Source organism: Malaya genurostris, chromosome 1 (assembly GCF_030247185.1).
Source record: "Malaya genurostris strain Urasoe2022 chromosome 1, Malgen_1.1, whole genome shotgun sequence".
Classification (NCBI taxonomy): Eukaryota; Metazoa; Arthropoda; class Insecta; order Diptera; family Culicidae; genus Malaya; species Malaya genurostris.
The window spans coordinates 131131371-131203459 of record NC_080570.1 but is presented as its reverse complement, the minus strand read 5'-3'; positions in this window follow the sequence as shown (position 1 = coordinate 131203459).

Genomic DNA, 72089 nt, shown 5'->3' with positions numbered 1-72089 from the left:
TTTGGCCCCCAGTGACTTTTTCCTGTTCTCAGACCACAAGAGAATGCTCGCTGGTAAAAAATTTAGAAGCAATGAAGAGGTTTTCGCTGAAACTGAGGCCTATTTTGAGGCAAAGGACAAATCGTACTACAAAAATGGTATCGAAAAGTTGGAAGATCGCTATAATCGCTGTATCGCCTCTGATGGCAATTATGTTGAATAATAAAAACGAATGTGTGTTTCTATTAAACGATACGAACTTTTCAGCCGAACTGTTAAATTTCGGTTTGATGGTCTCTAAGAAAATTGGAACTGGAACCGGAAGACGAGTCTGGATAACTGTCAATAGCAGACTATGGAACTACAAAACCTTACATTTGAATCTAACACCAAAATCGGTCGAGCCATCTCCAAGTGAATCGAATGCACATTTCCGTTACATACATACATATATACATACAGACATGCAGAGACAATTGACGATCTCGCCGAAATGACTCGAATGGTTCTGGTGCCATGTCAATTTCCTAGCCTTGGTATTACATTCCTGTAGCGGAATTTGACCTTCTGTTTCAACAGACTTCGCAGCCGATTCAGAGTGTACAGAACCATTGCATGGCTGGTGCTACGATTCTACTGAAACTACGAATCCTTCCAGGTCGGGGCTTGAACATACGACAACTGGTTTGTAAGACCAGCACCCTATGCATTGAACCGCCAACCCGGGCCACATGTTAATTTCCACAGTTCTAAATAAAATGCCTAAATTTGCTTTGTGATACCAAGCCCCTTTATTTGAATCTAAGTTCCTAAAAATCGGACCTGCCATATTTGAGAGAACTCATTTATGTTTTTTTTTGTACTTATCACTCTGTATTTGGATAAAATAATGAATTTTGTATAGATTCATGAGACTTTTCATTTGAATCTGTTTGTTCGCATAATCGGCCCAGCCATTATCGAGAAAAGAGTATTTTAATGAGCGACCTCATCCTCGAAATTGATTAGTAAAATCTTCTAGTTTGCATGTTAATTGAAAATCAAGCGAACTGATGATACACAAAACGTAAAAACTATATATATTTTCCTAGTATGTATGTCCAAACGATACGGTTTTGGTTGGTCAAAAACTACAAATAGAAATTCTAGACCGATCAAACTTCTGATTTCGGAAACATAGGATGAAAGCTCTGAAAACGTCATGCCTTCATTTGAACTAATGAGGTAAAATAGTGTACGCTGTTGATAATATACTACTCCATAAGTAAATGATTTTTATCGAACAAAGTGCCATCTGCATATCATTGTCGGCGTTCTCTAATTCAAGCATTATGGAGATCATTGTGCTAAGACAGTCAAACTCGTAGACGATGACAGCGAATGTTTGAGTTTTTGCAACCATGTAGTAGGTAAAGACTGTCGCAGAAAGTATGGACGCTGTAAATAATGCACAAGTGTTAGATATTCAAATTTTATTCGATATACTAATAATATTAGACTACAACAAGAGAATATTATTCTCAACATTTGCTACTTAACCATTGTAGACTAGCTGGCGCACCTTCTTGCGAACGTTCCTCATTAAATTCCGTACAGACTTCTTGGCGACAAGTTTTGACACTTTTTTCCAATATTTTTCGAACTGTTGAATGGTTTCGTCTGCCGAGACATGTTTCCTCAATTGGTCGAAGTTGTGGGCAACTTGGTGGATTCATGTCTTTTGGGACGAAAGTGACATTTTTGGTAGTATACCGTTGATTTCGAGTAGTGGCAAGAAGCAAGATCTGGCCAGAACACAACAGGATCCTTGTGGCTTCGAATCATGGGTAGAAATCGTTTTTGTAAACATTCCTTGATGTAAATTTCGCTGTTCATTGAAGCAGTGGTGATGAAGGGTTTCGAAATCTTACCGCAGCTACAAACTGCTTTCCAGACCATAGCTCTCTTACTAAATTTTCGACCTAAATCGATGCCTCGGACTGGTTTAACACTTGCCCTTCTCGCACCGTATAATATTGTGGTCCCGGCAAGGATTTGTAATCGAGTTCCACGTAGGTTTCGTTGTGCATGATTATGCAGTTCAAATTTCCAGCAAGAATCGTATTGTACAGCTTTCGAACTCTCGGCCTGATCGATGCTTCTTGTTTCGGACTACGTTTTGGTTGTTTTTGCTTCTTATAGGTTCGAAGATTCAAACGTTTTTTAGCACGAAGAACATTTGACTTCGAAGTGCCCACTTTTTTGGCCACATCCCGAACTGAAACCTCCTTATTTTGCTCGAACGCCTTCAGTATACGTTTATCGAACTGAGGGTTAGCAGGACCTTTTTTTCGACCCGTTTTCGGTTTAACCTCAAAGGTCCCATTTTTGCTATCTTTCTCAGTGACAGTCCTCGTTCTGTGCACCATTTGTACACAATACTTTCGACGTTGTTCTGCTGAAAGTCCACGCATTTCGAAGAAAAAAACTAATTAAAACTAATAAACAACTGCACAAGTGGTTAGAGAAGAGTATAAACAACAGGACGCAACCATAAAAATTGACAGATTCTGAACCATAGGCTACCTGCGCAGCTCCGGAAGCGCCACCAAGTGGCGCATAGCGTCTGAGTTTTCACAATATTTTTGTAAATATAAAAAATTAAGAATAGGATTTGCTCGAATTTTGGGAAAATTGCCCAATGCCCGGAGGGCCAACCGGCTCAGCTTGACGAACTGAGCACATGATCGTGTGTGTGTGGTTAGTTATGTGTTGTTCACAAAGAGGTCAAGATCTCAGAGATGGCGTGACTAGTCGCAAATGAGAGGTCTTCTTGTCAGCCAATACGCAACTGATTCGTTTTGCGATTTGATGTTTATTTTTTAAGTTATACATAGTTAGATGTCAAAATTTTCAGTTTTTTTGTAATTGCAATAATTGGATTGCATAGTTTCAAAACCAAAAATCCATTCACTTTTAACAGAGTGCTCAGTGGTCCCAACCACATCAAAATACGTTTTCTGTTTGAGTTTCAGAGGTTGATTTTAGGACTTCATTGCATTCAGAAAAACTTTTGTTTGGAACTGTCTTCTTCTTTGAATATAATCAAAGATGTCATTAATTCACTTAGAAGTGAGTTATAAGTTTTAATTTGCATACATTGGTAGTGAATTCAAGCCTTTTGAAGAATTATAGAACATGTTACTACAAAAAAATATGTCGAACACATGGGCCCTTTAAAATGCATCGGTGTCGATATAAGGAGCATAATTGATATGAGGCTCCCAAAATGTAGTTTTTCCATCATAACTTTCTTAAACACACAGACGAAAAAGGGAATTGAGGGAATCACGTTGTCGATTCACAATTTATGCGCGACCCACTGTGCTCAGGACTTAAATAAATATGAAAATACACTTTCAGAAATGAGTTTCTTAAGATTCGTTACTAAACGTAGCACTCTAATAAGCGTTAGTTGTTCCTTAGTTGTTCCCAAAACCTGTTGGGAGGTGTAAAAATGTTCCTTCATAATTTCTATCTGAAACAAATGATAACGAACGAGTCTAAAATAAAACAATCACTGGTAGATAAAAACTGACTCATCGTTTACGTCACTTATATCATCATATCTCTGGAACTGGTAAGGATAGCCACCTGATCTTCAAACTTCACCAATAACTCAATAGTAGCTTTCAAACGCATCTAATACACATACACACACAGAGAAACATCTTCCGATCTCGTCGAGCTGGTCGTATGATCGAGCTCGATCAAAAGTCGTTTTTTTCAGCAATTCTATTACCCTTCATAGAAGAAGGCAGAAACATTGATACAAGAAAATTCAAATGTATGAAGTGAGATTAAATGTGATTAATCGTTTTTGTACGCGAGTTTTCTTAATCGACAAGAAGTAAAAATACCTAAAAAACGGGATGATACAAATTTTCGCGTTTTAGCGAGCTATTGGTGCGCAAAACAGTTCCCTGGAGAAACCTTTTGTCATTTCGCTCTTCCTTAGTTTATTCCCTTCTTCAACGATTTATGACGAAAACTAGAAAATTTTACGGTTTGAAAGAGATTTTCAATAGCCGTGCTCATACTTCATCTGATTATGCAAATAATATTATATTGTAAAACCATGGCTAAGGATATTAAAGAGGATATTAGCGCTGACGACGCCAGCCCTCACAAGGTGTCGCTTTAATCGCTATTTCGAGATATGCAGTTAGCCTATTGCGAAATGACAGCGGTTTTTGGTTGCGTCCATACTTTCTGGGACAGTCTTTATGCCGATGATTGAACATGAACAGTTCTTCTCATTAAGTTTTGGTTGAAAATTCAAATCTGTTTTGGATGCTTGAAGAATACTGCAAATCCAATTGCGAGTGTTTAAACTTTTTTAGTAGCAGTGCGTCATCACACGGCAAATAGCGAAAGTTTTGTCTAACACATGGATCAATAAGTCCCGAGACTAACAATGGAAACAACATTTTTTTTGCAAAATTTTTTTTTATTCATCAACATAATCACCTTTTAGGGTGATACAATGGTTCCAACGTTTTTCCAATTTTTCAATACCATGTTTATAAAAAAATTTATCTTTCGCTTCAAAATAAGCTTCAGTTTCAGCGATGACCTCCTCATTTGAGCCAAATCTTTTTCGCTGGAGCATTTTTTTAAGATCAGCAAAGAGCCAGTAGTCACTGGGGGCTAAATCTGGCGAGGATGGGGGGTGGGGAAGCAGATCAAAGCCCAATTCGTTCAATTTCGCCATCATCGACTCATTGCTGTTTTTGTTCCATCGAAAGCAATCGCGGCACCCACTTGGAAACAACCTTTTTCATGCTCAATTTTTCATGAAGGATAATAAATACACTTCCATATGATATCTGTGTCATTTCAGCAATCTCACGGAGCTTCACTTTACGATCTTTCATTATAATTTTTGTCACTTCACTCACATTTTCCGGTGTAACGGCTTCCACAGGTCTACTCGAGCGTTCCGCGTCATTTGTGTCGGTACGACCACGTTCAAACTCGGCGAACCACCGACAAATCGTTGCTTTTGATGGACAAGAGTCCGGATAACATTTTTCAAGCCATTGTTTCGCTTGCACGGTGTTTTGTCGTGAATACGACTTACTTTACTACGGGGTGCCTTTTCAAAATTTACCCTCTGAGAGAGTGATAAGTTTATGATCGTGAATATCTCTTGTTGTATCCAACGAATCAACATAATTTTTGCTACATGCCATCGGAAATATGATCACAATTTTATGATAAAATATTCAGTTGTGTGACATAATCTCAAATAATTCAAAATTAAACTTTTCTGAAATGTTTGGTATAAACAAGTACACTATTGAAAAACCTGTGTCATTTGACCCATGTGAACACCAGCCAATCGGAAATCGTTCTGAGGAAGAGAACAAAATATCTGTTGCTGTACAACGAATCGTTCGAGAAAATGTTCCGAACAGTGTTTAATATCGTAGTGAGTTCCACAATTTGGTCCTTCTGAAAGGCAGGAATGAATCCCGTACAGCATCCGGATAGTTTCTTTCAACGAAATGCAAATCCGAAATGAAATAATCGAAATTAAAATTCTATATGCTGCTTTTTTTATAACCGTTAGGACCGCCCATTAGTGAAAAAGCTACAAACGAAATCAGGTAAAAACAAACCTCTCAGCAAAAATTGGATAAGTTTGGATTCTATCGCCACTGCGAGTAGATGTATTTTGTGTCGCTTGCAAAACTAGCTTCGCTTCCGACAAGAGCGATTACATCACAGTTGCCAGTCATTTGCATTGGTGAAAAAGCAACGGTGGAGAGCATTACACAAAATCAGCCGTTCTAATGGCTCTGAAAATTTGCTGAAGAACTATTAGGATTTGTTGTTCGCAAATCGAAGAAAAATATCCTCAGTTTAGTGCAAATCTGGAACAGTTTAGTTAGATTTGTGCACTTTTCGCTGTGTGAAATTCACAGTAATCTAGATCAGGTGACGCCTTCTTTGTTTTTGCGAAAAATGTGGAAAGGGGAGTGCTTGCATAATTCATACAATTGATCAACTAATTGATATTCGGAAGTGTTAAGGAACATGTCAGTTGGTTTCGTATTCACGACATCCAGTTATGTCTCTGACATTACCCACCCGCCTTTTTACCCATTAAAAAACTATGTTTTATCAAAACACGAAACTCGGTTTTTTCCATTTTTTAAACAAACTACAAAACGACTTTACTCCAACCTCGATAACTCAGCTGTTTCTGGTCGGATCGACTTAAAATTTTGACCCAGGTTAGTCAAGCAAAGGTTAGTACTCTAGAAAGACGTGATTACTGGTTTAATACGAGCACCATCTCTGCTTTAGTCTCGGGACTTATTGATCCATGTGCTACAATAAATGGCTGACTCTAGGTTCGTTCACCTTTTTATTCTCGTTGTTAGACGAACAAAAGCAAAGTCTTGAGGTGTTACATTCCTTATGTGGAATTTGACCTTCGGTTTCAACAGACTTTGCAGTCGATCCTTACCCGGGTAGAAGTGATTTGCAAACCAATAAGAAATTCTGTTATTAAAACCAAACATCTCAATGGTAGAAATCAACATTATTTAGTTTGAAATAAGAGTTAAAATATCAAAAATCATAACAAAACTTGCATGAGAAAATAGCTACAAAATATTAAATTCTGTCATTGTAATATGAAACCAAGAACAAAATAATTATAGAAGACGAATATCTCATTTATTTTATATTCTAGCATTCAGAATAGAGTAATATCATAAGTATTTCTCTTATCTGATTCTGATGCAGTTTATTCAATAGTATTTTATTTGAAGATAGAACTACTGGATCAATTTACTTAATGAAATTGGAATAGCTCATCAATAACGAAATAAGATATTATAACTAATTTTGATGTTAAACAGATATTGTATAATTTCTTGATTCCTTGGATGCAATGTCATGAAAATATCAAGTATCGCTGTGATAACACAGAAATCAAGCCAAGATATGATGGTAAAAGTTGTTATTATTTTGATCTTTGTTTGCTATTTACACCTACCCGGGTAGCGTACCGAATCACTGCATGGCTGGTACTACGACCCTACTGACATCAAGAATCCTTTCAGGGCGGGTCTCGTACTTGCGACAATTGGCTTGTAAGACCAGCGCCCTTTTGCGACTCGGGACGATGAACAGCGAGTGTCAAATTGTTTATTTATTGTATCCTATTCATCAAAGCAATATTTTTTTCAATTAAACGTAGAATTGAAGACGCGCGTAAAGTCTAAGTCTATAGAGCATAGCAAGTAATGTTTGTCGGATTCGTTTCGGGTTAGGGGGTTATTTTTTCATTTTCAACGGGTACGGTTCGGGTTCGGGTTCGGGTCGGATACGGGTAAAAATTCGATCGGGTATGCTTATCCGACCATCTCTAATCCCGATATTCATTCAACCATCAACTAATGTGAACCACAAATTGAAACAGTTTTGAGCATGATTTCTGAATTTCCTACTTTTTTGATTTAAATGACGGCTCTAAATGAATAACGATTCCAGTATAACCAAAAACAGTTTGCATGCCCCAAAACTCACATGACCTACAAATTGGAGCAACAAATTTTTGTACGTTTTTATAATTCTAGAAACGGAGGTCGGACTTGGATATAATTCAACAATTTTTGGGGTTCTTTTATTTGAATTTGATTTTATGAAAATCTGATGATGATATTTAAATATGATTTAATGAAAGAAAATAAATGTACCAGGCAATTTCAAATTCACTACTCATCACATGGACACATGATAAAATCATCATCACTCTTCAGGCGCGTAGCCAGAGAAAATTTTCGGGGGGGGTTTTAGAACATGGTGATAAATCAACACATGTACAATTTATATCACAATGTTTCCCATGGGTTATAATTTTTTGTTTCGGGGGGGGGGGGGGGTTTGAACCCCTAAACCCCCCCCCCCCTGTGTACGCGCCTGTCACTCTTGAATTTGGCATTCTACATTAAGTATCCTGAATTTTCTTAACCGAAATATTCTTAAGACCTTCCAGTTCCTCGGGAAAAGTTCTAGTGCGATCGGAATGCGGATTTAAATGAACTTCAGGAACTTTGTATGGGACCGTAAAATCTTTCATTTGAATCTAAATTGGAGAAATATTAAAACCCAAATCACTTTTCATCCGTCAAACTTTGGAATGGACCGCGGTTTTAGTTAAGTTTAACTACTTGATAAAAAAAATTACTGCTTGACTGTCATATTTTTCAGAACAGTCACTCTATGGACACAACTTCCCATTCTTGAGTCAGCAGTATGCTTCGATTTGAAATATTAGGGTTACGTACACGGAACGACCGAAATTAGCTCTGCGCCTAATTCGTATTACTGTTTTTGAATTAGTTGATTCTAACAACAAAATTTCCAAAATAACTATAAAATTAGTTAAAATTGAGAATTTACTTTGCTGAAAAAACTCTTATTTTTAGAGAATGTGTTTAGTTGGCGAATATTCGGGAGACAAACCAGCAATATTTCAATCCAGTACGAAATTCTCATTGACAACAAATTTTGTTATTAAAATCAGAAAATTTGTTTCTATTTATCTATCGTGACTGAAATTTTTTTCGGTAGTCGTGTGCCATCTAGTGGCTAGTAGTCATTACGGTGTTAACGTTTTTTCGGTGACAGAGCGCCATATAGCTGCAAATGGCAGAAACCAATTCAACCATTTATGTTGGTTGAAAACAACGTTTCATTTCTCTAATTCAACTAAAAAAAAATTAGGATATGAAGCGTGCCTTAGCTAAGCACGTTTAATTGGTGAATTCAACTAAAAAAAATAGCCATTTCAACAAATATTTTATTACTATTATTAAGGGAATTAGAATTAAAAAATCTAAATTAGCAAAAGTAAGATTTTTTTAGTTGTCTCAAAAAATAACTAACTAAAATCAGAAAATCAACTAATTTTTTCGCCAAAATGCTGATTTTATTTTTAGGTATTTTAGCCCGGAGTACCTATTTCTAGATGTAATCAAAATGAAGTACATAGTGTCTCAGAATTTGGCTGATTATTCCATTATTTTCCATATTAGGTATGAATATGCCTAACCTCAGGCATAGGCTTGAACTTACGACAAACGTAAATTTCATCTTTTCTAAGAGTGTACAATGGATAATTGTTGAGGAACATAATGTCTTTTTGTTGTAGGGGAAAGTCTTATAAAGCGCCCCTGCTAGCCAAAATGCCCCCTTTCCTTTCTTAAGCGTTGAAGACTTTTCTGAACCAAAGTTTTATCACTAACACTATCTTTTCGTAGGATCTTTCTGCTATGCAAAATTGGTGGTTGTCGTTTGCAGGACAGTATGAAAAAACTAAAAATTTCATTTGGCAGCTTTTCGATGTAAGGTTTTGCTTCGACTAAATAGATGTTTTATCCGTCATTTCTTTGACATACTGATTATCTCAAAACAGTAACTTTATGGACATTTCAAGAAGCATAATGCATCATTGTTGTGGGATAAAATGTCTTTTGTTGTGTGTCATACCACTGATTTGTTGTGAGACATATTTTACGGCTGCTGGGGCATTATGTCTGATGCGAGCGAAAAAAACTAAGAATGTGGCCGTTTTGAAAAATGTGTTTGTATCAATCAGTTATCATCTTTTCTATTGGAGTCATTGAAAATTATGTTCCTCATCCGTATTCCAATGAAATACTTACATTTTTGAGGAAAATATATCAATACACTTGGAAATATCTCAATGTTTTCTTAAGGGGGGCATATTATAACACTTTACCCTAATAGAAAATATATTAATACAATAATCAATAATCAGTAATACACACTTCGAAAAAAAACTGTGATTTTACATCTCATTATATGCACATAAATGGAGCGTCGCAGTTTACACAAATTTACGTGGAAGAATATTCATTAGTGGATGGCGTGAATAAAAATAAAACTGACATGCTTTTTCCAGACATCCGGATATCGATAATCGCACGTACTAGTGTAATACTTTACTTGAATAAATTTAACGATACAGTAAGGTGGAACGCATGAGAGCAAAAAATTACGGGGCTGTGTATGGGAAAAGACCGATTGAATAAAAAATGCAATGTAAAAATTAATTCATGAATTGAAAATTCCATAACAAATCGATTTCAGCCAGGCATCAGGAATCAGAACAAATTTGCTCAAATGGCACGTTCCCCTTGATATTTGGAGATTTGTGCCTTATTTGTCAGGAACTGATATGACATTAATTTCAATAAATTGCTTGTCAAACCCGTCTCGAAGAAACAAATTGTATAGCAATCCACAAATATCACAAATATCCACAAACGGACAGCCGTCGTCATCGATTTTACGAATTCTAAAACTATAAATGGTTGACAATGGGTAATCGCCGCCAACGAGTATTTATTGTAGGTAATCGACGTTTTTCGGCGAAGAACGTCAACGAACTACAATAAAAAAACTGTAAATTATTGATCAAGCTTGAATGAAATTTATTTATGATTCCTTCCGAAATTCATGAGAAATAATAACATATTATTCATTTGTATACTGTTATGATATACACTTCACAATTAGTGAATATCTTACATCCCAGTTGTATGTCCATATATTCTGATATTCTTGCTCGAATGTTATTCAGTTCCTTCATAAATCCTTGTATACTTGGAATCAGTTAGGTGAAGAGTTGTCAAGATTTTGGTCTGCGAGAGTATCAATCCTTAGTTTGGTTAAAAATTGTCTGACTAAATTGGCCGTTTTAAACCACTTGCATAAATGTCAATTACGTATACTCATCAGTTCACTTTCTCATCTTATCCAAGTCAGTCGATAAAACAAGACCGCTTACGTTCGGGGCGGAAGAAACCAAGTACAGTATTGTGTAGTGAACAATAGAACGACCTCGAAATGAGTGAACCAAACGAACAAAAGCTACCGCCGACACGAACGAATACTATTGTTGTTGACCTCAGGCAGTGCAAAATTCGACCTTCGATACGAGAACTTGAAGGTTTGCTTAAGGAGCAAATGCATCTTGACATTAAACGTGTGCAATAAGACAAATAATGTTGTTTACATCCATTTTTATAAAGAGTTGGATGCAATTCAATTCGCAAAAGACAATAACATATTCCTTATCATTTAGGGGTTAGCCAAATTTTGTGCTAGGGCACATAACCGTTTTCATTATTTTTACGTTTCGTCTTTGACTCATCAGTGCAGAGCAGTTCAAATTGAACTGCTTAGTGCTAAACTCGGCAGTTCAATTTGAAATTTCTGCTACTTACAGAACACTTTTTGTTTTGCAACGAAGTGCAATGTCTTTTCTGACATGCCGAACGAAAACGTGTTTTCGACTATTTCTGGCCGATGCAGGTATGGTCATTTAGGGGTTAGGCAAACGGTTATGTGTCCTAGCACAAAATTTGGCTAACCCCTAAATGACCATACCTGCATCGGCCAGAAATAGTCGAAAACACGTTTTCGTTCGGCATGTCAGAAAAGACATTGCACTTCGTTGCAAAACAAAAAGTGTTCTGTAAGTAGCAGAAACTTTACGTCTGCTTAGCGGTTCAAATTGAACTGCCGAGTTTAGCACTAAGCAGTTCAATTTGAACTGCTCTGCACTGATGAGTCAAAGACGAAACGTAAAAATAATGATATTCCTTATATTCGCAAAACTATGTCCCAATACGAAGAGATTCTCTCTATCGAAAAAGAACTTTTTCCCCGGTATTCTAAATGGCGTACATTTGTTACGCATGCGCTTGAAGAGGGCTATGACCTTCTTATGTAACTTTCGGTCAGGATACAAGAATCCCGTGCAAATCACTTGTTACCTATGAGCAATTCCAGAAATGCTTAGCAGATCATCAGACTCGACCTTCTCCGATTTGGATGAAACTTCAGAATGGCAAACCATAAGTTTTGAACCGATGGATAGGTCAATCCGACTCACGACTGATTTTTAAAAAGGGTGTATGTATTTTTGCATTTCACAAAAATTACAATGAACCAAAAAAATTGAATTAAAAATATAGGGTATTTATTTTTTTTAATTATTTTATTTTAAAGCTCTCATTAAAACCTATAGATTGATGGCTATCCCATCCTTCCCTTTTGAAAAATGAAGAAGTTACAGCTAAAACAATTTACAGATATATTCGAAATTTCAAGTTCTCGTTGAAAGGTAATCATTTAAACAGTAGAATATTATTCTACAGCTTAAAGACAATAAATTTGTTCATGATATCCGTTCTTCTAAAAGTAGCTGTTCTTGAGATACTTGGATATTGATTTATAACACCATTTTTTTTTATTTCCATGAATTGTTTATTTGCTTGCTATATCTACAATTATTACATGTACATGAATAATTCTTAATTATATTTAAGGTTTTAAGTTTTTGAAAATTGTATGAGTACTACGTGCATCGCCATTCGAATACAGTCTTGTGGTTTCTGAAATCGGAACGAAATAATGGTATTTCTGTGTGCCTGGAATCATTTTGGTATCCTTATATAAACTTACAAACTTGTTCAAACTCAGTTTTTATTTTTTTTATTTCGTCAAGCAAATGTAGACTACATATAAATGGTTTACAATGTTTACTTAGATACTACGCATTATTTCTACGACTAAGCTGGAATTTCATTTCATTTTTGGACATACAAAGGTCAAGATGTTCGCAGTATTGATTGTAATGGCGCATTATTCGATTGACTGGACTGTATTTTGCATAATTTGTTCTAGCTTGTTTTTCTAAAAATAATTTCCTGGAACGTAGTTGACGGCTAGGTATACAAAAGTTTAATTGCGATAATAATGGAGCTGATTGAATGCGTTGAGAAATAATGTCGCTGATAAAATAAAGCATTGCAAAGTCGCGGCGTTCTTTTTGTGTTTTTGTATATTGATAAGCATGCAGCGTGCTTCATATGATGGTAGAGGAAATGCTGTCCAGTTTAATTTACGAAGTGCATATAAAAGAAATTGTTTTTGAATAGATTCGATGCGTTCTTCGTGAATAATGTTACATGGATTCCATACTAGGCTGCAATATTCCAAAATGGGTCTGACATATGTACTATATAGCAATTTTATAGTATATGGGTCTTGGAAATTATGACTGAAGCGTTTGATAAAGCCCAGCATACTATTTGTTTCATTGATAATTGTGTTGTAATGTTCCACAAATATTAGTTTGGAGTCTAAGATTACGCCTGAATCTCTTACAATTTTACATTTTTCTACAAGTTGATTTCCTAGATGTATGTTTGTGGGTATAGTTTCATTTTTCCTACTGAAAGTTATTGAGTTACATTTTTTTACATTGAGTTGGAGTAGACTTTTGCAGCACCAAATGTGGAATAGATTGATTTCGTTCTGGAATATTACAGCGTCGTTGATATTTTTAATTTCCATGAAGAGTTTCATGTCGTCTGCATATATAAGCACTTTCAGATTTTTGAGTATGAAGGAAATGTCGTTTATATGTAAAATGAAAAGGAGAGGCCCTAAGTGAGAACCCTGAGGTACGCCAGAAGTTACATTAATTGGTTCAGACAGAATGTTTTGGAAGCGGACTACCTGTACACGATTCGTTAAGTATGATTTGAGCCATTCCAGAAGAGTATGTTTTATGCCATATTTTTGTAGTTGGTATGTCAATACGGTCGAAGGCTTTGCTAAAGTCAGTGTAAAGAGTTTCTACGTAGTTGCCGGCGTCCATTGCATTCAGTGTGAATGCCATAAATTCTAAGAGATTTGTTGTAGTTGAGCGGCCTTTAAAAAAGCCATGTTGTTTGTTTGTTATTACATTTTTAAGTTGATGAAAAAGTTTTTCGTTTACAATTTTTTCAAATAATTTTGGAATGTATGAGATAAATGTTCTATCCAGTATCTTTTAATTAAAAACTAAACAAAACTGGAAGTAATAATCATGCAAGATTCCAATGAATCTTAATTTGTGAGAGTATTTCAACGAATACCCTGTTGCTAGCGGCTCGATATTTGCAGAAAGTATCAGTGCTGGATAAGAAAACAGTTTTTGTTAGAAAAAAATTGTTTCCTTCCAAAGAGCCAATCTTACAATATATAGAAGGGTAAAATCCACCAGGTTACACCAGATCTCGACATTTCCTGCAATTCTTGAATAAATTCTACGATCCCGGGTTCAAACGCCATTCACACGAATAGCAGACAAAATCAATTTCAACTCTGCCCTCCAAAATGATTCCGAGCTATGCCCTCTTTCGAGTATTGAATCCGTTCGATACATTAAATTCAACGACTTGCTATTGATCAATAATTCGTCGCACGACGTCACAATATTGAAACAAGACAGTTTCCACGGAACTGCAACGGTGTTTTATGACATGAAATACACCTCCACTATGTACTATGCACAGTAGAGAAGGCCATCCACCCTCCCCATCCGCCCTCTCGATTTCGACCACTTGAACGTTGCTCCAGATACATGCAACCGTTGTATGCAATTGTTTTCAAATAAATATTTAACCCGTTCTGCATCCCACGAACGCCCTGAATGCTGATGAAATGCGATTTTGCATTTGTTTTCCATTTGATTTTCTCAAGTCATCTCAGTTCTATTCTTTTTTTAGGATCGTCATTAGTGGAACGTTGGGAATCAGGAAAAGTATATTTCAAACAAACTTCTACCTCGCCTCTATAGCCTGATAGCAGTTATTATTATTTTGTTATTAGTTTGCAAAACAACAACAACAACAATAGCAGGCCCGTGCGCAGGGGGGGGTTTTGGGGGTTTTAACCCCCCCCATGAAGAATTTTTTTAAAAAAAAGTTTCATGAACAATGGAGTACTTATTATATTAAAGTGCAAATAACTTGACAATTGATATTTTTTTATCAATTTATAAACTGAAATAATTCGAACACTCCCTCAACCCTCCCCCCCCCCCCCCCCCCCTCTTTAATGATTTCTGTCATGCTTTCATTGTCAATATAGTTGGACACCCCCCTCTCCCCATAAACCCCCCCCCATGAATGATTCCTGCGCACGGGCCTGAACAACAGTATAAATATTTCGGTTGTTCTAACTAGAAGGTCATCATTTACGTTGAAGGATGGTGACAGCGTTGCACAAGGGAGTAGGGGGTAAAGCAGAATTTTCAGTGCACGGTGTCCTTTTGAAACATAGCGTGGTCCCGTCATTCGATGCCAAAATGAATTAAGAATCGAATTATTTGCAGTAGGTGAGCTGTGAATGGAATTCCCCAGTGTTTTGTTTTAGGTGCTATTTAAAATATCAAAATGTTTTTGATTACCAATTTCTTTCTGTCACATTGCATTACCTGCTAACGATACCAAACATTAACCTTAATTAAACTCAAAAGTTCAAATCTAGGTTGTTTTGTCCAAGTCATCAAGACATGGTGGCTCTAGCAGTTCAACATAAACTGCTAACGCATTGATGAGTCGACGATGAAGCTAAAAACAAGTTCAAATTTAAGGTTGAAGACATAAATTCGTTTCCATAAATCAGTTTTCATCTACAATTAATAAAAACCATACACCGAGTTGTAGTCGAAAGGTTCGCCACAGCCAAAGAGTTCGATTCCATCCATAGGCTGCATAGGCACAGGGGAGATTTCAACGCGCACCAGAAACCAATTCATCATCATTATCGCGCAAATGATCGTGATTACACGCTAAGATCCTTCAGCAGCTTTCATCAACTGGGTAGGAAATTAGTAGGTAGGTACCAGATATCACCGCGACCACCTTCCGCGGGTCCGAAGGCTGCTCTTATCAGGGTGCTTTTTATCAAGATCGATGCTGTAACATGCTATCATGCTTCATGTCGCGCCGGTAGCCGCCGCCGCCGCCGCCGTACAGTTCTCGGCGAACTCGCCGCACGATCCGTGGAGATTCCTGGCGGCAGATAGTGACGAAATGAATTTATAAGCTCCCGACGTCGCTGACAGCGGAAGACGTCGGAGCGGAGACGAAGGTGTGTGTGTGTGTTTTTTTTTCAACAGTAGCACCAGCAAACAGTAGCGGTTATTGCTTTCTTAATACGAAAAATAATTCGCATGCAAAAACCAAGTCATGAAATTGAAATTGTAGAAATGAGTTGGGTTTCAAATGTACCGGCGAAGGGAGAGGAGGGAGAGTATGCAAAAAATTCCAGCGAGCTAAACTTGGGGGAAAAAAATGCTGGCGCTTTTATGGAGATTAATGAGAGCAATAATTACAAGGCGGCGATCCTTCAAAGGGATCTCAGTTTGAATCGCGTTCCGTGACGTGGCGATAGCCCAAGAAAAATAAGTTGAATGCCTTTTCCAGGCTTGAAAAAGTGTAAACTACTTTTCGGGAAAGTTGTATTCATTTCCATCTGAGAGAAAGAAAACAATATTAAGAAATCAATAATTAACGATACGCTTACAACTGTCACGATATTATTTCAACAAAGCCGCATTTGTTGATTAAAGGAAAACTTAAATCGATTTCAGCTTCGCTGTGGACGTTGGATTCTTTGTTCGCAGTGTCACGAATCCGGCGAGACACGTTTTGAGACCTGAGCCCGGACGTTTCGGTTTCCGTAGTGAACGAGACACAGTGCAGAATTATCGATCTTCTAGCTTCCCCCTTCCCTTCCACTAGGATGAAGCTGTGGGTTCTGCGAGCAAAGTACGAGACTTACGAGACATCCCTCGTGGCGGCAAACCACAGACACGACTATTCTGCGTGAGCCGCCATGATCTTCAGTTCCAATTTATGGGAAATCAACCGCCCGGTGTCACAAGCAGAGTTCATCGTTTGTCATAACTGCGAAGGTTAGAGGTTCTGATACGTGCAGAAGGACGCTACGGAATTATGATTCACCAACGATAGTGTTGAGGAGATTTTTGAAGCAAAGTTTGATTCAATCAGAAATTTTGCACTTCATGCGTGAGTAAAGTAACTAAAGTGAGTAAATACTGCAACAACCAGCTCATATGTAATATAACGTCTTCATATTTTTTTAACGTGTTTCATTTTAAATTAATTCATTTAGGAACAAAAAAACTCATTGAAGCTGATATCTCCCAATCTGTAAGGAGTGTATCGAAAATAAGCTATCCACAAATTTTTCTTTCAAATTATGATAAAAATCGATATTTTATTCAAACTAAAAATTAATCCTTTATAGTACGAGGTTGAACTTGAGCATAATGAAAACCGGATGAAATTTATGTTATTCCTTCACGAATTTCCGAACTTTTGATCCCACTTTGCCATGTGTCCAGAACCTTAATTTTCACTGTCTTCTCAATATGCGACATTTTGAAAACGCAGAATTTCAACCGCACAAACAATTAAACAAACGAAAGCTGACAGCCATAATATTGCATATTTTTTCATACATTTTCACATATTTCCTTGTAATTCCGGAACCGGAAGTGTGATCCAAATAAAACTCAGAAAAATTGCATAAGGCTATAAGACCTTTCATTTAAATCTAAGTTTGTGAAAATCGATTCAGCCATCTCTGAGAAAATTGAGTGACATTATTTGTCACACACACACACACACACAGACATTTTGTGATCTCGACGAACTGAGTCGAATGGTATATGACACTCGGCCCTCCGGGCCTCGATTTAAAAGTCGGTTTTCACAGTGATTGCATAACCTTTTTATATAAGAAAGGCAAAAAGTGAATAACTTTTTCTGGCATTAAAAATGCCTTACTCTTCACTATACGGGGCCGGGTGTCAATGAAAAGTTTCAAAAATAGCCGCGTAACCTTTTTGCGTCATAATTTTAAACGTTAATAACTCAGTCATTTGTTGATGGATTGAAATAATTTAACAACCAATAGATTCGGAAACTTTTAACTTAAATATGTATGACAACGTCGTTTCAGTATTTCAATAGCATACTATTGAAAAAATGGTTAGAATTGACCTATGTTTGCATCCACCAATCACAGCTGACCAAATTGATGTCATTTTCTTGTTCGGCATAGGAGGCTTTGCGTCATTCATAAAAATCATTCTGCGTAGTTCAAAGAGGAATCTATAAATATATGCTGCAAATCATTTCTTGATTTCAGTTGATGTTTGACTGCGAATGAAACCAGTAGCTTATCCAGTAAGGTGATGACTAGATTTTATATACGTTGGCTCGTTGGATTGTCGCATTTGCTAACTCTTCACTGTACGAGGCTGGGTGTCAATTTAAAAAAATGCAAAAATAACCGCGTAACCTTTTTTCTGTCATAATTTTGAACGCTTATAACTCAGTCATTTGTTGATGATTTTATATAATTTAACTACCAATCGATTCGAGAACATTTAACTTAAACTTATGCGGTAACGCCATTTAAGTATTTCAATTGCATACCATTGAAAAATTGGATTGAGTTGACTTATGTGTTCACGAGCCAATGACAGTCGCAGTGAATGATGTCAAACTCTCGTCCGATTTGCGCAGTATGAACTATAAGCACAAAAGGGAATCTATAAACATATGCCCGAATACATTTCTGCTTTAGTTTACCCATGACTTATATTGATTCTCCGGTAACTAGCAGGCCAACTTAGAATTATCGGCGATAGATTTTTCGAACCTAATTTGAAGCGCTTGTATCTTGGTGATTTGTTGATGGATTTTTCTTATTTAACTTGATTTGAAAAAGTTTAAAAATGTTTCAATTTGTCTACGGGTAGTGTGCATAAAGAAATCTCCATTTACATACGAACAACGCGGTAGCGCGCAAATAGATTCAGTATGAGGCTGTGTTATGATGATAATCATAGGTACTTGTTTTTCAATAAATGTTTCTGAACATAACGAACTATCTCTAAGCATAATTATTTTAGCCCTATTAACACTCCTAATACCAAGCCTCAAAAAGTTACGCGAAGCACCAAGCCTCAAAAAAAGTTGGAACGATAACTTTGAGCTGTCATAGCTCAGCTGTTTTTCAACTTATCTCAACAAATTTTACATCCTCGAATTTTGTACAGTTCGCAGATTATTTTAAGTATGTCATTATTGACAATCGGTTAGGAAAAATCAATGAAAATGTGATTTTTCTCGTTCCAAGTTTTTTTTCGCGCACAAAATATGCCCTATCTGCACTTATGCGGCACCAGCATTGTGAATAGAATTTTGAGAACTTCAACTTTCTCGCGTCATAACTTTGTTGTCAGTCAACCAATCTTCGAAATTTGTTCACCATTGAAATGGTAATAGTTTTAGAAATAAAATGCACTAAAACATACGTAAAATAGAGTTGTCTACCTAAAGTTACAGAGAAAACTGTAAATAGAAGATCACAAAAAAGATGGGATTTTTTACAATGGTCGTAAATATCTCTGAATTCAAAACGATGACCTATATGTTTTTATACATTATTCGATTGCTAGTCAACCCAGCTACAATTTATGCTAAGCTTACGTTTTTGCACCATCAAAAACAATCTGAAAATATACAGTGTAAATGTAAATATTGTAAAGATTGTTTTGATGAATAGAATTATATATTCTCTCAAAATAACTAAAAAAAATTGGTAGAAATACATTCAATTTCTATCAGCGGAAATATATTGCCTAAAAATTTTAAGCCAGAGCAGTTATATTTTTTTATATTTTGAAATCAATTTATTTACAATTTACTCAAAAATGGTGGCTTCGATTTTTTTTCGATTTTTGTGCTGTACTAAAAAATGAACACGTAGATCCAAATAATGTTTATGTACATATAGAACAAACTCAATTGATATCTACTACAATTTTGAATTTGTCCAACATTTCCGTAGAATCTAAAAAATCGATGCAGGATCGAAAATTTTAAAATTTCTGTTATGCCTTCAACGTTTCAGAATACACTCTAACCTCAATTTACGCGCAAAGTCGTGGGTGTGTAAGGGTGTTTTTTTCGCCTCGAACAGTCATCGGGCGCGGTTCGCTTTTTCGAGCGCTCCGCAAGTAATTTATATTTATTTATTCTTTGACGCGTAGTCTACGTCGCGCGCGGGCTTTTTTCATAGCCTTTCGGACAAATTTTATCTAGAATAATGAAGTGCGGTGTAAAATCGTGTGTTAATATTGACGATCGCTTCCTTTGGAAATGCGAATTCTGTGAAAAATCGTACCATTCAGCCTGCATCGGCGTGCAGCGGCATCAAGAAAATTTTATTCTGGCATTTATGGTACCAGTGTGTGCCGACTGTCAACATTTAATAAGGACAGGAGCTGAAACTCTAAAACTACTTCATCTACAGGAGCAACTTCTAAAGCACACAAAAAATCAAACGGAAACGTATCACCGGACCACTGCAGACATGAAAACCCATTACCTGGAAATATTCGACAGTGTCGAGCGCTTGCTCATCGACGTGAAGCAGTCATTGTCCAGTATCAGCAGAAACGACCACAACATTTGCGGTAAAGTAGGTCAGCGCATGCAGTCATTCGAGGCCTCGTTACACAGTGCCATAAAAAACGTTAGCGATTTTAGTAAAGTCAATGACCAGCACATCAAGGAAATGAGCAAACGGCTTCTTCGCCTCGAAGAAAAATTCTTACTACCTACGAAATCTGAAGTCCCTGCAATAATACCTAACACTATTCTGGAAGAATTGAGAGATGAAGTCAAAGCAATATCGACTTCAATCTCCAGTATCGGAACCAAAGACCAAAATACCAAACCTAAGTCTCTAGCTGAAGAACTCAAAGAGAAGGAAATTCAAACATGCGACAGTGGCTGGCGCTTAATTGGAAGTAAAAAAATCTGGAAACGAGACTGGAGTGAGTATGACAAGAAACAGCGCACTCGACGGCTGCAAGAAAAACAAGCTGAAAAAGCAAACCTCAGACGAAAACATCGGAAGCGGAAACAACAAAAGAATACAAATTACAGTATACGCAGTAAAAACAACAACTACACCAACAACAGCAAACACGACAACAACAACAACAACAACAACAGCAACAACAACAGCAGCAGCAACAACAACAACAACGACTATAATGTGCACTACAACAGCAACTTGAACACTAATAGTAACAATACCTGCCACAACAATAACAATAATATGTCATTACAATATACCTTACCCTTGGACAAAGACCTACTAGCAGCAGCACGGGTTCAATTCTCCGGGAATCCAGGTGCAGATATTGCCTCAAAATTCATAAATTTTCAAAAAGGTGAAACCATCAACCCTTACAAAGGAACAAGAAGTATTCAAAACAACACTACTTCGGTCTTAGGAAGTAATGACACCGAAGCTACACAATCCACTAACAATGTGAACACATCTTCAATACCACAGAACGTAAATACATCTAAATGCGTCCTCCAATTGTACGTCTTACTTCACAATCTGCAAATGGCGACGAACGCTTCTTGAAAGCAAGACTTCGTGACCCGAAAATAATGCACGTCGTCCGTCTGTATTTGTCATACATGAAAAATCAACAACCTACAGTATGCATCGAGGGTATGACACCAACTAGTATAAAAATGCTATTAGCATCAGAAGGCCTTCCAACAACACCTGACCACCTCCTACGAATCTTCATCGAAGTGCATCAGGAATATGGAATGAAACCTAAGGAAGCGCTGGCCGACCTGGACTCTTATGGGAAATTTTTGACAAGTGAACACATCCGCCGACTCCAACTAATCCGGGAAGCCGAACACAATTTTACAAGGCCGAATTTTCGGAAATAACGACGCCCTTTGACGAAGGAATAGAAACAAGAATTAGTAATGTAAGTATTCCAGAATTCTCAAAAACTTCTTCGCTTCACAAACAAAATGTGACTGAAATTTTGGTCTATTGCCAAAATTTCAACCGCATGAAAAGCCCGGCCAAAATGAAAGAAATTCACCAAAATTTAATAACCTCCTCTTTCGACGTAATCCTTGGAACTGAAAGCAGCTGGGATGAAAGTGTAAGAAGCGAAGAAGTATTTGGAAATAATTTTAACGTATTCCGGCACGACCGAAATTTATCTCTCTGTCAGAAAAAATCTGGAGGTGGAGTCCTCATAGCCATAAACTCTTGCTTTACTTCTGAAGAAATTATTACTCCTAAATATAAAGAATTTGAGCATGTATGGGCCAAAGTCTCAATATTGGGAGAAGAACATATTTACTGCTCTGTCTACTTCCCACCCGAAAATGCGAACAAATTCTCTTTTGAATTATTCTTTCAATCTTTAGACACAATTATTTCGAATATGGAACCCGAAGTAAAGCTACATATTTTTGGCGACTTCAATCAACGTAATGCGGACTTCATTTCTGACATTGAAAATGAATCAATCTTACTCCCAGTCGTTGGAGAAAACGAAACATTGCACTACTTTTTCGACAAAATTTCTAATTTTGGCCTACATCAAGTAAACTCCGTAAAAAATCAACAAAATGCATATTTAGACCTTCTTTTCACAAATTGCACAGAAGACTTTTGTGTGAACGCATCAAACCTGCCATTATGGAAAAATGAAGCATTTCACACCGCAATTGAATATTCATTATTTACACACAATGCATCCCTTCCCTACGACTTGGAATATGAGGAAGTGCCGGAATACAATAAAATTGACTTTGAAGAAGTCAAGTGTAGACTAAGTATAATAAATTGGCGGAACATACTGAGTACAGAAGGAAATGTCGACGTCGAAGTAAACAAATTCTATCACATTATAAACAAAATATTATCCGAAACTTTGCCCATGAAAAGAAGAAGAAAAAATCATAACAGCAAGTTACCTGTATGGTTCAATTCACAACTAAAACATTTGAAAAATAGGAAACAAAAAGCACACAAAACTTACAAACAAGAAAAAAGTGACGCTCATCTTCAAAATTACTTAAATCTATGCAATCAACTCAAAATAGCCATTAACACAGCACACGAAGAATACAACCACAAAATTGAAAACGAAATAAAGACTTGCCCTAAGAACTTTTTTAACTACACAAAAACTAAACTAAAAAGCAACAATTTTCCATCTCAAATGCACCTCGACGAACATGTAGGGAAAAATAGTACAGAAATCTGCAATCAATTTGCAAATTTTTTCCAAGAAGTATATACATCTTATTCAGAAACTGACCGTGACCGTGAATACTTCTCTTTCATACCTGCATTTTCTAGCTCCATCTCTGTAAACTATCTATCAGAACATGACATTTCGACAGCACTGAAAAACTTAGACGCCTCAAAAGGGCCTGGACCTGACAGTATACCACCAATATTTTTAAAAAATCTTGCTGAAGAACTTACACTACCACTACAACTACTTTTTAACTTATCGCTTAATAAATGTACTTTTCCCAAAGCATGGAAATCTTCCTTTCTTGTACCAATATTTAAATCTGGTGCAAAATCTAACATTCGGAACTACCGTGGAATAGCCATTATCTCATGCATTCCAAAATTATTTGAAAAAATTGTAAACGAAAAACTTTTTCATCAACTTAAAAATGTAATAACAAACAAACAACATGGCTTTTTTAAAGGCCGCTCAACTACAACAAATCTCTTAGAATTTATGACATTCACACTGAATGCAATGGACGCCGGCAACTACGTAGAAACTCTTTACACTGACTTTAGCAAAGCCTTCGACCGTATTGACATACCTTTACTTCTACACAAACTACAAAAATATGGCATAAAACATACTCTTCTTGAATGGCTCAAATCATACTTAACGAATCGTGTACAGGTAGTCCGCTTCCAAAACATTCTGTCTGAACCAATTAATGTAACATCTGGCGTACCTCAGGGTTCTCACTTAGGGCCTCTCCTTTTCATTTTACATATAAACGACATTTCCTTCATACTCAAAAATTTGAAAGTGCTTATATATGCAGACGACATGAAACTCTTCATGGAAATAAAAAATATCAACGACGCTGTAATATTCAAGAACGAAATCAATCTATTCTACATTTGGTGCTGCAAAAGTCTACTCCAACTTAATGTAAAAAAATGTAACTCAATAACTTTCAGTAGGAAAAATGAAACTATACCCACAAACATACATCTAGGAAATCAACTTGTAGAAAAATGTAAAATTGTAAGAGATTTAGGCGTAATCTTAGACTCCAAGCTCACTTTTGTGGAACACTACAATACCATAATCAATAAAGCAAATAGCATGCTGGGCTTTATTAAACGCTTCAGTCATAACTTTCAGGACCCATACACAATAAAATTATTATACACTACATATGTCAGACCTATTTTGGAATATTGCAGCCTAGTATGGAATCCATATAATATTATTCACGAAGAACGCATCGAATCTATTCAAAAACAATTTCTTTTATATGCACTTCGTAAATTAAACTGGACAGCATTTCCTCTACCATCATATGAAGCACGCTGCATGCTCATCAATATACAAACACTTAAAGAACGCCGCGACCTTGCAATGCTTTATTTCATCAGCGACATTATTTCTCAACGCATTCAATCACCTTCTTTATTATCGCAACTAAATTTTTATACACCTAGCCGTCAATTACGAACCAGGAAATTATTTTTAGAAAGAAACACTAGAACAAATTATGCAAAATACAGTCCAGTCAATCGAATAATGCGCCATTACAATCAATACTGCGAACATCTTGACCTTACTATGTCAAAAATTCAAATCAAATCTCAGCTTTGTCGTAGAAATAATGCGTAGTATGTAAGTGAACATTGTAAACAATTTATATGTAGTCTACATTTGCTTGACGAAATAAATAAATAAATAAATAGATTGTCCATAAAAGACGTCACGCCGCAAGGGGGAGGGGGGTGCTTCATAAAACGTGACCTTTTGTGACAGGGGGGGGGAGGTTTTTGGAATGTAACGTCCAATATTTTCAATGAGCGCATTTCAGAAATACCTAATTATATTACTGCTTTGCCCTATTTCCTGAAAAAATTTCCGCAATAAACGTTTACATTCTATAGGAAAACGTGTATTTGTTGATGTAAAAGCTACTTCTTGTAAATTCGGAAATGAGTGATGCAGGAAATCATTTCTGTTGTGATCAGCAAAAGTGCACGGAGGAGTGAGTAAATTAGCGAAATTAATAAATTTTGCCTAATATGAGTGAATAAGAAAAAGATGCCTTCAAACGGTTTAACTTAAGTTATGCACTGACAATTTTTTCAGTGATTTGCTTTTCTAGCATTGCACAGTGGTCCGGATCCACAATTTAGGGGGACAAAAACATTTGTGGCTTGACCTTATACTTTAGAGCTATGATGTCTTCAGAACAAATGATCAGTGAAAGATAAGCCATATTTTGAAGCATATGATATTAGGGTGGTTCTAATTATTAGGATGATCTAAAAATTATTTTCCGTATGTGTTGAGATTGAGCACTGCATCCTTCGGCAAAATTGTAGGAAAACTTATATCAAGCAACTTTGCCGAAAACACTATTGTAGTATCTCTAACGGTTTTAGTGTTACAGCTATTTTAATAGAGCAACTTAGGGTGTTCCTAAAAAAATCAGATTTTTTGCTCTAGCTTTCTTAATTGTCACTTCTCGATTTTGGTATCTTTGAATATCTTTTAGAGTTTGTTAAAACAAATTTTTTTCATGACTACTGCATTCAGGTATCGTTTTCAGAACCGAAGTTATGAGCAAAACTAGTTCAAAAACAGGTCATTTTTAAACTGCTATATCTAACATTGGAGCTAATGAAAAAAATAGGTTTCTTTCATTTGATAGAAAATACTTCCGAGCATGTTTATAAAAAAAAAATGGCGGAGGAGATATTTTTTTAAGTTTTTTAAATTGTGTTCAAACATTGGGTTTTTCATTGAAAAATGCTCTTTCATGTAAGACATTTATTAGCTATATATATTAAAATAAGGTATTGCTGTCTTCTATCGTGTTAAAACTAATTCAGCTGCATAATCGGGAATATGGAGTACACTCACGTTGGTTGTTACTCTATTCGATAATGCTATTACAGGATCAGACGTTAAAAGAAATCGTTTGAATACATCCTCTAGATTCACTAAACGATTGAAGTTCTGCGGATGGAACTGCCTATACTTGCGAGTTGATTTATTTCGACTCTCTTGCGCTTCCTTACTGTACATACCAATAGAAAGCAAAGCATGTTTTATAATTGCAGTCCCATGCACCAGAAGTTTATGCACGGTTGGCGACAGAGCATACCATTCATACAGCTCCACAAAACGAATTCTTGTTTGTTCAGCAAACTCCTGGAAAGCAGGTACCGAAATCTTCACATTGCTGTTTATCAACGTTAAGATTATAAAAAACCATTCAAGTATATTTCCATTTAACTCGATGATTTGCGCTACTGTGTTATATTCTTTGAAAAATCTACGGGCCCAGATACCATCATTCGAGTTGCCGCCTCCAGGTAAAAATCTACGGGCCCAGATACCATCATTCGAGTTGCCGCCTCCAGGTAATGGTTCACCAATGCCAGACCCTGTCAGTTTGGAGCGAAATCAATCTTCAGTTTAGCAGCGCCATCGCACGGCATCACATTCAACATATCATGTCAATTGTGTGGGTGTGCAGTGCTGCTATTTTTGCGCGCAAGAATTTGACATTTCTCTTCCCTACTTCTATGTACGAGATTCGATGCGGACTCACCTGAGGGCACCATGCTCGCAAAAAAGGATGTTGTCAATGATTTATTCTGGAAATATGGGAGCTGAATATCTTGTTAATATGATATCTTTGCCAATATGTAACCCTAGCTGCTCTTTTAATGCCGTTAGTATGTTTGTCTCTTGTTCCTTGACATGCTGATTTTGTCGGGACACGCGCCATGTCGGCTTCACAATGTGCAAACAATAACTCACTTTTAGCAAAAGTTTCATAGATCGAATCATTACGTGGAGAGGCGAAGTTCCAAATTGATATTTGTTTGGATCCTTCTCATTCAGCTGAAGCTCTTGAAAAATTCAGAGCTTTTCCTGAGCGCTTGCATATGTACCAAGCTTGGGAGTGTGTGCCTGTTATGTCGTTTAGCACTTTCGTATCGTTCAAGCAGAATACTAGCTTCGTTGATACAAATACTTTCCCAAGTACCGCAATTTCTGCATTTACTTTGTCCACTGCCTGCTTTGTTAGTACCGTGTTTTCCTTTTCAAATATGATCTTTTTGGGTGACAAAGGGAAACAGATGAAGGATAATTGTTGTTCCAGATTATCCAGCCTTCTTGCTCAACAATCAATCGCAAGGAAACCAAACAGATTGTAAATAAAGTACAGTAAGTAAGCGCAAGAGAGTCGAAATAAATCAATTCGGAAGTATAGGCAGTTCCATCCGCAGAACTTCAATCGTTTAGTGAATCTAGAGGATGTATTCAAACGATTTCTTCTAACGTCTGATCCTGTAATAGCATTATCGAATAGAGTAACAACCAACGTGAGTGTACTCCATCTTCCCGATTATGCAGCTGAATTAGTTTTAACACGCTAGAAGACAGCAATACCTTATTTTAATATATATATATATATATATATATATATATATATATATATATATATATATATATATATATATATATATATATATATATATATATATATATATATATATATATATATATATATATATATATATATATATATATATATATATATATATATATATATATATATATATATATATATATATATATATATATATATATAGCTAATAAATGTCTTACATGAAAGAGCATTTTTGAATTAAAAAAACCCAATGTTTGAACACAATTTAAAAAAATATCTCCTCCGCCATTTTTTTTATAAACATGCTCGGAAGTATTTTCTATCAAATGAAAGAAACCGATTTTTTTTTCATTTGCTCCAATGTTAGATATAGCAGTTTAAGAATGACCTGTTCTTGAACTAGTTTTGTTCATAACTTCGGTTCTGAAAACGCTACCTGAATGCGGTAGTCATGAAAAAAATTGGTTTCAACAGATTCTAAAAGATATTCAAAGACACCAAAATCGAGAAGTGAAAATTAAGAGAGCTAGAGCAAAAATCTGATTTTTTAGGAACACTCTAAGTTGCTCTATTAAAATAGCTGTAACACTAAAACCGTTAGAGATACTACAATAGTGTTTTCGGCAAAGTTGCTTGATATAAGTTTTCCTACAATTTTGCCGAAGGATGCAGTGCTCAATCTCAACACATACGGAAAATAATTTTTGGATCACCCTAATAATTAGAACCACCCTAATATCATATGCTTTAAAATATGGTTTATCTTTCACTGATCATTTGTTCTGAAGACATCATAGCTCTAAAGTATAAGGTTAAGCCACAAATGTTTTTGTCCCCCTAAGTTGTGGATCCGGACCACTGTGCATTGATAATAGTATATCATAAGAATTTCTCTTATCTGATTCTGACGCAGTTTATTCAATTGTACTCCATTTGAAAAAGGGCGGGAGATCAACAATTTCAGACGTAGATCATGTCATGTCTTATCTTGATCATATGTGATTTTCCTCCACCAACATCAAAGCTTATCGAATCATCCAATGATTGAACTTACATAAATCAAGAATCATTTTAGCTCAAAATCACTACCGATTTTGTGTGACGGAAGATCCGTACCGATTTTGATCGATGTGATTTAAAATTCACTGATCAACTGATCATGAAAAGATTCTCCGGCAGTGATCTCGTTTTGATGAGGTTTTGGTCTTTATTTTCTTAACCCTGTATGCTACACTGAGGAAATATTATTCTTTACCTAAAACAACGATATATCTGTTTACCCCTAGGAGGAATAAAACAGATGATTTAAATGTTTCATCAATTCCTACCAAATACTTTTGTTAATTTATATAATTGATATTAATAAAATAATTCCGATGATTTTGTAGTTTAAGGGATATTTTTTAATCTAATGACAGCATGTAATAAATCGATTTTTCCCTCATATTTCTATGGTTTGTCATACATATTGAGTGTGTATTGAGATGAATTTTATTTATTTTGAATTCGTGACATGTGACATACGGGGGGTGGGGGGTCTTTACTTCTGTGACAATTTGTGACAAAGGGGGGATGGGGAGTCAAAAATCGTCAAAAAAAAGCGTGACGTCTTTTATGGACAGCCCCTAAATTGAATTTCGCGTAAATTGAAATTTTATTGTATCAAAATATGTTTTCATACTTCTATCGTTTGCAATCAATAGAAACTATAATTCTTAGAGACTCATAATTTGTATTTCACCAATAGATTTTTAGTTTTTAGATAAAACGGAAATTCTTAATTCTTGCGATGGCTTTGTACAATAAGAAAGTAGAACTTGAACTGAGTATTTTACATACTAACCCATCGCAAAAAAAATCAATTACAATTTAGGAAAAAATATTGTTTGATTTTGTTTCAAAAAGATCTTAAGAAATTGAGTGAAATTTCATAAAAGTTTACTATGATGCCTGAGAGTTTTCGTCAACGAAAAAAAAATAAATTGATTGGTTCATTGATTGGTTAGGCACAAATGTAACAGTTTTGGTGGTACACTATTCTGCTGTTTATTTCGCATAATCAGAAAGCAGTCAGATTCCCATGGCTTCGCATCATTGGTTCTAGCCGTTGTTGTAAACATTGCTTGATTTATATTTCGCTCTTCATGAAAGCAGTTGAGATAGCCAGAACCGGTTTATTTTATTTGTCCACTGATAATTACTACCGATTGGAATAGTCACGCGGTTAGTCTAGAATTTGATTTATGTATTTTTGTTTTGCCACTTTAAGTGACTGTATTAATTTTCAACAGACTTCACCCTATAATTCCGGAACCGGAAGTCGCATTCAGATGGAACTTTGGAGTTTTATATAGGACTATGAGACCTTTCATTTGAACCTAATTTTGGTCAAATCTGCCACGCCATCTCTGAGCAAAGTGATGAAATAATTTGAAATTGTAATTTTTATACTAGTCACCTTGTAATTCCGGAACCGGAAGTTGAATCGAAATAAAATTAAGGAACTTTGTATAAGACATTTATACCTTTCATTTGAATTTAAGTTTGTGAGAATCGGTTCAGCTATCTCTGAAAAAAGTTAGTGCACTTATTTTCATTTTTTTGCGCATATCATCCTGTGATTTCGGAACCGGAAGTCGGATTCGAATAGAATTCAGGAACTTTATACGGGGTTACAAGACCTTCCATTTGAATCTAAGTTTTTGAAAATCGGTTCAGCCATCTCTGAGAAAAGTGAGTACAAAAAAATGTTACATACATACATATATACATACACACACACATACAGACATTTTGCGTACTCGAGGAACTGAGTCGAATGGAATATGACACTCGGCCCTCCGGGTCTCGGTACAAAAGTCGGTTTTCACAGTGATTGCATAACCTTTACATATGAGAATGGCAACAAGTTTTGAAAATTTCTGTACTTATGCCGTTTGTTTTTAGGTTCTCTTTAAGCACATTGAGTTTAATTTGTTATAAATAATCGTGAGCATTAATAACAATAATTATGTGTATAATTTGTATATTTTGTAAAAATAACTAAAACTTGTAATTTTTTAGTGTTTGTCATTTATTTTTAGATGTTTTTGATCATAAAAAAAACTGCTAGTTTAGCCCTATTTGTAACTGGTTTTGTTAGCAATCCAATGATGTATAAAAACATATAGGTCATCGCTATGGATTCAGAGATATTTACGACCATTGTAAAAAATCCCATCTTTTTTGTGGTCTTCTGTTAATAGTTTTCTCTATAACTTTAGGTAGACAACTCTATTTTACGTATGTTTTAGTGCATTTTATTTCTGAAACTATTACCATTCCAATGGTGAACAAATTTTGAAAATCGGTTGACTATCAACAAAGTTATGACTCGATAAAGTTGGAGCTCTCAATATTCAGTCGCGACGTTGATGCCAAAGGAAACAAAATTAGATAGCAGATAGGGCATTTTTTGCGCCGGAAAAAAAAACCTGGAACGGAAAAAATCACATTTTCATTGATTTTTCCTAACCGATTGTCAATAATGACATACTTAAAATAATCTGCGAACTGTACAAAATTCGAGGGTGTAAAATTTATTGAGATCCGTTGAAAAACAGCTGAGCTATGACAGCTCAAAGTTACCGTTCCAACTTTTTTTGAGGCTTGGTATTTGGAGTGTTAATGAACTAAACAATAATCGTGTAACCTAATTGCATAGTTAGAAATTGATTTAGAATCTTGTAGAAGGGATCCAGACTAAGTGTAACAAAAATAATGCAATGCAAATCGTTATGGAGTATCGATTTGAACAAGCTGTTGTCCGACCAGGAATAAAACGCTTCAAAAGATTAGGAACTTAGCACAAATGAGTTGCACAGACTCACATATATAAAATTATCAGATGCATTAAAATGTAGTATTAGAGATAAACTCAAGATAAGCTGATCTGCGATTTTACATGTATCATTTGAATCCTCCCTAAACTCGGGTCACCGCCAGTTTCAGTTAAATTATCGTTTACATCAAAACAACAAGTGTCTTATCATAAAATATATAAAATTTTCTCAAATCGCTGTTTATAAAATGAATAAGTTTGTACTTCCCTGTCTGAAAATTATTCTGATATAAAATCGTTTCTTTAGTCCAGGTTGTTCTTGAGGTTGTTCGTATCCAAAATTGGTCTGTTAAATAGCTTTGAAATCATCATAATTGACTTTCATTTAAAGGACATTTTCAAAAATTTTGAAATGAAGAATTAGAGTAAGTTTGTAATTTGTCGTTGTTTAGTGCATCCACCATCATTTTTGTTTTTTGTATTTATTATGGATACCTTAGAATGATTTCATTTTTAATGTAATCGTGCTCGGTCGTGTCTTGCATACAACCCTTAATTTTTTAGCTGAAGGCTATATCAAAGGAAAAAGAAAAGTAGGTTTATATTTGTTCAAAACATTGTTTTGGATCAAGAAAACAAGATTCTTAACGGTTTCTGTGGAATACTTGTAGTAGGCGGTTGCTCTTCTCTGTGATCTCTTGTTATCTCATGGTATGTTTCGCTCGGGCTACGCCGTCCGGAGTACTACTTGTGTTCGGTTTTGCTTTCCGAGTACTCGAAGTTTTTAGTGAGAGAGTTGATTTCGCTGAGTCGAATGAAGAAAACAGAGATTTAGAAGAAAAACATTACGGAAAAGAAGTTGATGTTTCATTTATGTCTTTTTCCATAAATGCAACACGGGAAGTCGCTATCGTATTTGTACCGGTCAATATAGAAAAGACAATAGCGGCGATCTAGTGGCTAGTAATCATTACAGTGTTAACGTTTTTTCGGTGATAGTGCGCCATATAGTTGTAGATCCAATCCAACCATTCATGTAGGTTGAAAACAAAATTTTCTTTTTCTAATTCAGTTAAAAAAATAGTGGAATGGGAAACGGAGTGCGCCCTTACTAAGAACGAATTCGAATAAAAAGTAGCCATTTCAACTAATATTTTATCATTATTAAGGGAATGAGAAAAAAAATAAAATAACTAACTAAAATCAGAAAATCCACTAATTTTTTCGCCAAAATGCTTATTTCGGTCTTTCCGTATGTGCAAATAAAAACCGCGTTAAGGTAGCGCTTCGCCGTGGTCAGGTCGAAGCGAGACAACTCACTGCTTCCTCTTGCTTTGTCGCCGAAAATTCACCCTAAATTGCAAATTTCTCCAATACTAACCCGATTCACGAAAAATCAAAAACATACGATTGTAGATAGATTATTTTACTATGCATTTGGCGAAAAAGATCAGTTAGAAAGCGTTTCTTTCGCGAGATTTCGTTCGAGTTTTGTTAAAAAATTTGTTTTCTTTTTTTTTTCTCGCTATAAACAACTCGCATGTGTAGGGATGTGCTACGTTTTCAACAAATCGTCTAAGCGTATAATGAGAAATGTTTTTACGCTGCGGGGGATGATGAAAGTGAAAACGTGTCGACTAGCTGTATCTTAGCTTATTTGTGACCGATATTGAAAGTTGAATCTATTGAATCTTTAGAAAGGTACATTCCTTCAGAATAAAATCTGTTATGGATAATGTCTTGTTGTTTCAAAGTTATCATAACAAGTAAATAAACTCTCTTTGACTAACGCTATCTCAATGGTTGGAATTTTGATTTTGGATGTTATAATGATTATAAAGATAAATGTAATAACAAAAAAACAGATTGAAAGATTTTCCAATTGCAAGTATCAAGTAGTAATTTTGATCAAACCCTTTTTCACATGTTCAAGCTTGGTCAGAACTTTTAAATATTTTCTTGACATGTTTCTTTATGTTCAAAGTGATGACATATGTATGTTTTTCTATGTACCAAGAAACTACATTGGGTAATAGCTACAGTTATTAGAAAAAAATGTTTTTAGTTATTGCATTATTGCTTACCAACCGATTGAATTTTATATTACTTAATTTTTTATGATGAAAAACTTTATTATTTCTACAAGATCTTCAAAATAACAGCGTTTTCACAGATTTTTCTATATATTTCTAGTGCAATGCAAGCAATCTGAATGCAAGCTTCTTAGAACTTTTTTGTTTACAATGTTAGTAATATTTGAGTCTCAGAAATTTTGGAATGGATCCTTGGATGCATTGGGGCCTTAGTGAAAAGTGTAGAAATGAAGAAATATTAAAAATCCATCACTTAGAAAGAATTTTGAATCGACATCCTCGGACAGTTGTTACAAATTTGATAATGCCATTTATGAAACGAGTGCAAACATATAAACTATTTGGGATATTTTTTGTTGTGTTACTTATTGGTTTTATTCAAAATCACTATCTAGCTCGGTTTTCGTTTTTTTTTCGATACAAATGCCGTACAAATACGTACATAGAAAACTAGAATGATGATTAAGTAACGATTAGAAAACGAAACGATTTACTCAAGTGAGTCCAAACTTTTGCAAGGCAGTGTATAATATAATATTCCAAATTCATTTGTACAGCAGTATTAAAATTTGTGGAGTACTTGGAGCTTGTCGATGAAAGCAGAACAAGCATGTGATCCTTTGTAAAAAGCAAACGATTTACTTGTTTCATGAACATATTTCTGGAAAAGAAAAATATCGATGATGTCCGAAATGTTTTAGATGAATGCTTTACATTCCTTGATAAAACATAGAATCAGAAGCTTCGATAAATTGGTAAATCTTTAACATTCTTCACATATTTGGAAAATTTTTGTATTTCATGACCATAGTTATATATTTTAATTTATTCAATGTTCGAAAAGAACAGGGCTGTTTCGTTTTATGATGCTGTGAATATTTTCAAATAAATCAAACTTGCTTTACATTTTTTTAGCTGCATCAACTATTATGAACTAACATGTAAAAGGTATTGTATGCATCTTGAAGTACATTGTTTTTGATTTTACTCTTTTCGCATTGTGACTAAAATGTAAATTTCTTAGTTGATCGAACTAAATCAAAACAAAATATTGATACTATATTCCGTTCGTGAATTTTTACCTTTCCGTTTCAAAAAATTTCCTAGAGTGAGTTTCCTTTGTGAGTATTTCATTGCAATACAGCTGAGGAACATAGTTTTCATTGATTCCGGTAGAAGTGATGCAAATTGATTGATATAAACACATTTTACAAAACGATCACATTCTCAGTTTTTTTGCTTACCTTAGCCATAATACCCCAGCAGCCGTATAATAAGTCTCACAACAAATCAGTGGTATGCCACACAACGAGAGACCTTATGTCTCTCAACAATGTTCCCTTTGCCTTAGTATGTCGAAGAAATGGCGGATGAAATGCTTATTTAGTCGAAGCAGAACCTTACATCGAAAGGCTGCCTATTGATATTTTCAGTTTATTTATTTTCCAGCAAACAACTCCCAAACTTTCATAGCAGAAAAATCCTAAGAAATGATAGTGTTAGTGATAAAATATATGTTTAGAAAAGTTATGCTAACTTGCTTTCCCCTACAGTCATACAATGTTTTCAGTTTCCATTAAAATTCAACCATAGCACACATAACAATAACCACATCATGGCAGTTTGATAGATTCGAGTTGAACTTACGAATTAGCTAATAAAAAGATCCTTCATTTTCTCATGATACACATTGTATGCAAACATTATTTGTGCCGATAAAAATCGTTACTAACTCCTAATTCGACTAAAACATGGATAGACATTATTTTACAAACTAGTAATATTTTTTTACATTTTCTACTCATATGTTATATATTCAACGTTTACGCAGAGAGAACGGAAAACGAAAACAAAAGAAACGTTGTAAGCGTCTACTAGAGACGGGCAATTCGTTCGCGAAGGATTCAAAAGAACTAGTTGAAAGAATGAATGACCCATAGTTCTTTGTTTGAGAACGGTTCAAAGACGTTGTTCTTTTTTTACTCCTAAGAGAACGGTGTCTCGTTTAGTCATTCATCAAGCAAACTAACTATGAAAAGAACGAACGAACGGCTCTCGAGAACTAGTTCTTTTAATAGAACTCTGCATCACTGAACGGTTCTTTGAAATGAACTGTTTTGGCCATCTCTAGCGTCTACCGCATGTGGCATTTTGCACACCCCAATGCATGCGTTGACATTGTGTGCGTGCGAAAGCAGAAGAAAAAAATTAATTTATTTTTACAACTCGCACGAAATCTTTCGATAAAAACGTTAATCAGGCACAATTTATATACGAATCGATAGAAAAATTTATTATCTAGAATCGTATGTTCTTGGAATTTCCGTTTTCTTCCCCGTTTTCTCACAATTTTGGGTAAAGTGCGTGAAACCCCGGGATAGGCAGCGAACTCCACCTGACCACGGCGAAGCGCTACCATAATTCCGGAAGCTGAGTAAAAAAACCGTGTGTAAAAAAACCTTGCGATCCGTGTAAAAAGAGACCTTAGTGTATATCAATTATTTTGTTTTAACGATTTTCCAGAAATAAATTCACTAAAATAGGCTTTGAAAACGCCTGTCACACTATCCTAAATCTTATAGCATGATCAACTCTCTGAAACGGTTGTCCATCAATTTCATAGCCGATAGTCATGACCTCGCATTCCGCAAAAATGATAGGATACGGTTGCGGTCTTGTTACACATGTGACCACTGATATAGATATTTATGAAATTAAACTCCGAAAATCTCGTCTGAGGTATAACGGCATAATAAAAACATTATCGACTTACACATATAGCCAGCAGTGTTAATAAAAATTTACATCACAATACGAAAAAAAAGTGTCGAATACAGAAGCCAATCTCTCAGAAACACAATTCTTGAGGGCAAAACAAAAACCCTCGCACTGTTCACTAATGGTCTCAATCGATGTTAGCACTCCAAAGCCAACCTACCTTAACTGTTGTGATTAATCCCCCTGAGCCTTATAGTCAGACCAATCCATCTTTCCTCTCCCATCGCCCATCGCATCCCCCCCCACCAACAAAGCCTTCAATTAATAAAAACAAACCTGTGTAACATACACACTACTCAGTTTAGCCAACATGGTTATCCAAAGCAAACCCTTTCGCAAACCCACACGCATCATGTCGCCATGGGATGCATATGCTCCAATTTGCATAAATCCTATGTTTTACCCGTCATAAATCTGTAATTAACAATTAATGATGATGAATAGTGGCCCCGGGCGGAAATGCAGCATGTGTGTAGTGTGCGCCTCGATGCATTTTGTTGTTGGCGTTGGTCCGTCCCGTTCGTATTCGCAATGCGTTTGATCGAATCCGTGGTCGGTTGGCGCTCTCGCGTCGGTCGGTGTTCAATTGCCCAGCTGAAAAAGCGCGCAAAGTCGAACTCGATCGTTTAGTAAAGGTGTTAATGAGGCGCGTGGATTTTAATTATACAGACAACTGGCGGCGCACAAGCAGCAGGGCAATTTAGAAATGTGTGTATGTGTGTGAGTTGTTAATCTCGGTGGGTTGGCGAAGATAGCAGCGTCTCTTTTTGGGTGGTGGTGATGGTAGAACTACTTGCGTTTTGATAGCACATCTCCTTGAGGGGGAGGGGGCGAAACTTGAAAGTGGGAGGAAAGTACTCGGAAATCAACGCATCAATGCGAACGGGAAATTGCAGTTGCTCAGGTACTCCGACACAGCCCGCCGGAATTATGTGACTACGTTCAATTTACATCCCAACGGTGACGGGGCGGTGGCGACTTACAAATTGTTGGTTGCTCCCCAGGTTGCTGCCGGGAGCGTGATTAAAAGCCTGGAAATTTTGATGAATTAGAAGCAAATCGTCTGCGAACACCTGATTATGACGCATGAGGGAGCTTAACAACGAACGAGCATTATTTCTCGATGGTACGATGTTGGTATGTTAACTGCATGGTGCGGTGCAAGCTACGGTAATCTCAAATCTCCTGGTTCGGAAAGATAACGAACCGATTTTTGTCTTCGTGGAAATGGCAAACTTTAGTTCAAGCTCTTTTGATCTTACTTCCCGCGAACTGGCTCAAGGTTTGGGTAGATAACATTTGCTTTCGAAGAAAATCAATTTCCCTTTAGGAGCAGTAGTGCACTTTATAATAATTAATTAACGACAGCCCGTATAATTTCCACCGAATTCCCATGAATGCTAACTCGTTGCAAATTGATCGAAAACAAATCAATCACCTTCGGTTTCCCCGAAACGGTTCGGCAATTCGAGTTGCCTTTGCTGCGCTTTCTGATGCTCTGCACAGTAACGAAAACAAAAACAACAATGATACAAATTAGCCATAAAAATGTTGGTAATCCAATGCCGCCCGACCAGCGACTGAGTTTCCAAAGAAATCCGATCCATTTACAAGCAGGCTCGGCCGCGATCGGTCGCGACACCATGATGAACGGGCGTAATTCGGTCGCTGGAGAATTCTTGGAAACGCGTGCCGGATCACCGTTAGTTAGTTGAGTGATAGCACTGGGTTGGTGCGGCACCGAATTACACCGAATGCACACTCAACCAGGTGCGTTTTCGCGTCTAAACTGCTGAAAGAAGTTTGCCATACGAGGCGCGACACGCAATCTAAGCATAATGTACGGTTGAGTGAAATTGGAGCTCAATGAGTGTGGATTATTCGAAACGTGATACCGGAATGGTAGTGATATATCGCTATTTTTACCGTGATGTCTCGAAAACCGGTCACGTAATGATTTCAAGAGAAGAGGAGAAGGGCCAAGCGAGGACATTTTGATTTAATGATTGTTTTCACTTTTTTAATGAGATATTTATTTCGTAAAAAAATGCGCATTGTCTTCAGTAACTATTTTTATATTAAATATTCGTTACGTTAAGTCAAACGCGTACCCAAAAATTTCTCTTCAAAGTGGATGGGAAATAGAAAATGCTTACCACTTGACGAATTTCAAGCTAACTCGAGTAAATGTTGGCAGCACCCTCTCAGATTTTAATGGAACTTGAAGACTTTGTCACAAAAAAATTCACCTGAGGAGCTGTATTTACATTTGATTCAAAATGTTTGTAAAATAGTGTAGACATCTTTGAGAAATCGTAGTGCGAAATTAATTTTTGGGTACCTTCCGAATCGAAAACTGTATACCGTTAAAACTGAAATAAGTATATTTGGTTATCGACTATCCAAATCTGCAAACCCGATAAACCCGATTAATTTATGTGGAATGGACATTTTTAAACTAATCGCCCTGTATCCCCCCAAACCAGAAGTTGGATGTGACTAAAAAGCAAGATGTTTTATAGGATCTTAAAACCTTTGATTTGAATCTTAGATGGTTCTTAAATCGGTTCAACCATCTACGAGAAAAATGAGTTACATTATATTAATTTCGTTTCACATATCATCCTGTGGTTCCGCAATCAGAAGTCGGATCCAAACGTAATTTAGGAACCTTGTTTGGGAGCATACGACTTTTCATATGAATCTGAGTTTGTAGAAAATGGGTCAACCATCTCCGAGAAAATTGAGTAAAATTATTTTCCACACACGCATTTGGTGATCTCGACGAACTGATTCGAATGGTACATGGGTGTTCTTCCAGCATTTATTGCTGTAAGTAGTTTAAATCAATATAATTATGGAATTGCTTTCAACTGGAAAATGCTGCCATCATCTGGTTTACATATGCCATATTCGAACGATTATGTTGCCAAAAACGAACCGTGCTAAAATCGGTCCGAGGCAAAATGTTATAAAAAAGATGCTATACCTATACAGCCTTTTTGGTATTTAGAAATAATTGTATGCAACAGTATAAATAATCGTATTTCACGTTGTTCCCAAGAATTGCTTTTTCATACAGCACTCAAAACTCCTACTACTGGAATGAGCCTTACACAAAAATATCGATATCTCCGTTAAAAATGAACGGATTTGACTAAACTTTGTGAAACTTTGTATGACTAAAAAAGGAAACATCTGATTTCAAAACCATTCCATAGCGTTCAGGGTGACGGGGAGACCATTCATTTGCGACTAATTTGATCAAAATCGATCCAGCCACCTCTGAGATCTCGACCTCTTTGTTGACAACACACATACAGACATACACACATACACATACACACGGACATTTACTCAGTTCGTCGAGCTGAATCGATTGGTATGGGGTAACGGATTCCTATTATATCTGAGCTCCTATTTCCATCTCATCCCTTTACCTCATTACTTTGAACATGAATAATATCTTACAACGTACCTGAACCAAACTGTAGAATGTTTTAAAATTATTATTCAATTATTCAAGGTTTAGTTTGGTTTAGTTTTCTTTATTAAAGAGACTTTCAGCCGGTGGCTGGTTCATCTCTAATTATTCAAGGTTTTAAATTCTACGGTGATCGTTTTTGTCCTTTAAAAAGAAACTCACTTTTCAATTAGGACACATTTTCGTCTCAACAGTTTAAGACAAACACGAGAAAAGGTCCTAAGTGCAAATGAGAGTTTCTCTTTGTTTACTTTCTCTTTCGAGTATTACGGCTCAATCAGCAATCATGATCACTATTTCGCATAATTGCACTTCTATTGAATACTGGATGACTTCATAATTAGTAATGTTCACTTGCCACTTGTTTAATTAACGATTAAAAACTTCTAAAATTTCCCGACAAGCAATAAAAGTCTTCAAGAATGAGAGATGAAAGTTTTTCACTCAGTTCACTTGATTTGCGCTTCGTTTTCATCTCATTTTGTTTCGCAAAGTTGCCAAGTTTTCTCATAATGTTACAAAAAAAATTGTTTTCCTTCTTCATATTATCATCAACAAGTTTTTTTTTGGTATCCATGACATTAGTTTAATTATATTGTTGATATTTATATTTCAATGAAATTGTTTCGGCTTCGAATATTACCAGAAAGAATGTGTTAAATACTAATCAAATAACCATTGTGGCACATCTAGTAGCACTGGTTTCTTCCCGCTATATGTCAACATAACACTGTTAAGTGTGTGTGTTTCATCGGCTGTGCACAGCGATGCCAGATATTTTCATAGAAAATATGTATCTGCTCTTTCTGTAATAAAAAATAATAAAATAATAATAAATAAAGTAATCTATATATATAAAAATGGATGTAAGTTTGTATGTTTGTAATGCGATAACTTCGGAACTACTGAACGGTTTGCCACCAAACTTGGCACAGGTACTTCTTGTATTTCAGAGATGGTTTAGGGAGTATATTTATATGGGAGGGAGCGTAGCAAGTGTCATAACCAAGGAGGGGTCATGAAAAAATTCATATAACTTGACGAAACCCGATATTTTTTGAAGATCTTAGAAACATTTTGCATACCGTAGACATAATTTAATGGGGGATGGATGCAGCAAGGGCTTTTAAAAAGGGGGGTGTAATGTTTGTAATGGCATAACATCAAAACTACTTAACGGATTGCTATCAAACCTGGTACATGTATCATAGATGGTTATAAGAATATTTCCATGGGGGGAGGGAGCGTAGCAAGCGTCCTCAACAAAGGTGGTCATTAAAAATATTATATAATTTGACGAGAATCGGTACTTTTTGAAGACACTTTTTGCACAACTTAGATAAGATTATAAGGATATTCTGTGAGGAGAGGATGTAGTAAGAGCCTCTAAAAAAAAAGTGTAATGTTTGTAACTGCATAACTCAGGAGCTATTGAACGAATTGCTATAATATTTGGTACAGTTCTTTATTGCTCTTCAGAAATAGCCATAAAGGTATTTTTATAGGGGAGGAAGCGTAGCAAGTATCATTAACAGGAGGGGCCATGAAAAAAAATTCATAAAATTTGACAAGAATCGATAATTTTTGAAGATCATGCAAACATTTTTCATACCTTAGATGTGATACATATGGGGGGTGAATATAGCGAGTGCATTTAAAAATGGGGATGTAACGGCATAGCTCCGACACCACTAAACGGATTGCTATCACACTTGGCATAGCTGCTTATTGCTCTTCAGATATAGTTGTAAGGATATTTTTATGGGGGAGAGAGCGTAGCAACTATCCTTAACAGGGGTCATCAAACAATTTATTTAATTTGACGAGAATCGATACTTCTTGCGCAATTTAGGGTATTCGTGTAGGGTGGATGTAGTTCGTCCCCCTAAAAAGGGGATGTAATGATTGTGACGGCGCAACTCCGGAACTAATGAACGGATTGCTATCAAATTTAGCTCAAAGAAGCTCTTCAGAAATAATCATTAAGATATGTTCAGGGGGGAAAGTGTGTAGGAAGTGTCCTTAACGTGGGGGGAGAGGGTCGATGACGAAATTTGAAGAGAATCGACATTTAGACTAGAAGGAGGGGTTTTTGAAAATAAATTTTAATCTCCCATTTTTTATAAAACAAGAGAATGGCAAGAATTTCAAGGTCGTATTTTTCTTTAAATAATTTCAAAAGATCTGGTTCCATTTTGCCGGGGAATTCAAAGGACTAAGGGAAAATAATATTTATTCGTCTATGAACGCGAGTGTATTCAAGTCTCAGCATAACTACAAAACAACTAAACGAATCGCCATCAAGTTTGGCACATGTACCAAAGGTGGGAATCGATATTTTTTGAAAAACACAGATACTTTCTACACTACTCAGGGTAATCATGAAGGAGATCTGTAGTAAGTTCACTGACAAAAAGGAAGTTAATTCAAAATAGATTATAAGATTATTTAGAGAGTGAGAGAGAGGAGTAAAAGCCCCGAACATGAAAAGTGAAAGGGAAAATTGATCGGGTTTTACGAAAAATTGGTACTGCTTTACGAGTACAGTATATTTCTAGCAACTAAGTGAGGTTTGTCGAGAATACCATGAAGATTATGATTATTGTGAGATCTGAGATGGGGCACTGATCATTCGCAATCTGAACATGAACGGAGTATTGTTCGATCGGGTTTTCGCCTAAGTTCTGTTTCACTACAAGAGTATTTCACTAAGCAGGACAACTTCGAGAAGTTTTTTCGGTCTTCCTTTCACGAAAAATTTCCGAGCAACGCCGGGTAATTCAGCTAGTAATGAACTAATAAAATGAATCAGTTCAAATTGGTTTAAAATTTTAATATACATGTTTATCAGTGTTCATCATCAAATATTTGCACAAAAGATTTTCATTTTAACATGTGATTTCAAATACTAACCGATACTCAAAGAGAAAAGTCTAACTTTTTACTTCTCACTTTTTATGAACCTTTACAAATCTGTATTAAATAAAGAAAATCTGTAATCTGATTTAAATCAGTATGCAAACGCAAAAAACTATACAATACAGATAAATCTGTATAAATGGCATCTCTAATTCTGCATTTTGTTTTTAGAAGAACTAATGCCTGAATAGTAACAAATATTTTTTTTTGTTTTTTTTAAAGTTCTCCAAATTAACTGCACAGTAAAATTTAAAATTTAAAACGAAAGGTAACGAAAACGATCCAAAAAATTTTAAACGTCGAAATGATTCCAAACTGTTTCTGAAAATATCGTGTGTTGACTCATAGTTGGCATTAGGCTCTTTTTAAGGAAAATTCTGACATTTTGAACCTGAGAGTGTAGGTTTTGATTGCTGACGCCATTGCTAATTTACGGGATGAATAGAGGACCAACGATAAGATGAATGAAAATCTTTTGAGATGATATTAGGAGCACAGTAGTGAACATATCATAAGTGGTTTTAGCTGATTTTTTAAATAATATTCTAATTTTCAAGGAATGTGAATCAATTCCCAATGTGGAGCAAGGCGAACTAAGCAGAAATATGAAAAAATCGTGGTGATTTTAGTGGCTTAATCAGGTTTTTAAGGTAACGTCCTTAAAATGAGATGAAATACGGAGCCCTTACCTATGACACTCGGCCCTCCGGGCCTCTGAAAATTTTTCTAAAGTTTGAACGAATTCTATACCTATTTTTTGTATACATAAAAAGGTAAAACAAGGAATAAATCTTAGTCAACTCCTACACTGAAAAAAGACAATTTAAAAAAGTAATGACTCACGATACAATTGCAGTTCAGTTATTCATCTAAAAAAGGATCGATTTTATGAAACAGTTGACAAACTTTTCTAAAATTGTTTTATGTCTGATGGAGCAGCAGCACTATATAAAAATTAAAAAAAAATTACAAGTTTGTGTAGATTCCAGTCAAAGTAGCAATTATGCGCAAAATGGGATTTTTTTGCAACATCCCATGGAAAAGGTCGCTGTGATGCTATTGGTGGCACTTTCAAACGAATGGTAAAAAAAAGCCCACCAAAACAATATCTGACACTCAGAAATTCCACAGTTTGGTGCATATTACTAGGCGAAAATGTATTCAATTCGATCTTCCCATGTGATTAAGCAAGGTGACCAAACTAAGCCACAGTATTCTAGTACTGACCGAACATAGGCAATGTATAATGTTTTAATTGTATACGGATCGTGAAAAAAAATTCAGAAGATGAACCAAAAATATTTTCCTTGTATAGAAACAAAAAAAATATAGCACGCAGATGCACCCCGGATGGAAGTGATTGGTAAATCAATAGCAAATTTTATTATAAAAAACCGAACGTTTCAGCGACAGAAATTAACATTATTTAGTTTGAAATAAGTGTTAAAATATCAAAAATTATAACGGAATCTGCATGAGAAAATAACCTTCTGCTTACTTAAATGACCCTTGTCACGTCTCACTTTTCCGCACTTTATTCTTCACATCTTTGCTCTTCCTTGAGTACTATGGCTATATGATTTCATATTCTTTCTTCTCTAATAATCTCTAGTTAGTTTGATATCGTTAAAAAACCGAAAAAAGTGAAAATAGCAACAGAATAATTCAATATTAAAGTCATTCTAATATTAAAGTAAAAACAAAAGATTTATAAAAAACGAATTCTTCAGTTATTGGATATTCTAGCACCCCCAAAAAGAATAATATCATACGCATTTCTCTTATCTGATTCCGATCCAGCGTATTCAATTGTATTTTACTTGAAGATACAACTACCGGATCAATTGTACTTAATTAAATTGAAATATCTCATTAATTACTAAATAAGATGTAATAACTAATTTTGATGCTCAACAGATATTGTACTCTTTCTTGATTTTTTGATGAAATAACAAGAAAATGTCAAATATCGCTATGACAACACATAAACATCAAGACAAGATATGATGGTAAAGTTTCTCATTATTTTGTTCTTTGTTTGCTATTCACATCTACCCGAGTGAAGTTAGCAAAAACACAAATGTTTTATATAAAAATAAATTAATATTTGTAGAACACTTAATGAATAATGTTGTGGTGGTTATTTCTATCCTCGATTGTTCCTCAAAACTAAACAAGAAAACAAAGAAGTAATAATGGAATGTTTGCTTAATGGCATAACCTCTTTTCAATGGAATTCTTCTTTAATAAAAAAAACTTAGTTGCTATATTACACAAGATCTTCTCACAAACTGAGTTTCATTGAATTAAATTTGCACAAATTGTACTGAAAAACAAAACCAGTTCGGACAAGGAAAATTTTTGTTCTAATAACTTTTTTTTCCTTAAAAGGGCCCAACTTTGAATTTCTGACTGTAGGTAGAGAACATAATCACCTATCTTGTAACAGAATTTCATCCAAATCGAAAATGGTTTCATTTTTGCAAATCGCCTTTAATTGTTCGATTTTTTTTCAGTGTAGGAGTCGATAAGAATTTTTTTCATTATTTTTATTCAAAAACTTGACTAATTTTGTAAAAACCACTCAAACAACTCTTTTTTGTAGGATTTGTCATTTTTCTACTACAGCACTTTGAAAAGAATCGGTGAAGAAAGTTTGGCCCTTTTCAAAAGATAGTCCATGTCACTTTGGCAAAAACAAAATATATATTTTATTAAAATCTGAGAGGGTGCAATCAACACTGTATACGATTTAGCGCGAAATTAGTCAATTTACGATGACAGGAGCATTCACGACAACTTCTACTGCTGATCTAGAGGCGCTAGTGTGCATTAAACCACTACGCGTGTTCCTAAAACAAGAAGCATTGTCTTGTGCATACCGTCTTAAGGTTACAGGGCTTTAGAACAGTAACCCTATAGACTATGCTACTAGCCACACTCGCTTGTGGTCTCAAATGGTCACGAGGGATGAGTATTTACTCACTCCTAGTGACCTAACTCTCACATGCAGTTTTCCTTTCAAACCATTCAATGTGAGCTATCCTCTTCGTGAGGAATGGTTGCCTGGTTATTCGGAACGACAACTTCATGAACACATAGTTTGTTATACGGACGGTTCTTTGTTGAATGGTCGTGCTGGTGCTGGTGTCTACTGTCGTGAAATGAGGCTAGATCAGTCTCACTCACTTGGTACTGCACTGTGTTCCAAGCAGAAATCTACGCGATTTTGTGTGGAATACAATCGGCACTTCAGCAGAGAATCTGTGGTAAACGAATTTATTTTTGTTCCGACAGTCAGGCAGCTTTAAAGGCACTCAGTTCGAGTGATTCACGGTCGAATCTATTGATCGCATGTCGAACACAAATTCGAAACCTTACCATTTCAAATGTTGTTTACTTCTTATGGGTACACGGCCATTCTGGTATTACTGGAAATGAATGGGCTGATGAGTCTACTGCATTTTTTCAAGCATCATGGCAGTATTCTAGTCAGAGCCCTGGCTGGACATTGCAAAATTATCTATCAAGCAAAGCAAAGTCTTGGCATTACATTCCTTTTGTGGAATTTGACCTTTCTGTTTCAACAAACTTCGCAGCCGATTCTTAGCGTACAGAATCATTGCATGGCTAGTACTATGGATCCTACTGACACTAAGAATCCTTCCAGGTCGGGGCTCGAACATACGACAACTGGCTTGTAAGACCAGCGTCCCATGCATTGAACCGCCAACCCGAGACAACTTACCTATCAAATGGCTACTATTCTGTGCGTGTGAATGCGATTACTGTACTTCTTATCATCTGATATGTAACTGTCCCGCATTGACGCAACTTCGTATCCGGGTTTTTAGTTCTCCATAGATGGTTGAGTCTGTGTATGCGGAACTAAAATTAAAGGATATTCCATATTTTCTCACCCAATGTTGTACGGAGCTAAAGTCAGAGAGGTTCGTCGTTCTTCCTGGAGTGAATGAGTCCTCTACGTGTTGGCCTTAAAAAGTTGTAGCAGATTGTTTGGCAAATTACTTCTGCTCATGAATATTACCAATCGTTCTGCATTTTCCCAGGAATGCAAAATGGTGTCGCTTTTGTGAAATCTCTTAATACTCTCGGGAGTTGGAGATTTTATTAAATGTGCATTTTGGCACCAGCAGGTTTCCCATCAGGAAAATGGTGAGCAGCCACGGCAAGGTATGAATATGATTGATATGTTTTTTCTTATCGTTAAACGTTCATCTACAGATATTCCAGAAGGAATTTTCCTGCAATTTTCTGCTTCTGCACAATAAAGTAAAGAAAACGGACAATGTTTTCTACCGTTTCATAGAGTACACGGCTCAATGGAGATTAGAGTTAAGATATAATAAGCAACGGGGGCATGCAACGCCCTTAATTTTACCTCAAGGTAGTTTAAATTTCAATTCTTATCAAAGCATCTTCCAGCAATCATAGATCGTTATATACCAATTGGTATTTTAAAAACAAAATTTCCACGCCGCTTATGAGAGCCGAGATTGAACATACACAGAAAAAAATAATGAAATTCACCCAACATGTAATTCAATAATACTTTGAAATCACAGTTCGGGTTTACATCTCATCCAAGTCAGTCGATAAAACAAAACCGCTTACGTTGGGGACAGAAGAAACCAAGTACAGTATTGTGTAGTGAACAATAGACCTCGAAAATGAGTGAACCAAACGAACCGCCGGTACGAAAGAATACAATTTTTGTTGACTTCAGACAGTGCAAAATTCGACCTTCGATACGAGAACTTGAAGGTTTGCTTAAGGAGCCAATGCATCTTGACATTAAACGTGTGCATTTATTTCAATGCAATAAGACCAATAATGTTGTTTATATCCAGTTCTATAAAGAGTTGGATGCAATTCAATTCGCTAAAGACAATAATAATGTGCACTATGTGGAGCATGAAAATATCAAGTACAACATTCCAGTATATATGGAAGATAGTGCTATAGAAGTGCGTGTGCATGATCTTCTATCAAGCGTCATCGATCCTTATATTCGCCATACCATGTCCCAATACGGGGAGATTCTCTCTATCGAAAAAGAAAAGTGGAAGAATTTTTTACCCTGTATTCTAAATGGCGTACATTTGTTACGCATGTGCTTGAGGAGGCCTATACCTTCTTATGTGACATTCGGTCAGGATACAAGAATACCGTGCAAATCACTTGTTACCTATGACAATCAGATGGCCACATGTCAATATTGCCAAAAAGCTGTTCACTACGGTAAGCCATGTGATAAACCGGACAAGGAGACAACTATACCAAAGGACAACGGTGCTTCCTTCACATCAACCCCAAGCAACCCCAGTACACCTGTGACAGTCACCAACAATAGTGAAGCATCCTCTTCAACGAAACCATCCAACGTATCCCCTATAGAACAAAGTACAACATCTGCAGTTAACAGCTTACCATCCAACCAACCAGCAACTGCAAACAATGGACAACAAAGCGCATCTACAGCAACTAGCAACGAAATCAACAACAATACCACCGATGCGGCAATGGATGACGCGACGAACCACGAACAAACTGCCCCTCAACCCTCGCAGGAGAAAAATGGAAGCTCCTCTCCCCTTAGAAAAAGGGTGACCACGAGATCCAATACAAAAATAAAATTTTTCTAAAAACTCAGCTAAATCGGCCACGCAAAGCTTGTACGCAAATAGGCCTGAATAAAATATCTTTTAAATAAAAAAAATACTTTGAAATAGACATCAATTGAATCAAAAATTTGATTGAAAACCATTACCGATGTAAAAATAAAATAAGATTGCCATAATTTTTCAAAGAATTATACAACCTTTTTTTAATTACGTTTAGTTTAGCCTTTAAAGTATATTGAAAAGTGAAGATCTGAGGAGTAACTTTGTATTCAATTGCCTGCTCCAAATATGTGCATGAAAATAGATGTAAATATTTTTATCTCTGTATGTAAAAATACTAAATCCGGACATCAATAACAAACAAAATTACCTAAACCAAATACAAGTGGTGGTACGAATCAAGTAATTAAAGAATCAATGTATCAATGTACATTGTAAATAACTCAGAACGACTTTTCCCAAAGCTGTTATTTTCGATTATAAAAAACAACTTTTCCCACCACGTAATACATACAATTTAATTCAGTCAGCTGATTTCAGGTATCAAATTTAACTTTTTGTCAGTCATCAACAGGAGAGTTTATACTCTAACAGTTCAGAATGAATCTCCTTGTGCGAATGGGGTAAAAACGTAATCAACCTTAGATACTTGGACATTTGTGTCAAGACAGAAAGTATAAATTAATACAGGTAGAAAGCGTTGCTCAGTTTGGGGTAGGCCCGAACGCCAAGGGAAATAGATAATAAATAATAGATAAATAATTAGACCGAGCCAGGGAATTTACTAGAAGCAGATATGAAATGTTGTGAACAATATGCGAACTGAAATTGGAAAGTGAGTATCGTATTTATTGCGAATAAATAGATGATATTATACCGTAGTTTCTGGTGTCTCACCATGAAGCTACGAACTGTTTTAAATTTCCCATGTTGCATTGCACGTAAAAACATATTGTGTAATAATCTATGAAATTAGAAATATTCTCAGTAATTTATGATGATATTCGTATTTTGAGTACTATGAGGAAGCAATAAATAACTCTAAATTTGTATTTTTAATACTTTGAATTTTTATCCATATAAAAATTTATATTATTATGTCAAAATTTATGTATTTATATATATATATATATATATATATATATATATATATATATATATATATATATATATATATATATATATATATATATATATATATATATATAAACAAAGAGATCATTCTTTGTAATCGCATCACGTAATAACGGATGGACGGATTTACATGATTCTTTTTTGTTTGATCAATTTTTACCCCCACCGGGTACGTACACAAAAAAAAATGGAAAACTTGCCGGAAAAGTTGGAAAAATCCATAAAGTTGTTTTGTATGGATAATGGATTTTTCCACTGAAAATGTCGTCAATGATTGCTAGATCTACGATTGATGTTTGGCGCGCAACGAGTTGTATAAGTGTTTGGTCGCCGAAGAAAAGAATACTAGATCGTAGAAAAAATCGTTTGGCGCGCAACGAATAGTTTTGTGTGGAGATTCCAAATGCATACTTGATTCATTTTATTTGTCATATCGAATCACATGCCTAATTCGATATCACAATTATTGCTTGCCAAATGACTCAATAACGGAATGCATATGACTGTTCTGGAAAACCACTGTAGGCAGGAGAAAAAGTTCTGATATCGTTTACCAGTTGATGGATTGTGTGTAATGGAGTTAGATAAATGATATTGGTCATCGTGAACGCAAGTTTAACAAATCAGAAAATTTTTGATTGGATCAATAAAAAGATTGTTCTGTAAAAGCGCTAATGTCAAACTAATAATGATTTAGCGCACACAATAAGTGGCCATTAGATATCAATGTTCAATATGATTATCTTAATGGATTTATACTGCCATTTTATATTTCATATTCTGAGGAGAATGTTCAAATTTCAAAGATCATATTAAATCATCAAATTAAATTTAAGCGACGTGTCTCTAAGCAACCAAAAGTTCCACAGTACCTGACAGGCTTGTATGGGGTTTCAAGAGAGGGCTCAAGGGAGGGTTCAGAAGAAGGGTAGCAGGTGTTTAAGGGGGGGGGGGGGGGGTTGGGAGGTTCAAGGAGGGTGGAGATTCAAGGGTGGGGAAGGCGCACAAATTTGAAGGAAAAGCAAGTTATTTGCACTTTTATAAAATAGGTACTCATGGAACCTAATGTTGAAAAATATTCCATTGGTCGAAGAGTGGAGGGGGGGGGGGGGGTTGTAGTTGTTAAACCCCTAAAAAACTAAGTTAATTTTATCAATACAAAATTCTGGTTAGTGAGCTTTTTTATCCATTACCAAAAGCAAGAATCACATCTGGAAGAGAAAGCGTGGCACCTTATATCCATTATGTCGAAGCCATTAGAGAGATTTTTTATTGACTCAAAGGATGGTTTTTCTTAACAGAAGTATTTCACATTTTCATATTAATTTTTGGTGATATTGCTTTTTTGAGCAAAAGCGAATGTGTGTCGAATTCCGTTGATTGTAGGATAAGTAATCAGAAAAATAATGGAGATAAACGTTAACTTCGTACTTCGACAATTCTGCTGTCCGCAAATATAAATTCGAACAAAAAAATTTTGGGAGAGACGAAGTTCGACGGATCAGCTAGTGTGTAATATAATTGAACGCAGGTTTTTATTCAATTTCCACGTCCAATTCATTCGCAGTAAAATTTTCGATACATCCAATATAGAATAAATATTATCAAATGAACCGTCCAGAAGCTTCCCAAAGCAAATATTTTCACTCCCGGACCCAATACTGTCCCACAGGCTCCGATCCCAGCGATGTCAGTGTCAATGGCACGTAATACTCAGTGCCTCTAGAGCCCCGTCAGACAAAGGATCGTAAGATATTTTTCGGGTGCAATCGGACTGGGAAACACCAACGGTCGCCTCACTTGTCATCCTCACCGTGAACGAGTGAGTGAGTGAGTGAGTGAGTGAGTAAATAAGTATCTGTCTATATCGCATCACACGCCTGTCTGAGCATGAACCCCCTTCTGTTTGGGCCATTATCGCACATCCTACGACAAACGTCTCTGCGGCCAGACCCAGCCAGAGTCAACGAACTCGTAAAATCTAATTGAATTCACCGAAAAATATCCCCCCATGCCCCGGCAGATTTCGGGCCGACCCGAGCCGGTTTACCTTTTTTTGCCCACTGCAACCCGCGCAGGCCACCCAATCCCGTCGCTAGACGCAATCGGTGATAGCAGGACCCAAACATCCGCCCACCCCCTGGGTTACTACGGAGGACAGGAACGTTGCGAAAATACAAAACGACGCGCAAAGACCTAAGGAAAACTATATAACTATAGTTTATATAGGCAGCAGGGCGAAGATGGTCGGCAGGAACGAAAGTCGCATTCCGGTGTGTATTACAACAGCATAACTTTTTTTTGTTTTTTTTTTTGCTGCCGTCATCATCGGGAGCATCGAAGCGCAAAGCGACTGAACGCTCTCCGCAATCATTAGACGCACGTCAAAAACCGTCTTGTTTTACCAGGTTTTATTTTTGTTGTTTTTTTTTTGGGGGTAAGAGGAATCTCCAGGAGGAAAGGCCCCGGCGAACGGGTGAAGAAAGGCGAACGAAGGGACCGTTGAGTCAGTCTACTGGCTTCAGCAGTCGAAAACAGTTAAACGATCCGAAATTTCCAGCTCTTTTCCACCGCATGGAAATATTTAAGGCACAAGCTTGGGAAGGAGTGCGACCGGTCGAAGTCAGGGATGAAAAAGGAATTTATGAGGACGAAACGAGAGGGTTCAGGATATCATTATCATAATGGGAACGCACTAAAAACAAAGCAACTCGCAGCGGTTTGCTGCTGGATAACGGATGGATGGATGTATTTGTGAGCTCGGGATAGGGATGGCGTTGCCAAATTGTTTCCAATATTAAATAAGAATGAAACTAAACCGAAATTCGCATGTGAATGCCATTAGACATTGTAAGATGTATCATTTGGGAGACAAAACGGTAAAGGAAACCAAAAAAAAGTAGGATAAATAATATGGGAATGTTGAGTAAATATACTCAAGATTGTTTTATGCGGAGAATTTGCAGAAAGAAACGTATAATATTGGAAATTCACATATTTAACCGCAATACTATGGAAAAACGCTTTTGCCGCCAGAGATTTAAAAATATCATGGAACGTCAAGATCTAGTATTATCTCGAAAATATTTTTTTTTTTTTTGATAAAAAATTGTTTTTTTTTTAAGTTCCAGTTTCGTGAAACTTTAAGACAAACTAAGAAAGGCGCATAACTTTGAAAATTCGTATTAAAAATTCGCATAAAAAAATTATTTATTTTTTGTTATTTATTAATGTGGAACACATTCTTGTTTTCTATATAGTGGTGCAAACTAGAAACTCAAGAAAAATACACGTAGAAATGTGGTCAGGTTTTGAACAATTACAGCTCAGTCAATTTTGTATCAATTATTAATATTATGTCACCATTTGATTGGAAATATGTCTACGTATTGATTTGAATGTTCATAGGCATGTATTTTTAATTGTATATTATTAAAATGTTGATTATTAGGTAGCAGTGTCCTATTTTGTCTGCAAAAAATCTCCAGCATACCGGATTTCCCTGCCATAGTCGACGGTTTTGAAGGAGTAAGCGATGTATGAAAGAGAGAGCATCGCTCTGATTGGTCAATCGATGCAAAAGCGAAGCTGTTGGAAGCACGCGAATCCATAAATAGAAGCGAAATTAAAGCTAACGTTTCAGTCCTATTCCTAGCATGCTAGAGATAGGTTGTTGCTAGACAGCAAGACAAAAACGTGCCATAAAGCAATTTGAAGCTTTAAGAGCTGATGCCAGTTGTTAGCGTAAAACCGTGTCGCTCGCTGTGCGTAATACATTTCTCTTCATGCTCTCTCGTAAATGTATAAAATGACTCTCGATGTGGCCGGGTGGCCAAGAAAGTTTTGATATTTTCGGTTACAAGTTTGACTACACCACATAAAATCCAATAAAGCTACCGCTTGTTTGGCAGCCTTGATGAGCCGATTTTATTTCTCTCTCATGTTTCGTTACGTTACCAGGCAGAACTGATGCCGCCATAGAAACGTACTTACCATTACAAAAAAAAATATTCACTTAATTTTTATCGCGACAACATATATGTTTTATGCACTAATCGCATCTAAACTAAATTATCTAGACATTGTCAGGATAGATTTTTGATCCATGCTTTTGAAGACGAAATATTCAATGAACAAGTTGAATGACGGCGTTTTCAGCTAAGCAATTCTTCCTTCAGAAAAAAAGACTTTCTCAACCGCTAAAGTCAAACAATCATTCTGAAATTTTCACAGAATAATCTAAACTAAATTTCTAAGAGATTGTCTGTTGGGTTTTTTGATATTCGTCGCCGTTTCTGAGAAAATCAGATTTGAAGCGTGAAAATAGCCCTTTAAAACGCCCTAAAACACACTGGCCTCAGCCCTTAATTGGTATACTCTGATCTTGTGTCATGCAAGCTCGGAGTTCCATGTTATGTCGTTTCCCCATGAGAAATTGACTACCTCTGGATAAATTTTGAGTGCTTAAGATGAATTTCTAATTTATATTAGATGAACTCGATTGATAATGAGAAATAGTTTATCGCTTCAACCGAAATCGCAGAATGGTAGAGAAACTTAACGCTATAAAAATAACTGCTTGCATACAAAACTTGAACACACGCTTGGCGAAGAGAAGCTTAATTATCGAAATCGCAAGTATGTACAAAGATGTAATTGCATATATTTGGGATAATGGTGTAATTTCGTCGGTCATAAAACAAATCCAAATCAAGACAAATGATGTTCGGTGTTGGTTCGGATCGATTGAACTTTTTGATTGTAGATCATTAGAAATTTTGGTTGCCTTGTTCCACATCAACGGCTCGAACAACCCCATGGGGCTGATCCTTGTAGTTTTTTTTTATTCAGTAATCAATGTTGCTAACTACTTTTCGATACACTCCTTACTTCAATGTAATATCAACAAAGTTTTTATTTAGAACTACGTAAAAGATCATCAGATCAACATACTATAAAGTACAGCAAGAACTATAGATAAATCGATTCAAATTTTTTTCTCCATTTCCAGTACATCCGGAGAAAAAAAAAAGTACATCCGGGGTTTGGTTAAACTAAAGTCGCTATTTTCAATCTGCAACTAAAAGACCTATCAATCGAAAAAGTGTTGAGCTGAATTTAGATTTAGATGGTTTTGAGCCCAGTTTAGATTTTGTGTTTCGTTTATTGCAGCGTCACTTTTGAAGACGTTTTGAAATTTTTAACACTTATCACTCTGTGTTTTCGGAAACAAAAATCGGTCATCGATAAAACTGAAGAATTTAAGCATTCATTTGACTCCAAGCTTGCGGAAATCATATCTGAGGAAACATTGCAGAATTCAATAAACTGAGTCGAATGCTATATATCTTTTTCCAATTTTTATTAGTCGAGATTTAAAGCTTTTGCCTTACCTTTCTTTGTTCGTAAGAGAAAAAGCGCAAAATCATCTTAAAAAATATTTATTTTCAATGTAAAATTAATATTTGAATAAAAACTTTACACAATTTAAGTAGGGATCATTTAGGAACGTTCTCAATTTTTAAATTTAGTCCATCATTTCAAAATCAAATATCAAATTGTTGTTTTCAAAAGCATCTTCAGGTGTGTGAAACTGGAAAAAAATGTTTGCTACTGCTTTTTATCGAAGCATAGCATTTTTCGAGTTGAAAGTAAAAAACATGATCGACAAAAGTTTTTTTTTCTCAATTCTCTAGTATAGTTTTACCTGGAATATAACGGCCCTATAATCATAAAAAAATCTGAATGTCATCTACCCATCAATCCCGTTCCGAAAATACCCATATTGTAAAGGTTTTTAAGGAATATCGACCAACCGGAGGTCGCCATCTTGGATTTCCAAACCACTTCAAACATCATTATCCGTCAACTACTCATCAATCCCGTTTTGAAAATACTCACATTGTAAGGGTTTTTAGAAATATTGATAAACCGGAAGTCGCCATCTTGGATTTCCAAACCACTTCAAACATCATTTTCCGTCAACTACTCATCAATCCCGTTCCGAAAATACCCACATTGTAAAGGCTTTTAAGGAATATCGACAAACCGGAAGTCGCCATCTTGAATTTCCAAACCACTTCAAACATTATTTTCCGTCAACTACTCATCAATTCCGTTTCGAAAATACCCACATTGTAAAGGTTTTTAAGGAATATCGACAAACCGGAAGTCGCCATCTTGGATTTCCAATCCACTTCAAACATCGTTTTCCGTCATCTACCTTTACAATGAGGAAAATACCCACATTGTAAGGGTTTTCAAGAAATATCGACAAACCGGAAGTCGCCATCTTGGATTTTCAAACCACTTCAAACATCGTTTTCCGTCATCTACTTATCAATTCCGGTTCGAAAATACCCACATTGTAAGGGTTTTTAGAAATTATAAACCGGAAGTCGTAATCTTGGATTTTGAACCGACCCCAAACATCATTTTCTTGCACCCACTTATCACATCCGTTCCGAAAATGGCCATGTGATTGGGGATTTCCACATTCATTACACAAAACTCTTTTTACGAACTAAATCCCAAATAACGTAAAAACTTTTTTACGAACCAAATCCCAAATAACGTTAAATTTTTTTCTACGAACTACCTCCATTTACGAACCCCCGTTTAGTTCTTAAATGGAGGTTTCGGTGTACGCTAAACTGACTTGATGAGCAAAAAAAAAAAGGTCGCGACAACTTCAAAAGTCTGTAAATTGTGACCGAAAGTCTGTGAAAAACTCGATTTTCTAAAGTCTGCAAAAGTCTGCATAACAAAAAATGTCTGCAGCACTCCGAAATCTGCAAATTTACAGACAAATCTGCAGATCTGGCATCTCTGGGAGATACATCGAGAACGCAAACCTCCATCTATATCAAGAAAGTGGAACTACACCCGACATTATTCAATTTGTGCTTAGGTCAGGGTTGAATGTGAAGTTCCGTTCCTCAAGCCTAAATGCAGAAAAATAGCAACTAGTTCTTCTGTCAGCATATCTGCTGTCAGTCATCCAGCTGGTGGTCGTTTGCATTGTAGAAAAAGAAAACGAAAAGTGGACAACGATGGGGAACATTTTACAAAATCAGCCGTTCTAATGGCCCTAAATGTTATCAAAAGAACTATTAAGATTGTTTCTTCACAAATCGACGGTGAAAATCATCAATTTAGTGCAAATCTAGAATGATTTTATGAGCTTTGTGCACTTTGCGCAGTGCGAAATTCGCACCAAACGAGCGCAAATAAAGCTAGCATTTGGCTGCTTCGCGTCCCAGAAAAAATGTTTCGAACAGTGTTTAAAATCGTAGAAAATTTGTCCCCAGAACTGCATTTTGATAGTTTCTTTCACTCAAATATTTAGATGCATGAAATAACGCAATCTTCTGAAACCGTCTCAGACATCACCTACTCCAAAGTTTATCTATTTTACTTCTATCGTTAATTTTCTAATTCATTTCTGTCCATCAATGGGCTCCAATCAATTTCCCAAAGTGTTTTTTTCTTGAACATCAACAACGATTGTAGGAAAGTGTATGAAAAGCTGGATTCGACCAGCTTAAAAATCAATTATGAGATTGAATCGGTTTTTGTATCCGTTCACAATAAACAGTTTGTCATACTGAACGAGTGTGATACATTCAAATTGATGTATTTCTATACACTTTAAAAACCCTGTGAATTTACATTTTACTATATGCACATAAATGGAGCGTCGTAGCCCACGTAAATTCACGTGGAAGAACATTTATTATTGTGTCTAAAACTCCACGACATGAAATTCATTGAAATAAAAAAAGAATACTGATAACAACCGCCGCGACTTGAACCGAGAATCATTGGATCGCAAGTACGTCAGTTAATCGACTGAGCCGCAGAAGCATGCATCTGCTTGGTTGGTAGAAGGTGCATTTAAATTCATACAGTCGCACCTGCTTGCAGAATGCAAGTTACAGTCGAAACCAGTAAAATTCAAGCTAATATAACATTAAGTCATTACAAATGAAATTTTCCGTCAATTGACAAATTAGGTCTTTATGAATTACATCGTATGAGGAATTAAGTCACCTGTATTATTAAAATTTTTTTGATGTGTATAAATATATTAATCTGACTTTATACCCATCTCTGGGTTCGCTCTGTGATACAAAGATTCCAATTTGAAACCATTGTCTGTGTATATTGAATATCACATACTGCACAATTCCAAACTTACTCACAATATAATCGTAATAAAAAAAACATGCACTGGCAACACTGCTCCCAAAAGGACCTTCATCCTGTGTGTGTCTGCTGCGAGCAGAGAAGCCTGGAAGGACACTCGAGATGCAATCGTACGGTAAGGTGCGAGTCCTATCCCAGTGCCAAAAACGAAGAAAAGCGATAATAATAAATGAGAAAAATAATACAACCATATCTCGGCGAAGGTTGGTGGTGGCAGGATGGGATGATGGTGCAGGAAACGGCGAGAGTGACGCCTGCCGGTAGCCTTGTTGGCCGGATGGGCCCGAGAGACGCATGCCGTAGGTAGGTAGGTAGGTAGCAGTCAGCCTTACGCATCGGTTCAGTGGTTGAGTGAATGAACGAACCGAAATGAGAAGCCACCCTCGCCACCCATTCCTTTTGTGTTTGGGAATTTTCGTTGGATAAGTTGGTCGGAAGTCTGAATGGGGGTTGGGTTGACTAAACTGGCGTCGCCGGCGGTTGGGGTGGTACGATGGTTTCGGTACGTTGTTGGTATTGCTGTTGTGAAGGTCCTACCGAAGCAGAAGAGCACGAAAAAAAAGCTCTCAGACAAAATTTATCGATCGCGCCGTCATAAGTACAGCAGCAGCTTGAGCTGCCCGGTTTTATGGAAGCAAAGAAGCATAAAACATATAAATGCGCGCGTGAGAGAATGAGTCGAGATAGGATTTTTTTTTTGGGTAAGGACCAGCACAGGCCCGACGATGAGGATAACAACAACGACGACGGCGGCGGCAGAAAATGCGACGCAGCAAACGAAGTCATACATAATGTAGAAGCGTTCAAAAACCTACTTGACCTACCTTAAGCGACGGCGGCGTCGGTGGTGGCAGTGGCTGCGATGACTAAGGTGGCGTCATTGGCTGATGAAGAATACGTATGTATCGTAATACGTCGAGAGTCGCAGGGTAGGCGAAAGCTTCACGATACAAAACCAGGATGAATCTCAGCCATGCGAAAACATGCTACGGATGAAACTGGTCTCTCGGGCGGAAACGAAGAAGTTGGAACACGGACTACCCCTTAAGAAGGACGCCGTTTGATAAGTTTTCCTGTAGCTAATTTTCGGAAGGCTTTTGAACTTGGCTATGGGTTTCACGAAGTAAAGAAGGCTTTAGATTTCTCAGTGGCGAATGTGAAGAGTGGAATTTAGTGGAATTCACTTAGACGATTTTAATCCGTAAATCGAATTTGCTTGATTCTTTCTGAATAAATATTCCATAGTAGTTCAACTTATACAGGAGATTATTTCATTGTCACAGCAAGGAATTGATTTGGGATACTGCGACTATTGTCGAAGCAGAGTTTATCAGTTATATCTCTAGTATCGACTGCTAATTAAGCTGAGGCTATTCATGAAAATGAGTTATGGTTAGCATAAGGAAAGCTCAGAATAATTATCTTTCCTGAGTTTAATTTAATTTCTCTTCCAGTAGAAAAGTAGTGTAGTTAAATGCCGAGACAGGGAACACATTGCAAATTCTAGCACTGTGAAAAAGATTTCATACATTTGGGCTAATTTCATCCGGTGCAATCAATTTTTTTTAAATTCGCATGTTCGATGTTCGTCAAATATTTTCACGAAAACTAAAACCTTAATATTTTAGATGGCTGCTGATAAGAAACAGACCGTGAAGGAAGACAGATAAATGAGAATTGCGAGATAACGGAAATTTTCGAAAAGGATCCTCAGAGGCAGAACTTGAAACCGCAGCCTTATCTTAATCTGACCATTACAAACATCCGTCTTCATTACGAGGCAATTTACCTTTCATAAGCCGTAGTCAATCTTGTAATCTGCATGATAATGTATGTAAGCGGAGATGATTAGAAAGTTAATAAAAACTAATCCCAAATAAATTGTTGTGAACTCAAACACACTATTTCTTCTTACTCTGAAGAAAAGTATTGTTATCATCGTAAACAAATCTTCTGCTATTGTTCATACAATGTTTTGTATTTCAATTTTTATAATTTATTATTTCACTCATATTTTGAATCAGACAAGTTTCATTGTTTTTAATGACTTGAATCAAAACCGGTAAGAGCGATTTGTTTTCGATGTTCAATAGAAATATCCTTCGCTATTACAGGGTCCGGCACTCGAAGTGTAACCAATTAAAAAGGCCATAAATTCAGTTTGGAAAATTACTTTTACTTAATTCAAAGTACAAAATGTGTAAAAATAATACAAAATTCAGAATCAATTCACTTTTGCTCGATATGACCACTTTTTGCCTTGACTTGATGACTTGAGAGAGCGAAGGAGTTGCTTCGTTTGGCCGAAAGAGGTCAATTTCCGAACATTGTATTTTCTGACGAGAAAATTTTTCCAATTGAGCAATTCGTAAACTCTCAAAACGATAGGGTTTACTTGACCGACCGTTCATACGAGAATTTGAGTTATCGATTGGCCACCAGGAGGCAGCACCCGCAACAGATAATGGTTTGGGCCGCTGTAACCGCAGATGGGCGCTCTCCAATCGTTTTCATCGAGCCTGGCGTCAAGGTAAATGCGACATATTATCGGGAAAGTATCCTGGAGGTTGCTTTGAAGCCGTGGGCAGACAAACATCTCGGTGGCAGACCATGGACGTTTCAGCAGGATTCGGCACCGTCTCACAAAGCTCGAGTGAACCAAGAATGGCTGAAAAACAACGTTCCGAACTTCATCACGTCCACACAATGGCTCTCGAATTCACCAGATGCGAATCCAATGGATCATTCTCTTTGGGCCATTTTGGAGAGCAAACTCCGAACTAAAAGATACGCCAGTCTCGAGGCGCTGAAAAAAGTTATTGTCCGCGAGTGGGCCAAAATACCTGCAAATCACATTCGGCCAAACGAAGCAACTCCTTCGCTCTCTCAAGTCATCAAGTCAAGGCAAAAGGTGGTCATATTGAGCAAAAGTGAATTGATTCTGAATTTTGTATTATTTTTACACATTTTGTACTTTGAATTAAGTAAAAGTAATTTTCCAAACTGAATTTATGGCCTTTTTAATTGGTTACACTTCGAGTGCCGGACCCTGTACGTTTTAAAGCTCTTTTTTAATAACCCTTACATAATATTGTACTATTCAGCTATTAATAATTATACATCCAGTTTGCTTTTGTTACCGTTTCTAATATCATCAATAGTGACTTGCATTGTGGTTTGAGTGTTCCTTGCAAGGGCCATTTTCTGAAGAATTCTCAACTTTCCACTTCGAGCGGTTTAAGGCAAACGATGATTCACGCTCAGGCTAATGTTGTCAAAATATGAAATCAGTTGAACAACCAATCGAAATCAAAACAGTTAATCAAAAATGCTGCCGGGGTTGGAAAAACGACGGGTGAGCGTTGCAAACGATAATTTTTTCTAAATTAAGGGTTACAAACGATATGAGAAAATATGAATGAAATTATGAAAGCAAACAATTCTTGCGGTAAACGAATTAGGATGCGTTACTTTTAAGGAAGTTATAGGTGTTACGAAGCGTTACATGCGTTACTTTTAAGTAAGTTATAGAAAAATTTTGGGTTTAATCTAAGTTTGTGCACATAAACGTTTATACTTTTTTTACGTTTCGACTAAGACTCGTCAGTGCACAGAGCAGTTCAAATTGAACTGCTTAGTGCAAACTTAAACAGTTCAACTTGAGCCGATTAAAATGTGTTTTGCAAATATAGCATTAACTTTACGTCCTCTAAGCGGTTCGAGTTGAACTGTTTAAGTTTGCACTAAACAGTTCAATTTTAACTGCTCTGCACTGACAAGTGTAAGACGAAACGTAAAGAAAAATGGTAGTCGTTTTGTAAATCATAGGCGTTACGAAGCGTTACATGCGTTACTTTTTGGTAAGTTATAGGCGTTACGAAGCGTTACATGCGTTTTTTAGTGAGTTATAGGCGTTGCGGAGTATTTCGAAGCGTTACTCTTCTCTAAGGTATAGGCGTTACGAAGTGTTACATGCGTTACTTCTTTGTGAATCATAAGCGTTATGAAGCGTTGCGTGCGTTACTTTTTTTTAGGTTATTAGTTTGATTAAGTTATATACGAAGTGTTACATGCGTTGCTTTTCGGAAAGTTATAGACGTTACGAAGCGTTACATGCGTTACTTTGTTGTAAGTTATACGCATTACATGCGTTGCTTTTTTGTGAATCATAGGCGTTAAGAAGTGTTACATGCTTTACTTTTTTGTGTATCAAAGGCGTTACGAAGCGTTACATGTGTTACTTTTTTGTAAGTTATAGACATTACGAAGCGTTGCATGCGTTACTTAGTTATAAATTGTAGACGTTACAAAGTGTTACATACGTTTTTTAGGAAGTTATTGGCATTGTGAAGCATTACGAAGCGTTACTTTTTTGTAAATTCAAGGTGTTACGAAGCGTTACATGCGTTATTCTTCTCTAAGCTTAAGGCGTTACGAATCGTTACAAGCGTAACTTTTTTTTGTAAATTTCATGCGTTACAAAACGTTACATGTGTTACATTTTTGAAAGGTACCAGCGCTACGAGACGTTACATCCGTTACTCTTTTGTAAGTTTGATGTGTTACGAAGCCTCATATATGTTACTTTCTGTAGATTATAGGCGTTACGAAGCATTACATGCGCTACTGTTTTATAAGCAAAAAGCGTTACGAAGTGTTACGTGCGTTACTTTTTCCTAAGTTATAGACTTTACTAATCGTGACATGCGTTACTTTCATGTGAGTCATAGGCATTATGAAGCGTTACGTACGTTACTTTTTTGTAAGTTATATACGTTACGAAATGTTACATGCGTTTCCTTTTGTAAGTTATAGACGTTACAAAGTGTTGTACTTTTTTGTGAATCATAGGTGTTAGGAAGCGTTACATGTGTTACTTTTTTTGTATTTTATAAGTGTTACGAGGCGATACATGCATTACTTTTTTGCAAGTTATAAACGTTGCGAAGCGTTACATGCATTACAATTTTGTAAGTTATAGACGTTACGAAACGTAACAGACGTTTCTTTGTTGTGAATCACAGGCATTACGAAACGTTACATGCGTTACATTTTTGTAAGTTATAGGCGCTATGAAGCGTTACATGCGTTACTTTTTTGTGAGTTATCGACGTTACGAAGCATTACATGCGTTAGTTTTATGTGAATCAAAAGCATTACGAAGCCTTGCATGCATTTCTTACTTGTAAGTTATAGACGTTACGAAGCATTACATGCGTTACTTTTTAGTAACTTATAGACGTTACGAAGAGTTGCATGCGTTATTTTTTTGTGAATCATAGGCGTTACGAAGCGTTACATATGTTACCTTTTGGTAAGTTCTAGACGTTACTTTTTTGTAAGTTACAAACGTTACGATGCGTTACATGCGTTTCTTATTTGTAAGTTATAGGCGTTACGAAGTGCCATATGCGTTGCTCTTTGGTAAGTTATAGACGTTACGAAATGTTACATGCGTTTCCTTTTGTAAGTTATAGACGCTACCAAGCGTTACACGTGGTACTTTTTTATGAATCATAGGCGTTACGAAGCGTTACATTGCTATGTTACATTACTTTTTTAGGTTACTTTTTGGTAAGTTATAGACGTTACGAACCGTTACATGCGTTATTTTTGGTAAGTTATAGACGTTACGAAGCGTTACATGTGTCACTTTTTTGTGAATTATATTGTCGTTACGAAGCGTTACATGCCTTACTTTTTTGTAGTTACAGTCATAAGCGTTACGAAACGTTACATGCATTACGTTTTTGTAAGTAATATGCGCTCCATTTACATGAGTTACGTTTTAGTGAGTTATAAACGTTACGAATCTCTACATGCGTTTTTACCTTTTTTTATATATATAAAAAATAGGTATAGAATTCGCTCAAACTTTCGAAAATTTTTCCGAGGCCCGGAGGGCCGAATGACATATACCAATCGATTCAGCTCGACGAACTGAGCAAATGTCTGTGTGTGTGTGTGTGTGTGTGTATGTGTGTTGTCAACTAAGAGGTCGAGATCTCAGAGATGGCTGGACCGATTTTGATCAAACTAGTCGCAAATGAAAGGTCTCCCCGTCACCCAAAACGCTATTGAATGGTTTTGAGATCGGATGTTTACTTTTTGAGTTATGCGAAGTTTTATGTCAAAATTTTCAGTTTTTTGACAGTATCTGTCACATTTGACCTTGAAAACAGAATATGTTTCCAGACTTAGATTTCGCTCGGTAATACCTATCCAACAAGCCATAGATTGTTAAAATCCGTCCATTTTTAACGGAGATATCGAAATTTTTGTGTAAACGACTTTTCCCCCTATTCCAGCAGTAGGAGTTTTGAGCGCTGTATGAAAAAGCAATGCTTGGGAGCAACATGAAACACGATTTTTTATACTGTTACATATAATTGTTTCTAAGTACCAAAAAAGACTGTGTACAGCATCCTTTTTGATGACAATTTGCCTCGGACCAATTTTAGCACGGTTCATTTTTGGCAACATAATCTTTCGAATATGGCATATGTAAACCAGATGATACCAGCATTATCGAGTTGGAAGTAATTCCATAATTATATTGATTTAAACTATTTACAGCAATGAATGCTGGAAGAACATGACTTCCATATACCATACGACTCAGTTCGTCGAGATCAGCAAATGCGTGTGTGACAAATAATTTCACTCAATTTTCTCGGAGATGGTTAAACCGTTTTCTACAAACTCAGATTCATATGAAAAGTAGTATACTCCCAGACAAGGTTCCTGAATTACGTTTGGATCCGACTTTTAATTGCTAATGATATGTGAAACGAAATTAAAATAATGCAACTAAGTTTTCTCGTAGATGGCTGAACCGATCTAAGATTCAAATGAAATCTAAGAATCATCTATGATTAAAATGAGAGGTCTTAAAATCCTATAAAATTTAGTCAGATCCGATTTCTGGTTTAGGAGATACAGGGTGATTAGTATAAAATTGTCCATTTCACATAAATTAATCAGGTTTATCGGGTTTGCAGATTTGGATAGTCGATTACCAAATAAATTTATTCCAGTTTGAGCGGTTTTCGTTTTTGGATTCAGAATGTACCCCCAAATTTTAATTCGCACTACAATTTCTCAAAAATGTCTACACACTGCTTAGGTGAATTTAACTGATTTCGGCTACACCGATATTAGAATTCCGGTTCCAGTATCGAATCGATTCTCAAAGCTCAATCATTTTCTCAAAAAAGACCAAATCGAACTTCAAAAACAAATATTACAGGACTCAAGGTCCCATGCAAAATTGGTGAATTTCATCCGATTCTGGAATTAGAGATGATGAGTTTATAAATTTCATGTAAATTGTTTGGCGTAATAATTTATGGCCATTCGAATCATTTTGAGTTATGCTAGTTCCTTAATACCGGCTCTGGAAGTACCATAAATAATGACGAAAAACTCTAAAGTGGAACTTACTTCGACATCTCATGGAATGTTCAATCGATTGTCACACGCTAAGATTGAAATTCGATATGTTTTGCAGTTTCGGCATTACAGGGTAATGAGTGATTAAAATCTCAATTTGCCGTTTAAAACGACGATAATTAAAATAATGTCATGGGAACTAAAACACCTAAGAATATCCATGCAAAAACACATGCGGATTGATAAAAAAAAAAGGTATCATCTCACTGCTAGGTGGATTAATCACGTTTTTTGTGAAGCGTATGCGTTACGAAGCATTACATGTGTTACTTTTAGTAAATTATAGACGTTACATAGCGTAATATGCGTTACTTTTTTGTAAGTTAAAGACGTTAGGAAGCATAATATGCGCTCTTCTTCTGTAATTTATAGGTGTTACAAATCTTAACAAGCGTAACTATTTTGAAGGTTTTTTGTATTACAAAACGTTACATGTTACATGTTACATTTTTAGAAGGTTTTAACGTTTCGATGTGTTACATCCGTTACTCTTTTGTTAGTTTTGTGTGTTACAAAGCGTTGTGTTATTTTTTGTAAGTTATTTATATTAAAGAGCGTTACAAGAGTTTAAGCATCACATTGCAGCATATCGAAGAGTCACTTTATAGCAGAATCTACTAGAAATATTAAAATTATGAAATGATGCGAAATGATCCTTCAACGACACGGAATCCACAAATGAACATAAATATTATTCAAGTGAATTAATTGTTCTAATGAAGGAATCATTAGGTCTTTTCTTGATATGAAGTAAATTGAAATGTTATTTCACATGATTCAACGGTTTCAATATTATAAATGTTAGCCACGTACCCAGATATTCCCAGGTCCCTCCCGAAATCAAAAATAGAAACGAAAAAACAGTTTGAGAAATATTATGGGGCTGTTGATTACAGCGTGAGATTGAGGTTTTAAGAGTTTCGTGATGGTCAAAACTCCACTGCCGATAAAGCACGCAGCGGCAGGTTCTACGAAGCAGAAAAGAGTCAAAACCACATAAAGTGGAGGATGAAATCGGGTTAAAATAAAGGATAATAATAATGCCTTAGTTAAGAAAGATTCTGCAGGTGAGAAAGATGTCCTGCCGCTGGATACATACTTATTTATTTAGGGTTAGAAAGACGAACACAAGCGTACTTCGAGTACATGTTTGGCTGAATCCATTATTATACGCCAGAGAACGGAATGATTACCCGACAATAGACTGAAGTCAGCACGAACATGGTAAAAATCAATGGTTTAGGTTTCAATTACTTGGGCATCACCCTCGTTCATCTGATTTGGCTTCCTCGTTCTATTATCTGAGCTCAAACGTTAATTTATCTCTGAGAAACTTATGTGACTTTCGTTTAGGAATTTTAGACCACTACTTCCGGAACCGAAATCTGGAACCAGTAAATTTGTATGACTATCTACTGATATGACCTATAAATTTAGAAGATGTTTTCCGTTCTACGCGAATCAACTGTGCTACTCTTTGCAGTGAATTGTCATCATTTAAAGTAGGAATGTAAATGATCTCAAAATATATGGCATCATCACAAGTCTTGTGGATTGCTGTGCTGCATAAATTGTTAGAAGGTCTTAGACATGTGTTACAAAAATAACATGACAGTAAACGTAAACAAAATCTAATACAATAATCTTCTCTCGGAGACAGTCACAAATTGTGTTTGAATACTCCATAATGACAGTTCCAGTGGAAAAGTTTAAAGTGTCTGTTAAAAACGCCGGTGAAAGGCACACCGAGAATTAGGTACATAAGTATTCTTCATTCTCCCGAAACAAAATTCTGGGTACGGGCCTGGTTATCGATATTTTGTTTCTAATTTCATTAAATTTCAAACTCCTACAATTTTACATGTTCTTGAACATAAGTTTGTGTGAAATATGATGCTCCATTTGTGTGCATCTTGAAAGATGTAAAATAACAAGACTTTTTAGAACTGTGTATATTTTATTATCACAAAAATGCTTAGTAATAAAAACAATGAATATTTCTCCAATACTATGAATTTGTTAATTTTACTGTGAAAATTAGCTTGCGCTCATTTCAGTTTTTAAACCCCTCGTTGTTCAAACTAAGCCAAGGAAAATTCTTTCAACTCAAATCTCAAAAGATTTACTTTATTCATTTTGCTCTCCTTTCGGACGAAACTTTTAAATCGTGTAATTTGACATAATTCTCACTCGATCACCCGGAATGAAAGGATCGTTGTTTTTATTCCCATACATATTCCAGAATCGATTCATCAAACTTCCCGTTTCTCAGTATACGAGAGAAAAAAACCAGTAATGATGATGTATCCTTTTCGCAAGAAAGCTGCCCAAAATACACTCCTCTGACTTAGCTACCGAATGCAACCGAATCACACTGCGGGACAGCAGAGGCCACATGCACAAAAAAGCGTTAGCCGCTGCAATGCGCTCCCCAGAAAGTCCGTGACAAGAAGGAAGTTCACCGGCTGAGACACGTTCGCCACCCACTGCTTCTGTCTCTTTCTCTCTCTAGCTTCCGAATGTCGAACGCTGGCAAGATAAAGTATGGATGCCCTACACAGTTCTTCTTTTCGCAAGCTGAAAGAGATTGATGATGGGTACGACTTGGTATAGGTCCTGGCCTCCTAAGCCGGGAAGGAACTGTAATGTGAGATTGATGATTTTCAAGCGGAATATTTTCAGCGGAGATGAAAAATTTATACAAAAAAAAACCTATTCTATCGGTGCTATTCGGTAACTGGGGCAGATTTTGGCACGCTAGTTTGCACTAAAAACAGACAAAATTGAAGAGAAGAGAATCAATCAAAATCAGATTTTGCTATTGGTTCGCTTTTTACGTAAACAGTTGATAATAAACAAACAAACGAAGGTTGTTTTTTTTGTTTTAATTCTGGTGGACTTCAGTTTATCGAAACCAAAACTTCAGTATCAAATCCATCAACTACATACTCGAAAAACTAAAATTAGAATAACCACGTTCGAGTTTTTTGACAATTAGAGTTACTCCATCCGAACAAACAATTCGGAATGTATATAATTCAATGGAAACGTTATAAATCATCACATGACTGTCAAAACAATTTATAATTCTTTTCGTCCAATCACTTGCAGCGGTAACAAAATAGAAATGATTTTACCAGTCACCGTAAAAACCGACTTTTGCACCGAAGAGCCTAGTTTATTTATATGAAAGGACTTACTTTCTCATAGAATTGAGTTTTATTCTGATCCGACTTCCGGTTCCGGAATTGCAGGGTAATTTTTACAAAAAAAAAAAAGAATTCAATTTTCTCAGACACGAATCTTTCGATCGAATTTCAAAAAATTACAATGCCAAATAACGTTATTGAATTTTACCATGGTACGGCATCCGGTTCCGGAATTATAGGGAATTTTTTTTTATAGTAAAGAAATTCAATTTCAAGAGCATATTTTAGTACATGGCGATGTAAAAACGAACTTTTAACTTGCCATGTAATTTTTTTTGTTCGTGTCTTCCAGAATAAAAACTATTGGAGAAAAACAATACGATTTGTTGTTACAGAACCTTCCACGATTTTGCACTGACCATTGACCATTGACAAATATTTTGATGTATTGATATACACTATTCAATTACACCTCCGTTTACGTAAACTTTTTGTACGTTACCTCTTTTTACGTAACTCTTTTTACGACAAAAATTCCAAATAACGCAATATTTTTTTACGTTGAAAATTTCAAACAACGTAAACTTTTTTTACGAAGAGGTTTTGCATACAATGGAAATCGTTTTCGGCTCATTGGAAACGATTTTCATTGTATGCAAAACCTCTTTTTACGAAGTAAACGTAAAAAATGATTGCGTTATTTGGGATTTTTGTCGTAAAAAGAGTTACGTAAAAAGAAGTAACGTACAAAAAGTTTACGTAAACAAAGGTGTAATTGAATAGTGTATAACAATACATCAAAATATTTGTCAATGGTCAATGGTCAATGCAAAATTGTGGAAGGTTTTGTAACAACAAATCGTATTGTTTTTCTACAATAGTTTTTATTCCATGGAAATTACTACAATATGGGTATTTTCGGAACAGGTTTGATGAGTACATGTTGGAAAACGATGTTTGAGTGTAAAGATATGAAGAGGAACTGTTAGTTGCTAATTCAGGTCCGTGAAAAAGTCACTAAAATCATTTTAAAATCTAATTGTTTGACTCATTAGTTTTTTTGTGATTTACCGGAATGAAATTATGGGGAAACAGTTCAGGGATTGAAATCAGTCAACGAAAACGAAAATAACAATTTTAACAGCAGTTCAAAACTTGAATCTATTCAAATAAATCATATTTACCACAATACTGAAAATTAAATATTAACATTTCTTTTACCAAAGAATGAAAGTGAAAATATTTATATCGAAGCATTTTCATCAATTTATGTATTTATTTGATCATTCGATTGTAAGTGTCAAGCTAATATTATGTTGAATTTGGAATAAAGTTCCTGAAGTTTATTTGAAACAACTTTCTTCCTAATGTTGACTCGTAAAATCCATTCCGAAAGTAACAATATTATGAAGTATTCGACAGTAAGTCATAATTACTCAAACAACGTTTACTAAGAACTGTTCTTCAAACCCGTTCCGAAAACATTCGTTTTGCTCGAGAAAAACCATCTTGGATTTTGAAATGACTTTATACATCATTTTCCGACATCTACTCATCAAATCCGTTCCGAAAATACCCACGTTGTAAGGGTTTTCAAGGAATATCAATAAACCGGAAGTCGCCATCTTGGAAATTGATGCTGCTTAGAACATCATTTTCCTGTAAATACTCATAATTTTCGTTCCATAACTATCCAATATATTATACATATCTAATAATACATATACATAAGGAAAAGTTTTTTTACATTGAAAATTCCAAATAACGTAAACTTTTTTAACGTCATAATTCGATTTACGTAGTCTCGATTGTTACGTAAATGGAGGTTCGGGTGTAATTGTGAACATGCTTTTTACAATAGAATGTATAGGTTCGTTTCGTAACAATTCAAATCAGAAAATTTTCTCATACATGTTTTCTTGGAAAACAATCAAATGTACAGTTTGCGTATTGTTTGAAACACCACGTGTACAATAAATTCCATAGTGAATCTTAGAAACAATAAATTGAACCGTTGGAAATGAAAAAAAGCCATAGATCTAATTGTGAATTAATTGTTTATGCTGCACGGAAAGCCAAAATCAGCATTTTGGCGAAAAAATTAGTTGATTTTCTGATTTCGGTTAGTTATTTTTTGAGACAACTAAAAAAATCTTACTTTTGCTAATTTAGATTTTTTAATTCTAATTCCCTTAATTAGTTGAATTCACCAATTAAACGTGCTGTCATTTCTTAGCTAAGGCACACTTCATATCCATTCAACTAATTTTTTAGTTGAATTAGAGAAATAAAACGTTGTTTTCAATCAATATAAATGGTTGAATTGGTTTCTGCAATTTGCAGCTATATGGCGCTCTGTCACCGACAAAACGCTAACACCGTAATGACTACTAGCCACTAGATGGCACACTACCACCGAAAAAGTCGTCGCGGTTATCTTTTCTATATTGGCAGGTATAAATACGATGTTGTATTGGAGAAAAAGACATAAACAAAACATCCACTTCTTCTTGAAAATTTTTCTTCTAAGTCGCTGTTTTCTTCATTCGACTTCGCGAAATCGATTCTCTCACTGAAAACTTTGAGCACTCGGAAAACTTAAACCGAATACATATACAATTAGAGTGCAACATTCGAGACTCACTTCATCGTTCCGCGTAAAAACATTATTACGCACAATCGCTTGAAATGCGCACAAATTCTGAATAAATACACTTTCCACTAACAGTTTACGTCATTTTTACATATCGATTTAGAAATTTATATATGGATATATCGTAACACTTGCGAAAAACATCTAAACAATTTGCAAGCAGTTTCAACAAGACTGTCCTTTTTAGCTTTTTGATAGACTGTTTTGCTTTGACACTTCTCATGAGTTTTTGGCTAATAAACTTGCTAATAAAATCAATTTTTTTTTTGTTTTCTTTGTGCTGTTCTTCCGTAATGATGGTGATAGATAAATAGAAACAAATTTTCTGATTTTAATAACAAAATTAGTTGTTAATGAGAATTTCGTGTTGGATTGAAATATTGCTGGTTTGTGTCCAGAATATTCGTCAACTAAACACGTTCTCTAAAAATATGAGTTTTTTTCAGCAAATTAAATTCTCAATTTTAACTAATTTCATAGTTATTTTGTAAATTTTTTTTGTTAAAATCAACTAATTCAAAAACAGTAATACGAATTAGGCGCAGAGCTAATTTCGGTCGTTCCGTGTGTAAAATCAATGGTTTATTTTTTACGGGTTATCTGCTGATGGTCAAACAGTTGATTTCGAATTTATCGTTTTCCAGTTCCGAAAGTACCAGAAACTGTGTTCAAAAACTCTAAAACAGAGATCACTCTCTCAGAGATGTCTGAACCGATTTCCACAAATTAATACTCAAATGAAAGCTCCTACGGTCTCATAAATTACTGTTGCGTTCCATCCTAATCCGACTAAATGACAATCGTCTCATGTTTGTAAAGGCAAATAACCCGTATTTGTGCTTAAGGATTCGCTTATAAAAATTATGTACAATCAATTTAATTAATAACAGCGAACAATCTTTCATCTTGCAAGCGTTTCTTTCAATATGAAGAAAAAAAAGAAGGTTTATGAGGGTGAGTTTTTCCCCGAGTATTTGTTCGTAAATATTGGAAAAGATGGTGACGGAAAATAGGCACGCATGAAACTTTCATTTCTTCTTTATTCTTCTTCGACCCGCGACTTCAAAATCACGACGAAAAACGTCCGGACTCAAAAGATTCCTACTGTACTATATAATATTTACAAACAATGAAAGCTGAGCGTCAAACTAGATTTCGATTCCCGTAGCAATGAGAAATTAAAAATCTATTTAAATTTATTAGTCCTAATGAATATTGATCATGTAGTTGAAAAAAAAACACACCCACATTAGAGCTGAAAATAAG